This window comes from Protopterus annectens, chromosome 12.part0, assembly GCF_019279795.1.
Source record: "Protopterus annectens isolate FY-2018-M chromosome 12.part0, PAN1.0, whole genome shotgun sequence".
In the NCBI taxonomy this organism is placed as follows: Eukaryota; Metazoa; Chordata; order Ceratodontiformes; family Protopteridae; genus Protopterus; species Protopterus annectens.
In genome coordinates this window covers 49,597,632-49,662,892 of record NC_056746.1, presented here as the reverse complement: position 1 = coordinate 49,662,892, position 65,261 = coordinate 49,597,632, and the positions used below count along the sequence as shown (strand labels likewise).

The window sequence follows — 65,261 nt, the reverse complement described above, 5'->3', positions numbered from 1 at the left end:
TATATTCTGTCTTAGTCCTGCTGACCTTCATTCATCTTCTCTCTAGAGCATATCTCCATCTCCCCAGGGTCTCCTCCACCTGTTCCCTACTCTCACTACAGATCACAATGTCATCTGCAAACATCATAGCCCATGGGGACTCCTGTCTGATCTTGTCTGTCAACCTGTCCATCACCATTGCAAATAAGAAAGGGCTCAGAGCTGATCCTTGATGTTACCCCATCTCCACCTTAAACGCATCCGTCACTCCCACAGCAGACCTCACCGCTGTCACACTACCCTCGTACATATCCTGTGTGTATATATACATATATATATATATATATATATATATATATATATATATATATATATATATATAGATATGTGTGTGTGTGTATATAAATTACTTCTGTACATACAAACATACGTTTCCTATGCTGGGAGCTGCTTACACCCACGCAGGCGCACTCGCCTATGCTTACTGTGAGTCACATATGTTTACTGCCACTTATTTGTGCTTACGTGTGCCTTATTCATTATGACAGTACCACTTTGATTGAAGTAATCTGGTTAATGGCCCCATGCGAAACACACGTTCACCTTTACATGTTTAAATGTTGGCTTTACAGCACAGCGACATTCATTCAACAAGGAAAATGATACGTGCTATAGTCGTACTTGAACCGGGAATGCCTTTACATTAGGCAGATGCTCTAACCACTACACTATTGGTGTTCTGCTTCATTTATATGTATAGCCATGGTTCATAGTTACCCAAACACATGCCTCAACACTTCACTTATACAGAATCATCCATTCTCCTGCTGGGAAAACCGCAGTACTACACATGCACCATTCCCTATTCCCTACTGCTCTGGACCCGTGCTGCATGTTTACTCACTCCGAGGATATTCAGAACTCCAAAGCTTATAGTCCTGGCACATACATGTGTTTGATTGTCAGGGTGTTCATGTGCTCATTCGGGTTTAGGCTTGTCCGACTGGAGATCGGAACAGCCCTGTACCCATTTGAAAGTCAGAATTAGCATGTGGACAGAGTTAGTCCCAATGTTACCATTCTACCTGTGTTTACAGACGCAAGGGTTTGCCCACCTCTGACCAGCTTGATATGTCGGCACTAGATAACACGGGGTGGGGGGGTTTCCGCTGGTGTTTCCCTTCACATTTGTTACGACTGCTTTATTGTGACCATGTTCATTTATGTATATATATATATATATATATATATATATATATATATATATATATAAAGTAGGGCATGAAGCTGAGTTATTTTATTGTTAATATTACATATGTTTAAATGAGCTAATAAGAGTGAGTTAGGAGAGTGTGTAGGGATGTGTAGGGTTGAGGAGGAAGGACTGGTTGTGTAGGTAGTAGTGGGGTTGAGGAGGAAGGACGGGTTGTGTAGGTAGTAGTGCTGTTGGTGGGGCCAGGGTTGGGATGAATGTCACCATTTGTAAGGAGGTGAAGGTGTAATCTGCAGGTGTGAATTAGTGTTAGATTTGGTAAGGTTTGTGGTTTCTTAATATGGTAGTGTTTGTAGTAAATGTGGGTGACTCTATGATAACTTGGGAGGAAATAGTTGGATGTATATGTTATGTTTATGTGTTTTAGGGTAGGTGATAGAGCAGGAAAGGATGTTTGTTTTGAGGAGTGATGGAAGTTAGAGCAGTCAAGGTGTTCATAGGCAGTAGAGATATAAGTAAGGAAAAGGGAAGGGAGAATTGAAAACAGTAGTAGGGATATAAGGTAAGGAGATATGTATGAAATAGGCATGATGCTAAAGAGGTGGAGCGTGGGAAGTAAGGAGTTGAGAGTGGAAGATTCAAGTAGAGGAGTGGTGAGGTAGTTGGAAGATGTTGGAGAGGGATGGAATGTGATTGGCTGATGGGGAAGTGGGAGTGGTTAGAGAGGTATAAGGCTAGATGTACTGGGGTGGGTGAGATTTGGGGGTAGGGTAGGGGAGTGGAGTGAGCCCGCAGGGCGAACGGAGTGGAAAGAGCCAAGCAAGGAGGAAAAAAAAAACAGCCTGTGAAAAACAATCAGTGGAAGTGCTGATTGCTGGTGGTAAGGTAAGGTGCAGGTAGGTGAAAGAGGTGATAGATGTAGAAATAGTCTGAGTAGGTTGGAACAGTAGGAGGTTAGGGGTGAAAAATGGAAGCTTAAAGTAGGTCTAGGCAGAGTTAAGTATGTAACAGTAGCTTTTAATGAAATAAGTAGTTACTTTTAGTAAGATCAGTAGATAAAACAAGTTAACTGAGTATTGCAAACATGAGGGAGTAGGATAGATTTATAGGGAAGAAGGTGCAATCTAGTGGGTAAAACTTGTAATACACAATAATTCCTGGGAGGAAAGAAGTAATCTAGTAGTAGGAGAGGCAAGTATGGAAGCCAAGTAAAGGCTACGAGAGGGGTGGGGGGGGAGGTAAGAAGTAGGAAAGGGTATGGCTGCTGGCTATCCTGAAGAGGTAGGGATTTTAAATAAACCTAGAGTTTAGGCAAATATACTGTTCAAAAAGCATCGGACATACTTTCTTGTGTTCTTGGGGGGATGAATTCAGAGGATGGCCTCTATTCCTTATTATAGGAAAAGGCAGCATGTATTATTGATTAGAAGGAATCCTGATCATCAGATAGGACAGGTTCCAACCCTAATGGAGGACAGGCAGCTTGCCAGGCTAGGTAGAACAAGGGAGAAAGAAGACAAAGTAATAAATTAACCAAGTAGGACAGTTAAACCAGATAAAAAATAAAAATACAAATAGTGCTATGCTGAGAACATTGAAACAGATAAGGACTGACACACATTATTATAAAAGAGTACTAAACCATTAATAAAAGGCAAATAGACTTTTAAGCTGGCTGAGGTAAATGCATAACATACAGTAGAAAATAGCTAGGCAATTCCAGGCTAGAGAAAAGCAGTTAAGGTGTATTCAAGCTCACCACAGTAATGTGCCACGTTCCACTACCCCACTATTATGTCTCTCACAACCCAGGAAAATTTAAGGAGAAAGGACGGCCCTAGTTAAATGCAAAACTCTTCCAATTAGTACACCACCTTCCCAATAAACCCCGTTACAGAATAAAGCCTGTTAAATAGGCACACATCCTCAGTTAAATAATGCAGAGGCTGATGAGGAATAAAAATTAGGCTGGGAGAATAGCTTACATTTGAGCAAAGCTAAGACCGTATACCTAAATAGCGAGAGTGAACAGACAGGCTAAATGCTGTGAAATTCACTGCTGAGACTGGAGAAATACAGTGTTTATGCAAGGCAGTCTCTAAAAAGCCCAAGGTAGACTTGAGGTTCACTGTAAATAAGCTAAGGCCTATGACCAGTTAAATAGTTAGCGTGAGTGAACAGTCTAAAATGCTGAAAAATACACTTCCAAGACTGAAGAGATAAAGCATTTGTGCAAGGCAGTCTCTAAGCAAAAGCCCAGGTTTGGCTTGAGGTTCACTAAAAAAGGTAGCACTTTGGGTAGTTAGTAGTTATGAGTGCTAGGCATAAAACAGTTCCACGTGGACCAAGCATATCCAAGTGGCACATTACTGCTAGAGCAATCCCAGCATACTTGTGATGTGAGTTAGAGAATACATGGGTGAGAAAAGAAACAATATAAAAATGAATAGTGAATGAGGCTAAGAAAACACAGTGCAAACTAGCGATGTCCGTTTGGATAACTGAACAGGCATCAATCAAATCAATTTACTACTCACCATAACAAATTTAACAAATAGTTAAATAAGGCTAAAAAACACTGTGCAAACTAGCAATATCCATTTGGATAACTGTAAGGCATCAATCAAAACAATTTACTACACACCAGAATTCAGGTAGCCTAAGTTGCACCAGTGAACACACATTAAAGTAGCAGCAATTACATCATATCATTTTAGACAATGCATACTCAACTTGCTGTCCATGCACTTTCCAAGGCAAAAAGCAGTTACACCATTAAACAGAGCTCGAGTAGTATCAATTCAATAAGGCAATATACAAGTAAAATGGTAATACAGTAAAACAGAACATACGCTTACAATAGTTGTAATCACCGGGCTCCAGGGACACACAGCGGCCAGAAGAGGCAAGGAATCAAAGATGGCAGGTGTAATGGGAAAGGGTTTATTTGATAGGTTCAAAAAGGATATGAGGTAAGGGAAGTAGGGGTATAAGGGCAAGGGGAGGTACAGACCAGAAAAGGCAAATAAAATGATGCCTTGTGATAGGACGGAAAGGTCACTTAAGTAGAGGGGGGAGGAGAGGAAGTGGGGAGGGGAGGTACAGAACAGCCAAGGTGAAAAAAAAGAGGAGAAAGAAAAAAAAAAAGAAAAGAGAAGAAAAGTCAGCAAAGGGCAAATTAAGGTAGGTAGGTGATGAGACAAACAACTAGGTAGGGTAGTGAAGCATGGGGAGGGAAAGAGAAATGGTGAGAAGAGAAAGGGATATAGATAAGTATGAAATGAGTGAGGAAGAGAAGTAGGAGGTATGTGACAATAGGGACAGAGCCAAGCAAGGAGGAAAAATAAACAGCCTGTGAAAAACAATCAGTGGAAGTGCCGATTGCTGGCGGTAAGGTAAGGTGCAGGTAGGTGAAAGAGGTGATAGATTTAGAAATAGTCTGAGTAGGTTGGGACAGTAGGAGGTTAGGGGTGAAAAAATCAGATAGAACAGGTTCCAACCCTAATGGAGAACAGGCAGCTTGCCAGGTTTCTTGCATTCTTGAGGGGATGAATTCAGAGGATGGCCTCCTTTCCTTATTATAGTAAAAGGCAGCAGATATTATTGATTAGAAGGAATCCTGGTCATCAGATAGAACAGGTTCCAACCCTAATGGAGAACAGGCAGCTTGCCAGGTTTCTTGCATTCTTGAGAGGATGAATTCAGAGGATGGCCTCTATTCCTTATTATAGGAAAAGGCAGCAGGTATTATTGATTAGAAGGAATCCTGGTCATCAGATAGGACAGGTTCCAACCCTAATGGAGGATAGGCAGCTTGCCAGGTTTCTTGCGTTCTTGAGGGGATCAATTCAGAGGATGGCCTCTATTCCTTATTATAGGAAAAGGCAGCAGGTATTATTGATTAGAAGGAATCATGGTCATCAGATAGGACAGGTTCCAACCCTAATGGAGGACATGCAGCTTACCAGGGCTTACAATAGTTGTAACCACCGGGCTCCAGGGACACGCAGCAGCCAGAAGAGGCAAGGAAATCAGGTCTAGTGTCATTGGCCTCTGGCTGACTAACTTTACAGATGATTGCAAATTAGGAGCAGTCACTGAATCTCCTACTGGCACAAATGTTCTCCAGGAACAATTAACACAGACAAATAACTGGTGTCAGAGCCATGAACTTAAACTAAATGCCAAGTAAAGGGACAATAGTATCCTTCAGGAAGTCATCCACAACTAATAGTTGACCCAGTAGTCAGGGACTTGGGGACAGACATAGACAGTAGTGAGGAAATCATTCTATGTTGTGCAACTTATAATCAAAGGTATGGCATTTAGGTCCAAGAAGTCTTTGTTTTACTGCATTTGTCATTTATCAGGCCTATTGTTGAGTACAATGCCTCCTTTGGTATGTACCAAACCAGGCATATTCAACAACTGGAATGTCCACAGAGGTTCTTCATTAAAAGACTACAGAGTGTAAGAACATACCCTGTGCAGTCTGCATCAAGGCCCTGTCACTATATTCTGTCTCCTACAGGCTGTTTAGGGGAGATCTATGCCTGGCATACAAGGCATTGTCAGACCCCACTTTAATGGACCTCCTGCATATCCACAATACACGCATCACCAGAATTACCCATTCTAAAGACTTAAACTTTGCCTGTGATATAAATAGGACCTGCTGGATAGACAGGTATGTATCCCAGAGACTACCCCGTCTCTGGAACAGGCTCCCCATCTATGTGAAGCAGAGTTCCGCCCTAACCCAAGTGAAGTGTAACTTGGACAATTGGATGGGGAACAAGAAATTCATCCCTGGTCTGGCACCTATGTTTGTAATGGGCACAGGTAGTCTGTAAATGGTTTATCTCCCAGGCCCCCGCTTACACTTGTCATGAGTACAAGAACTTGTAAGATATTTGGGATGCATGGCTAGCCTTAAAAAGGCCCTTGTAGTTGTTAGCCTAGTAAACACCTATGAGCCTATTATGAATATCTCCTAATCCTTATACTGGGGTCTGATTGCCATAAGTCTGACACTAATCTTGATATTATTTATTTATTATTTGTTGATCGGGAAAATACAACTAGGACAGAACCTATTTTTAGTGGATACCTGGGAGAAATGCTCCAGATGCATGTCTTTGGAATGTGGGAGGAAACCAGAGGAAACCCATGCAAATGCAGTGAATACATGCAGAATCTGCACAGAAGACACCCCAGCTGAGAATCAAAGTGGAGAACCTATCTCTCTGTGAGGCAAAAATGTTAACTGCTGCACCGTTGTGCCACCCTGACACACCTCCCTGTCTCCTGAAGCGCCTTCCTCACTATAAATCCCACACCATTTCTAATCTGTCTTCATCCTGAGTAGAGACTGGATCCCATGTCAGATGGCTATGCTGCACTGCTCTTTATCAGATATATATCACATCAAGCAGGCAGGAGGCTAAGCCAAGGGGTAGCGGCTATCAGAATAAATAAATTCTCTCCTAAAGATTTGTCCACATAACAGTATAATGTCTAAACAAAAATGTTAGCATTCTGTCTCCATCTGCTATCATATGGTGTAAAATAGCTTCATGCATGTGCATATTGAAAATATAATGTCCAAAACTGTTTCATATTCTGTTTATATAGTCTTTGTCATAACTGTCCTCTTGCATATGAAATTTTGAGAATATGACTATCTACATACCTACATATGCCTTGTAGGTTGTGTTAATTGGTATTTGTCTATCATATTAGAAGTACTTCTTCTACTGTTCTGCTTTGCACTAGGATCCCAGTTCATGGCTGAAAAGAGTCTGAGAACCAGTCTACTTACCTGGTTATCAAATATAATAAATAAATAAAATGAGTGTAGGACTGCAGCTCAGAAGGCCAGGTAAACCTTCCCCTTACAAAAACTTGAAAGCACTAAATTATAATTATTGTAGTGCCTTTAATATTGTTGTATCACTGTGTTATTTATTATGTTTTCATTTTTTCAATATTTAAGGAACATATTAGTTTTTGTTTTATTTTATTTCCCTCCTTTAAGCTTATAGGTGAAATAAAAGCAAATAATGGAGTTTGAATTATTGAGGAGATGCTCTTTTTAAATATATTTTGTTTTATCCAACTTTCAATTTTTATAAACTAATGCAACTCAAGGGATATGGGGGGCCTACAGCATTTCAGCTTAAAAAAATGTAAATAGACTTTGCTATGATTGCAAAATTAAGTAAATGTTCATACTTAAAAGAAACAGTTAGCACCTGTCGCCTCATTGACAGGGGTGACAGGTGCTGACTGAGGTTTCATTTTTAGGGATAAACTCTTGGCTAGGCTTGTAAGGGCCATTAGACTACTAACCTCCTATGATCCTGTGATACCTCCTCCATAAGCACAATATAGCAGAACAAGTGTCACTGTGTTTTGCTTTGATTTTATATCTAAAAGACAAAACATAATCTGCAATGATGTAGAGCACACAGGAGCTTTTGAGCTATTCTTTGCAAGTGCACAATAACAAGTGAAATGGAATTTCTACCGTTCAGTCAGTTTGCATAGGAAAAGCTTTATAACAGCAAATTACATTGCAAGTGGAGTCCACAAAAATGATGTATGCTTTTCCGACAATTTGCAAGAGCCTTTCTTTCTTGAAATTGCATCTGGTTCACAGGCTTGATCTGGGAATTTAGGAAACATTATTTCCTACTGTGGTATCTCACTTTATGTCTCTGTCTCTTGCATACTCTCTCTGTTGTTCTTTTTGTTTTTTTTTTAATTACCAGAAGGAGGTACTGTCCACTGTATGTGTGTGTGTGTGTGTGTGCGTGGGGGGGGGGGGGGGATTAAAGCATCTAGCACATGCCTCCTCAGAACAAGATTGAAATACTGACAGAAGGAACTCCATTTCTTGATGTAGATTCAAACTTTTCTTCTTTGCATTTTTTAAGTTACCAGAATTCCAAAGTACTGACTGATAAGAGATAGGTATAAAGCCATTTCCTCCTATGATAATCTCTAAAATGATAGCTCTTTTTCCGTTTCTCTCTCTCTCTTTGTATATATATATATATATATATATATATATATATATATCTATATATATATATATATATATATAAAATATGTCTTTTGATATTAAACATAAATTGCTTCTGTATGCCATATGCTCTATCTCCCTTTGTTTAGTTTTATAGAATATAATATCTAAACCATAGCTCTTTTATCTTTCTCTTTTCTATATGACTCTTTTTATGTTGTCCCATATTTTTAAAAATCTTCAAATTAATAATTTTGAAATAATGTTGATAAAAAATCATTATTAGCTAAAATCCAACTTCTTCACAATAAATAAATACATACATACATACATACCTTTAAGAGCATTCAAAGTGGAAAATGTTCCATCATTTCTATTTCATAATTAAGTCAGTTCTCGCTTTACTCCTTCCATTTATTATTCTAAGTTCCTGGATTAGATTTGTTCCACTGCAGCCAAGGCAACCACTTATGTACCTGTTTCTTGTTACCATCTGACGGTCTAATTGATTCCATATTTAGCACATCATTTAACAACACTAAACGCCCATCAATGAGAGGAGTTTCCTACAATTTACATTTTCTGATTATTACATTTTTATCCAAAAGAAGGATAACAGACATTAATGATCTGCCACGTTTTTAAAATAAACTAGTTTCTTGACTTTCCACGAATAGCAATTCAGAAATCAAAATGTTTTATCTTGTCCTTACCAAAGCATTAAAACAGATTGCATATATGTATTTTGTATTCATCCAGCTTTATACAGGCCAAGAATATGTGAATCGATGTAGTCCTTAACTCTACCTGACACCTTCAGCTAATTTATGTATCAACGAGGTCTAAGAGTACAAGTATTCAACCTCTTGGCGTAGACTCACGACTCAGTTTTGTTTTGTACTGCCACATTGCTGTTCTCCATAGAAAATAATTGCTGGTGTGATTTCTATTTGTGCAGTCACAATAACAGCACTATGCATGATCTTTTCCCTGTGTTACTTCAACCATGGATTGGGAATATATAAATTCAATGGGGTGCGGGGAATTGTTCCCCTCAATCAGTGGGTGAAAATGGGCTTCTTCCTACAAAAAATAAAAGTTTTAAATAAAGGTCTGTCAAGTGGAAGGTTCACCTAGTTGTTTTTATCTGATGAACCTTTGATAATTTTCATCTTAATGACCTGTAGGAGTACAGACACTTCAAGCATTTTATCGAGATATTCAAAAGCATATGCTGCAACCAGTTCAGATAATAACATATTTATGTTGATACTTTTATAAAACATTACAAAACTTAACAAGAAGATGTAAATATCTTCAGTTTCTAGAAATGTTTTTTTTCAGTGAGAGTAGGTAATTTGCACCACTAACAATGTGTGCTACTAGACTTCACACTGTTGTTTAACCTCAGCTACAAACTTCTAGCAGTAACTTTTATAAAGAGCTCACTAGTCTATGACTATTATTCTGGCCATCTGAATTTTTGAAAAGTCCTACAAACTCCTGGGGTAAAGCATTCTGATGAATACTATTCTTTTTCTCAATAATACCTTTCTTAGGTATTGCAAGGAGAGAGATCCATGTTCAATATTTCAACATGACATAGAAAGTCAGCTCACATCATTACTGTAGTTCCTTCATACAAGTGATCCCTTGTTTTTTTTTCATTCCCCTAACTGCAGACAGTTGTCAGCTTGTTTAACATTTGAAAAACTTCCTATACCAGAACATGGAAGCCGTTCTGATATGCATACAGTACCAATGGGAGAAGGTTTGTTTCCTATACCAGAACATGGAGATTGTTCTGATAGGCATACAGTACCAATGGGAGAAGGTTTGTTTCCTATACCAGAACATGGAGACCATTCAGATATGCATACAGTGCCAATGGGAGAAAATTAGTTTCCTATACCAGAACATGGAGAACATTCAGATATGCATACAGTACCAATGGGAGATGGTTTGTTTCCTATTCCAGAACATGGAGACTGTTCTGAATGGCATACAGTACCAATGGAAGAAAATTTATTTCCTATACCAGAACATGGTGACCATACTGATAGGCATACAGTACCAATGGGAGAAGGTTCATTTCCTATACCAGAACATGGAGACCATTCTGATAGGCATACAGTACCAATGGGAGAAGGTTTGTTACCCATACCAAAATATGGAGACCATTCTAATAGGCATACAGTACCAATGGGAGAAGGTTCGTTTCCTATACCAGAAGATGGAGACCATTCAGATAGGCATACAGTACCAATGGGAGAAGGTTCATTTCCTATACCAGAACATGGAGACTGTTCTGATAGGCATACAGTACCAATGGGAGAAGGTTCATTTCCTATACCAGAACATGGAGACTGTTCTGATAGGCATACAGTACCAATGGGAGCAGGCTAGTTTCCTATACTGGGACATGGAGAATGTTCTGATAGGCATACAGTATCAATTGGATAAGGTTTGTTTCTTATACCAGAACATGAAGACTGTTCTGATAGGCATACAGTACCAATGGGAGAAGGTTTGTTACCCATACCAGATGATGGAGACCATTCTGATAAGCATACAGTACCAATGGGAGAAGGTTTGTTACCCATACCAGAACATGGAGACCATTCTGATAGGCATACAGTACCAATGGGAGAAGGTTCTTTACCCATACCAGAACATGGAGACCATTCTGATAGGCATACAGTACAAATGGGAGAAGGCTTGTTTCCTATACCAGAACATGTAGACTGTTCTGATAGGCATACAGTACAAATGGGAGAAGGCTTGTTTCCTATACCAGAACATGTAGACTGTTCTGATAGGCATACAGTATCAATGGGAGAAGATTTGTTTCTTATACCAGAACATGAAGAATGTTCTGATAGGCATACAGTACCAATGGGAGAAGGTTCGTTTCCTATACCAGAACATGGAGAACGTTCTGATAGGCATACATTACCAATGGGAGAAGGTTTGTTTCCTATACCAGAACATGGAGACTGTTCTGATAGGCATAAGTACCAATGGGAGAAAATTTATTTCCTATACCAGAACATGGTGACCATACTGATAGGCATACAGTACCAATGGGAGAAGGTTTGTTTCCTATACCAGAACATGGCGACCATTCTGATAGGCATACAGTACCAATGGGAGAAGGTTCATTTCCTATACCAGAACATGGAGACCATTCTGATAGGCATACAGTACCAATGGGAGAAGGTTCATTTCCTATACCAGAACATGGAGACCATTCTGATAGGCATACAGTACCAATGGGAGAAGGTTTGTTTCCTATACCAGAACATGGAGACCATTCTGATAGGCATACAGTACCAATGGGAGAAGGTTCATTTCCTATACCAGAACATGGAGACCATTCTGATAGGCATACAGTACCAATGGGAGAAGGTTCATTTCCTATACCAGAACATGGAGACCATTCTGATAGGCATACAGTACCAATGGGAGAAGGTTTGTTTCCTATACCAGAACATGGAGACCATTCTGATAGGCATACAGTACCAATGGGAGAAGGTTCATTTCCTATACCAGAACATGGAGACCATTCTGATAGGCATACAGTACCAATGGGAGAAGGTTCATTTCCTATACCAGAACATGGAGACTGTTCTGATAGGCATACAGTACCAATGGGAGAAGGTTTGTTTCCTATAACAGAACATGGAGACTGTTCTGATAGGCATACAGTACCAATGGGAGAAGGTTAATTTCCTATACCAGAACATGGAGACTGTTCTGATAGGCATACAGTATCAATTGGATAAGGTTTGTTTCTTATACCAGAACATGAAGACTGTTCTGATAGGCATACAGTACCAATGGGAGAAGGTTTGTTACCCATACCAGATGATGGAGACCATTCTGATAGGCATACAGTACCAATGGGAGAAGGTTCTTTACCCATACCAGAACATGGAGACCATTCTGATAGGCATACAGTACCAATGGGAGAAAGTTCATTTCCTATACCAGAACATGGAGACCATTCTGATAGGCATACAGTACAAATGGGAGAAGGTTTGTTTCCTATACCAGAACAGGGAGACTGTTCTGATAGGCATACAGTATCAATGGGAGAAGATTTGTTTCTTATACCAGAACATGAAGAATGTTCTGATAGGCATACAGTACCAATGGGAGAAGGTTTGTTTCCTATACCAGAACATGGAGACCATTCTGATAGGCATACAGTACCAATGGGAGAAGGTTTGTTTCCTATACCAGAACATGGGGACCATTCTGATAGGCATACAGTACCAATGGGAGAAGGTTCATTTCCTATACCAGAACATGGAGATCGTTCTGATAGGCATACAGTACCAATGGGAGAAGGTTCATTTCCTATACCAGAACATGGAGACTGTTCTGATAGGCATAAGTACCAATGGGAGAAGGCTTCTTTCCTATACCAGAATATGGAAACCATTCTGATAGGCATACAGTACAAATGGGAGAAGGTTTGTTTCCTATACCAGAACATGGCGACCATTCTGATAGGCATACAGTACCAATGGGAGAAGGTTCATTTCCTATACCAGAACATGGAGACCATTCTGATAGGCATACAGTACCAATGGGAGAAGGTTCATTTCCTATACCAGAACATGGAGACTGTTCTGATAGGCATACAGTACCAATGGGAGAAGGTTCATTTCCTATACCAGAACATGGAGACCATTCTGATAGGCATACAGTACCAATGGGAGAAGGTTCATTTCCTATACCAGAACATGGAGACCATTCTGATAGGCATACAGTACCAATGGGAGAAGGTTCATTTCCTATACCAGAACATGGAGACTGTTCTGATAGGCATACAGTACCAATGGGAGAAGGTTCATTTCCTATACCAGAACATGGAGACCATTCTGATAGGCATACAGTACCAATGGGAGAAGGTTTGTTTCCTATACCAGAACATGGAGACCATTCTGATAGGCATACAGTACCAATGGGAGAAGGTTCATTTCCTATACCAGAACATGGAGACTGTTCTGATAGGCATACAGTACCAATGGGAGAAGGTTCATTTCCTATACCAGAACATGGAGACTGTTCTGATAGGCATACAGTACCAATGGGAGAAGGTTCATTTCCTATACCAGAACATGGAGACTGTTCTGATAGGCATACAGTACCAATGGGAGAAGGTTTGTTTCCTATACCAGAACATGGAGACTGTTCTGATAGGCATACAGTACCAATGGGAGAAGGTTTGTTTCCTATACCAGAACATGGAGACTGTTCTGATAGGCATACAGTACCAATGGGAGAAGGTTCATTTCCTATACCAGAACATGGAGACCATTCTGATAGGCATACAGTACCAATGGGAGAAGGTTCTTTACCCATACCAGAACATGGAGACCATTCTGATAGGCATACAGTACCAATGGGAGAAGGTTCATTTCCTATACCAGAACATGGAGACTGTTCTGATAGGCATACAGTACCAATGGGAGAAGGTTCATTTCCTATACCAGAACATGGAGACTGTTCTGATAGGCATACAGTACCAATGGGAGAAGGTTCATTTCCTATACCAGAACATGGAGACTGTTCTGATAGGCATACAGTACCAATGGGAGAAGGTTCATTTCCTATACCAGAACATGGAGACTGTTCTGATAGGCATACAGTACCAATGGGAGAAGGTTCATTTCCTATACCAGAACATGGAGACTGTTCTGATAGGCATACAGTACCAATGGGAGAAGGTTCATTTCCTATACCAGAACATGGAGACTGTTCTGATAGGCATACAGTACCAATGGGAGAAGGTTTGTTTCCTATACCAGAACATGGAGACTGTTCTGATAGGCATACAGTACCAATGGGAGAAGGTTCATTTCCTATACCAGAACATGGAGACTGTTCTGATAGGCATACAGTACCAATGGGAGAAGGTTCATTTCCTATACCAGAACATGGAGACCATTCTGATAGGCATACAGTACCAATGGGAGAAGGTTCATTTCCTATACCAGAACATGGAGACTGTTCTGATAGGCATACAGTACCAATGGGAGAAGGTTTGTTTCCTATACCAGAACATGGAGACTGTTCTGATAGGCATACAGTACCAATGGGAGAAGGTTTGTTTCCTATACCAGAACATGGAGACTGTTCTGATAGGCATACAGTACCAATGGGAGAAGGTTCATTTCCTATACCAGAACATGGAGACCATTCTGATAGGCATACAGTACCAATGGGAGAAGGTTCATTTCCTATACCAGAACATGGAGACCATTCTGATAGGCATACAGTACCAATGGGAGAAGGTTCATTTCCTATACCAGAACATGGAGACTGTTCTGATAGGCATACAGTACCAATGGGAGAAGGTTCATTTCCTATACCAGAACATGGAGACTGTTCTGATAGGCATACAGTACCAATGGGAGAAGGTTCATTTCCTATACCAGAACATGGAGACTGTTCTGATAGGCATACAGTACCAATGGGAGAAGGTTCATTTCCTATACCAGAACATGGAGACTGTTCTGATAGGCATACAGTACCAATGGGAGAAGGTTCATTTCCTATACCAGAACATGGAGACTGTTCTGATAGGCATACAGTACCAATGGGAGAAGGTTTGTTTCCTATACCAGAACATGGAGACTGTTCTGATAGGCATACAGTACCAATGGGAGAAGGTTCATTTCCTATACCAGAACATGGAGACTGTTCTGATAGGCATACAGTACCAATGGGAGAAGGTTCATTTCCTATACCAGAACATGGAGACTGTTCTGATAGGCATACAGTACCAATGGGAGAAGGTTTGTTTCCTATACCAGAACATGGAGACTGTTCTGATAGGCATACAGTACCAATGGGAGAAGGTTCATTTCCTATACCAGAACATGGAGACCATTCTGATAGGCATACAGTACCAATGGGAGAAGGTTCATTTCCTATACCAGAACATGGAGACCATTCTGATAGGCATACAGTACCAATGGGAGAAGGTTCATTTCCTATACCAGAACATGGAGACTGTTCTGATAGGCATACAGTACCAATGGGAGAAGGTTCATTTCCTATACCAGAACATGGAGACTGTTCTGATAGGCATACAGTACCAATGGGAGAAGGTTCATTTCCTATACCAGAACATGGAGACTGTTCTGATAGGCATACAGTACCAATGGGAGAAGGTTCATTTCCTATACCAGAACATGGAGACTGTTCTGATAGGCATACAGTACCAATGGGAGAAGGTTCATTTCCTATACCAGAACATGGAGACTGTTCTGATAGGCATACAGTACCAATGGGAGAAGGTTCATTTCCTATACCAGAACATGGAGACTGTTCTGATAGGCATACAGTACCAATGGGAGAAGGTTCATTTCCTATACCAGAACATGGAGACTGTTCTGATAGGCATACAGTACCAATGGGAGAAGGTTCATTTCCTATACCAGAACATGGAGACTGTTCTGATAGGCATACAGTACCAATGGGAGAAGGTTCATTTCCTATACCAGAACATGGAGACTGTTCTGATAGGCATACAGTACCAATGGGAGAAGGTTCATTTCCTATACCAGAACATGGAGACTGTTCTGATAGGCATACAGTACCAATGGGAGAAGGTTCATTTCCTATACCAGAACATGGAGACTGTTCTGATAGGCATACAGTACCAATGGGAGAAGGTTTGTTTCCTATACCAGAACATGGAGACTGTTCTGATAGGCATACAGTACCAATGGGAGAAGGTTCATTTCCTATACCAGAACATGGAGACCATTCTGATAGGCATACAGTACCAATGGGAGAAGGTTCATTTCCTATACCAGAACATGGAGACTGTTCTGATAGGCATACAGTACCAATGGGAGAAGGTTCATTTCCTATACCAGAACATGGAGACTGTTCTGATAGGCATACAGTACCAATGGGAGAAGGTTCATTTCCTATACCAGAACATGGAGACTGTTCTGATAGGCATACAGTACCAATGGGAGAAGGTTCATTTCCTATACCAGAACATGGAGACTGTTCTGATAGGCATACAGTACCAATGGGAGAAGGTTCATTTCCTATACCAGAACATGGAGACTGTTCTGATAGGCATACAGTACCAATGGGAGAAGGTTCATTTCCTATACCAGAACATGGAGACTGTTCTGATAGGCATACAGTACCAATGGGAGAAGGTTCATTTCCTATACCAGAACATGGAGACTGTTCTGATAGGCATACAGTACCAATGGGAGAAGGTTCATTTCCTATACCAGAACATGGTGACTGTTCTGATAGGCATACAGTACCAATGGGAGAAGGTTTGTTTCCTATACCAGAACATGGAGACCATTCTGATAGGCATACAGTACCAATGGGAGAAGGTTCATTTCCTATACCAGAACATGGAGACCATTCTGATAGGCATACAGTACCAATGGGAGAAGGTTCATTTCCTATACCAGAACATGGAGATCATTCTGATAGGCATACAGTACCAATGGGAGAAGGTTCATTTCCTATACCAGAACATGGAGACTGTTCTGATAGGCATACAGTACCAATGGGAGAAGGTTCATTTCCTATACCAGAACATGGAGACTGTTCTGATAGGCATACAGTACCAATGGGAGAAGGTTCATTTCCTATACCAGAACATGGAGACTGTTCTGATAGGCATACAGTACCAATGGGAGAAGGTTCATTTCCTATACCAGAACATGGAGACTGTTCTGATAGGCATACAGTACCAATGGGAGAAGGTTCATTTCCTATACCAGAACATGGAGACTGTTCTGATAGGCATACAGTACCAATGGGAGAAGGTTCATTTCCTATACCAGAACATGGAGACTGTTCTGATAGGCATACAGTACCAATGGGAGAAGGTTCATTTCCTATACCAGAACATGGAGACTGTTCTGATAGGCATACAGTACCAATGGGAGAAGGTTCATTTCCTATACCAGAACATGGAGACTGTTCTGATAGGCATACAGTACCAATGGGAGAAGGTTCATTTCCTATACCAGAACATGGAGACTGTTCTGATAGGCATACAGTACCAATGGGAGAAGGTTCATTTCCTATACCAGAACATGGAGACTGTTCTGATAGGCATACAGTACCAATGGGAGAAGGTTCATTTCCTATACCAGAACATGGAGACTGTTCTGATAGGCATACAGTACCAATGGGAGAAGGTTCATTTCCTATACCAGAACATGGAGACTGTTCTGATAGGCATACAGTACCAATGGGAGAAGGTTCATTTCCTATACCAGAACATGGAGACTGTTCTGATAGGCATACAGTACCAATGGGAGAAGGTTCATTTCCTATACCAGAACATGGAGACTGTTCTGATAGGCATACAGTACCAATGGGAGAAGGTTCATTTCCTATACCAGAACATGGAGACTGTTCTGATAGGCATACAGTACCAATGGGAGAAGGTTCATTTCCTATACCAGAACATGGAGACTGTTCTGATAGGCATACAGTACCAATGGGAGAAGGTTCATTTCCTATACCAGAACATGGAGACTGTTCTGATAGGCATACAGTACCAATGGGAGAAGGTTCATTTCCTATACCAGAACATGGAGACTGTTCTGATAGGCATACAGTACCAATGGGAGAAGGTTCATTTCCTATACCAGAACATGGAGACTGTTCTGATAGGCATACAGTACCAATGGGAGAAGGTTCATTTCCTATACCAGAACATGGAGACTGTTCTGATAGGCATACAGTACCAATGGGAGAAGGTTCATTTCCTATACCAGAACATGGAGACTGTTCTGATAGGCATACAGTACCAATGGGAGAAGGTTCATTTCCTATACCAGAACATGGAGACTGTTCTGATAGGCATACAGTACCAATGGGAGAAGGTTCATTTCCTATACCAGAACATGGAGACTGTTCTGATAGGCATACAGTACCAATGGGAGAAGGTTCATTTCCTATACCAGAACATGGAGACTGTTCTGATAGGCATACAGTACCAATGGGAGAAGGTTCATTTCCTATACCAGAACATGGAGACTGTTCTGATAGGCATACAGTACCAATGGGAGAAGGTTCATTTCCTATACCAGAACATGGAGACTGTTCTGATAGGCATACAGTACCAATGGGAGAAGGTTCATTTCCTATACCAGAACATGGAGACCATTCTGATAGGCATACAGTACCAATGGGAGAAGGTTCATTTCCTATACCAGAACATGGAGACTGTTCTGATAGGCATACAGTACCAATGGGAGAAGGTTCATTTCCTATACCAGAACATGGAGACTGTTCTGATAGGCATACAGTACCAATGGGAGAAGGTTCATTTCCTATACCAGAACATGGAGACTGTTCTGATAGGCATACAGTACCAATGGGAGAAGGTTCATTTCCTATACCAGAACATGGAGACTGTTCTGATAGGCATACAGTACCAATGGGAGAAGGTTCATTTCCTATACCAGAACATGGAGACTGTTCTGATAGGCATACAGTACCAATGGGAGAAGGTTTGTTTCCTATACCAGAACATGGAGACTGTTCTGATAGGCATACAGTACCAATGGGAGAAGGTTCATTTCCTATACCAGAACATGGAGACTGTTCTGATAGGCATACAGTACCAATGGGAGAAGGTTCATTTCCTATACCAGAACATGGAGACTGTTCTGATAGGCATACAGTACCAATGGGAGAAGGTTCATTTCCTATACCAGAACATGGAGACTGTTCTGATAGGCATACAGTACCAATGGGAGAAGGTTCATTTCCTATACCAGAACATGGAGACTGTTCTGATAGGCATACAGTACCAATGGGAGAAGGTTCATTTCCTATACCAGAACATGGAGACTGTTCTGATAGGCATACAGTACCAATGGGAGAAGGTTCATTTCCTATACCAGAACATGGAGACTGTTCTGATAGGCATACAGTACCAATGGGAGAAGGTTCATTTCCTATACCAGAACATGGAGACTGTTCTGATAGGCATACAGTACCAATGGGAGAAGGTTCATTTCCTATACCAGAACATGGAGACTGTTCTGATAGGCATACAGTACCAATGGGAGAAGGTTCATTTCCTATACCAGAACATGGAGACTGTTCTGATAGGCATACAGTACCAATGGGAGAAGGTTCATTTCCTATACCAGAACATGGAGACTGTTCTGATAGGCATACAGTACCAATGGGAGAAGGTTCATTTCCTATACCAGAACATGGAGACTGTTCTGATAGGCATACAGTACCAATGGGAGAAGGTTCATTTCCTATACCAGAACATGGAGACTGTTCTGATAGGCATACAGTACCAATGGGAGAAGGTTCATTTCCTATACCAGAACATGGAGACTGTTCTGATAGGCATACAGTACCAATGGGAGAAGGTTCATTTCCTATACCAGAACATGGAGACTGTTCTGATAGGCATACAGTACCAATGGGAGAAGGTTCATTTCCTATACCAGAACATGGAGACTGTTCTGATAGGCATACAGTACCAATGGGAGAAGGTTCATTTCCTATACCAGAACATGGAGACTGTTCTGATAGGCATACAGTACCAATGGGAGAAGGTTCATTTCCTATACCAGAACATGGAGACTGTTCTGATAGGCATACAGTACCAATGGGAGAAGGTTCATTTCCTATACCAGAACATGGAGACTGTTCTGATAGGCATACAGTACCAATGGGAGAAGGTTTGTTTCCTATACCAGAACATGGAGACCATTCTGATAGGCATACAGTACCAATGGGAGAAGGTTCATTTCCTATACCAGAACATGGAGACTGTTCTGATAGGCATACAGTACCAATGGGAGAAGGTTCATTTCCTATACCAGAACATGGAGACTGTTCTGATAGGCATACAGTACCAATGGGAGAAGGTTCATTTCCTATACCAGAACATGGAGACTGTTCTGATAGGCATACAGTACCAATGGGAGAAGGTTCATTTCCTATACCAGAACATGGAGACTGTTCTGATAGGCATACAGTACCAATGGGAGAAGGTTCATTTCCTATACCAGAACATGGAGACTGTTCTGATAGGCATACAGTACCAATGGGAGAAGGTTCATTTCCTATACCAGAACATGGAGACTGTTCTGATAGGCATACAGTACCAATGGGAGAAGGTTCATTTCCTATACCAGAACATGGAGACTGTTCTGATAGGCATACAGTACCAATGGGAGAAGGTTCATTTCCTATACCAGAACATGGAGACTGTTCTGATAGGCATACAGTACCAATGGGAGAAGGTTCATTTCCTATACCAGAACATGGAGACTGTTCTGATAGGCATACAGTACCAATGGGAGAAGGTTCATTTCCTATACCAGAACATGGAGACTGTTCTGATAGGCATACAGTACCAATGGGAGAAGGTTCATTTCCTATACCAGAACATGGAGACTGTTCTGATAGGCATACAGTACCAATGGGAGAAGGTTCATTTCCTATACCAGAACATGGAGACTGTTCTGATAGGCATACAGTACCAATGGGAGAAGGTTCATTTCCTATACCAGAACATGGAGACTGTTCTGATAGGCATACAGTACCAATGGGAGAAGGTTCATTTCCTATACCAGAACATGGAGACTGTTCTGATAGGCATACAGTACCAATGGGAGAAGGTTCATTTCCTATACCAGAACATGGAGACTGTTCTGATAGGCATACAGTACCAATGGGAGAAGGTTCATTTCCTATACCAGAACATGGAGACTGTTCTGATAGGCATACAGTACCAATGGGAGAAGGTTCATTTCCTATACCAGAACATGGAGACTGTTCTGATAGGCATACAGTACCAATGGGAGAAGGTTCATTTCCTATACCAGAACATGGAGACTGTTCTGATAGGCATACAGTACCAATGGGAGAAGGTTCATTTCCTATACCAGAACATGGAGACTGTTCTGATAGGCATACAGTACCAATGGGAGAAGGTTCATTTCCTATACCAGAACATGGAGACTGTTCTGATAGGCATACAGTACCAATGGGAGAAGGTTCATTTCCTATACCAGAACATGGAGACTGTTCTGATAGGCATACAGTACCAATGGGAGAAGGTTCATTTCCTATACCAGAACATGGAGACTGTTCTGATAGGCATACAGTACCAATGGGAGAAGGTTCATTTCCTATACCAGAACATGGAGACTGTTCTGATAGGCATACAGTACCAATGGGAGAAGGTTCATTTCCTATACCAGAACATGGAGACTGTTCTGATAGGCATACAGTACCAATGGGAGAAGGTTCATTTCCTATACCAGAACATGGAGACTGTTCTGATAGGCATACAGTACCAATGGGAGAAGGTTCATTTCCTATACCAGAACATGGAGACTGTTCTGATAGGCATACAGTACCAATGGGAGAAGGTTCATTTCCTATACCAGAACATGGAGACTGTTCTGATAGGCATACAGTACCAATGGGAGAAGGTTCATTTCCTATACCAGAACATGGAGACTGTTCTGATAGGCATACAGTACCAATGGGAGAAGGTTCATTTCCTATACCAGAACATGGAGACTGTTCTGATAGGCATACAGTACCAATGGGAGAAGGTTCATTTCCTATACCAGAACATGGAGACTGTTCTGATAGGCATACAGTACCAATGGGAGAAGGTTCATTTCCTATACCAGAACATGGAGACTGTTCTGATAGGCATACAGTACCAATGGGAGAAGGTTTGTTTCCTATACCAGAACATGGAGACCATTCTGATAGGCATACAGTACCAATGGGAGAAGGTTTGTTTCCTATACCAGAACATGGAGACCATTCTGATAGGCATACAGTACCAATGGGAGAAGGTTCATTTCCTATACCAGAACATGGAGACTGTTCTGATAGGCATACAGTACCAATGGGAGAAGGTTCATTTCCTATACCAGAACATGGAGACTGTTCTGATAGGCATACAGTACCAATGGGAGAAGGTTCATTTCCTATACCAGAACATGGAGACTGTTCTGATAGGCATACAGTACCAATGGGAGAAGGTTCATTTCCTATACCAGAACATGGAGACTGTTCTGATAGGCATACAGTACCAATGGGAGAAGGTTCATTTCCTATACCAGAACATGGAGACTGTTCTGATAGGCATACAGTACCAATGGGAGAAGGTTTGTTTCCTATACCAGAACATGGAGACTGTTCTGATAGGCATACAGTACCAATGGGAGAAGGTTCATTTCCTATACCAGAACATGGAGACTGTTCTGATAGGCATACAGTACCAATGGGAGAAGGTTAATTTCCTATACCAGAACATGGAGACTGTTCTGATAGGCATACAGTACCAATGGGAGAAGGTTAATTTCCTATACCAGAACATGGAGACTGTTCTGATAGGCATACAGTACCAATGGGAGATGGTTTATTTCCTATACCAGAACATGGAGATCATTCTGATAGGCATACAGTACCAATGGGAGAAGGTTCATTTCCTATACCAGAACATGGAGACTGTTCTGATAGGCATACAGTACCAATGGGAGAAGGTTCATTTCCTATACCAGAACATGGAGACTGTTCTGATAGGCATACAGTACCAATGGGAGAAGGTTCATTTCCTATACCAGAACATGGAGACTGTTCTGATAGGCATACAGTACCAATGGGAGAATGTTCATTTCCTATACCAGAACATGGAGACTGTTCTGATAGGCATACAGTACCAATGGGAGAAGGTTCATTTCCTATACCAGAACATGGAGACTGTTCTGATAGGCATACAGTACCAATGGGAGAAGGTTCATTTCCTATACCAGAACATGGAGACTGTTCTGATAGGCATACAGTACCAATGGGAGAAGGTTCATTTCCTATACCAGAACATGGAGACTGTTCTGATAGGCATACAGTACCAATGGGAGAAGGTTCATTTCCTATACCAGAACATGGAGACTGTTCTGATAGGCATACAGTACCAGTGGGAGAAGGTTTGTTTCCTCTACCAGGACATGGAGACTGTTCTGATAGGCATACAGTACCAATGGGAGAAGGTTCATTTCCTATACCAGAACATGGAGACCGTTCTGATAGGCACACAGTACCAATGGGAGAAGGTTCATTTCCTATACCATAACATGGAGACTGTTCTGATAGGCATGCAGTACCAATGGGAGAAGGTTAATTTCCTATACCAGAACATGGAGACTGTTCTGATAGGCATACAGTACCAATGGGAGAAGGTTTGTTTCCTATACCAGAACATGGAGATCATTCTGATAGGCATACAGTACCAATGGGAGAAGGTTCATTTCCTATACCTGAACATGGAGACCGTTCTGATAGGCATACAGTACAAATGGGAGGAGGTTTGTTTCCTATACCAGAACATGGAGACCGTTCTGATAGGCATACAGTACCAATGGGAGAAGGCTCATTTCCTTTACCAGAACATGGAGACTGTTCTGATAGGCATACAGTGTCAATGGGAGAAGGTTAATTTTCTATACCAGAACATGGAGACCGTTCTGATAGGCATACAGTACCAATGGGAGAAGGTTTATTTCCTATACCAGAACATGGAGACTTTTCTGATAGCCATACAGTACCAATGGGAGAAGGTTTGTTTCCTATACCAGAACATGGAGACTGTTCTGATAGGCATACAGTACCAATGGGAGAAGGTTCATTTCCTATCCCAGAACATGGAGACTGTTCTGATAGGCATACAGTACCAATAGGAGAAGGTTTGTTTCCTGTACCAGAACATGGAGACTGTTCTGATAGGCATACAGTACCAATGGGAGAAGGTTCATTTCCTATACCAGAACATGGAGACCGTTCTGATAGGCATACAGTACGAATGGGAGAAGATTTGTTTCCTATACCAGAACATGGAGACTGTTCTGATAGGCATACAGTGCCAATGGGAGAAGGTTTGTTTCCTATACCAGAACATGGAGACCGTTCTGATAGGCATACAGTACGAATGGGAGAAGGTTCATTTCCTATACCAGAACATGGAGACCGTTCTGATAGGCATACAGTACAAATGGGAGAAGGTTTGTTTCCTATACCAGAACATGGAGACTGTTCTGATAGGCATACAGTACCAATGGGAGAAGGTTCATTTCCTATACCAGAACATGGAGACTGTTCTGATAGGCATACAGTACGAATGGGAGAAGGTTCATTTCCTATACCAGAACATGGAGACTGTTCTGATAGGCATACAGTACCAATGGGAGAAGGTTCATTTCCTATACCAGAACATGGAGACCGTTCTGATAGGCATACAGTACCAATGGGAGAAGGTTCATTCAAACTGCTTTTATCCTTTTCTCCACACTTTCCACTTTTCCACTAGTAGCTTACTCTTTTGCACCAACCTTCTCAACTTGTCCAGATTTTCAGAAATTGTCCTGGTTTTTACCTCATATTTTTGCTTTGTTCCTCTTAACATTTCTGGTTGTCTTGCAAATAATAAGGATTGAATTCACTAAATAATGACAGGCTGTTGAGTTTCAGATTTTGTATCCTTCAGAAAATGAATGGTAAACCAAAACCTCGTATATTAGCAACTTTCTAAGTTTATACAAGTAATATGTAAAATTTGCCAGTCATTTTTGGCCATTTGTCCCCCTCATTATTTTTGATTTTGTCCAGATTTCTTGTGCGAAGAGATTGAGATGTATGATGGATATGGGTAATTTAGTAGAATACACATTTTTCTGATGCATAAGTCACCTAAAAACTTACCTAAACCACAACTCATTGACTGCACAATAGTGTGAAAATATTTAGTCTAATCACAATATGAGTGAAGAAAGAATAACAGCAACACACTCAACAACAAGGAGATTTGAGTTTGTGAACACATTAAAAAGTTAACTTCAAGTATTTTTGCAGTTGGGCAAACCACCCTGTATACTTCAATCTTGAAGACAAGCGCCCCACCCCCCAAAAGTTATATATTTAAACTCTATCTTTATACTAATTCTAAAATGGGAGAAATATATCAAAACTAGGGAATCACTCCCAGTGCACACTGAGAAATTTCACCAGGTGTGATTTACGATGAAAAAACTGATCTGTGTCATGTGCTGCACAGATGTGTCTCCAGTTTTCAGTGCTTAAAGCATTCCATCGGCACACACTATGTTCCATATACCGTATTTCCAGATGGTATCTGCAAATACTTCTTATCTGTCGATTAAATGTGAACAGACCAAATATTTTCACATAAATGTTTTGTTGACCACGTGTATTTTAGATCAAAATATTTAGGTGAATTGTGTGTTAGACAAATGTGTATTCAATCAATATATATATATATATATATATATATATATATATATATATATATATATATACACATACCTATATATCTTTCTCTGTAGAACATCGACATTTGTAATGTAACAGAGACCTGGTTCAAGGTAGCAGAAATCACCCCTGCACTACCAGGCTATAAATCATTCCACACGTTTTGGCCCCAGAACTTGGACTGAAGCTGCAAAGGCAGTGGTGTTTCTATATTCATAAAGGATGCACACACCTTCACACTGGTAGCCCAACATAATGCATCAGAGATACTTCAGGTGCAGCTAACATTGGGTAAGACAGCAATTCAGGTTGTAGCCAGTTCCTAAGCACCCTGGAGAATATTAAGGTCCAACCTAACACTCTTATACCGGATGACTTCAACTACCTCTCCATTAACTGGGAAAACTACTCATGTACCAATACACTTGCCCAACATTTCCTGGAATTCATTAATTTCAATTCCCTGGACCAGCTCATTCTTACCCCAACTAGAGGTAGCAACACCCTTGACCTGGTCATTACTAACATGGGTGACTGTTGCTCTACACTAATAGTCAACTCCTCTCTGGTTAGATCCTACCACAAACTAATCACCATGGAAATCCACATCCCTCCCACCAACCCCCTGCAAAGGTAACCACCATGAAAAACTTCTCCAAAGTTAACTTTGGGCTCCTAAAATCAGAGGTGGCTAACTTCACGGCACCCATGCAAACGGAGAATAGTTGCATGACCACCAAATCATACACCAATGCACTGTACGAACACGTACACAAATGCATGGATCTCGCCATACCCAATAGAACCAAGACGCTCTTCTCCAAAAAAAGGAAGCCAATCTGGTGGTCCCCTGCCATAAACAAATTCTACAACAGAAGGAGGAAACTGATGCAGAATAAGGTGAAGTCCCAATACTGGAAAAACTCCCTTATCAGCCTCAGCAAAAAGTTGAGATCCCTCATCAAATCCTCTAAAGCTAGCTATGAAAACAGAATGGAAGCAGATAATAAAGAAAACCACAGAGCCTTCTATAGTTATGTAAAGAATCTCCACGGCAATACCCAGATTTACTCTGAGCTACTGCACAATGGTACCTCTTATACTAAGCTAACAGATATTGCCAATATACTAGCTGACAGATTCAGTGCCAACTTTACCTCTCTATCCCCCCCTAAAGGACCAATCACAATGCCAGTATATTGCCAGGCACCCAGTATTTCACAGGTTAAAACAGTACTGTCCAAGGCAATAATACAGCTTCTATGGGACCTGACAATATCCCTGGCTATGTTCTACATGAACTACAAAGTGAACTGGCACCTTACTTGTGTGCCCTGTTCAATCGCAGTCTCACCTCAGGCTTTGTCCCTACTGAATGGCAAACTGCTACAGTAATCCCTCTCCACAAAGGAGGAGCAACTACAGACCCTGGGAACTATTGCCCCATTTGCCTGACAAGCCTGATATGCAAAGCTATGAAACACATCATCATGGGCCTAATAAACAAGGATCTAGAGAATCACCAAACTCTGAATCCCACACAGTTTGGTTTTGTGCAGGGTAGATCATGCCTGCTCAACTTGCTCGACTTCCAGAGCTGTGGATGAAGGCAAGGTGGTTCATACAGCCTACCTTGATCTGGCCAAGGCCTTTGATACCATTCTCCACTCAGGAATCAAAGAAAAACTCACTAAGCTAGGCATCAACCCCTATATCATGATGTGGGTTGCAAACTGGGTCACAGATAGAACCCACAGTGTGAAAGTAGCAGATTCCAAGTCAGACTGCTGACCAGTCACGAGTGGAGTCCCACAGGGATTGGTCCTGGTTCCTTTCCTGTTTGGTATCTACTTCTCAGAAGTCCAGGCCAACAAAAAGGGACCCTGGCTGGCAAAGTTCACAGATGATTGCAAATTGGGAGCCATTATTAACTCCCCAAATTATGTTGACATCCTACAGAAAGGCCTCACTGAGACCAAACACTGGTGTTGGAACCATGGCCTTAAGTTCAATGCCAAAAATGTGTCACTATCCCCTTTGGGAAAACCCCAGTTCCCATGAATTACCACATTGATGGTAGTCCACTGATCACAGAAGGCGTTATAAGAGATCTGGGAACACAGGTTGACAGAAACCTCTCTTTTGACCACCAAATTGCCACTGTGGTCAGAAAGTCCTTCTATGTGGCACATCTCATTACTAAAGGTTTTGCATCCAGGAAGAAAGAGGTCATTGTCTCCCTCTACTCTTCCCTCATTAGTCCAATCATTGAGTACAATGCCCCATTTGGCATGTACCTCATGACACCTGCAACAACTGGAGAGGCCGCAAAAGTACCTCACAAAGTGGATCCTAGGCCTTAAACACTTGTCAGGTATGGACAGACTCAAAAAACTCCAATTATTTTCTGTCTCATGGCAATCTCTACTTGACTTACAAAGCTATGTCTGACCCAGCTCTGTTAGAAATTCTACATCTAAAGAAATCCCAAACCCTCCACACCACACGCTCCAGAGACCTCAACCTCATTACCACAATCAACAGAATGTGCTGGAGGGACAGGTTTATAACCCAGAGACTGCCCATGCTATGGAAGAGACTTCCCATACATGTCAAACAGAGCACCTCACTGGCTGTCTTCAAGAGAAATCTTGATGAGTGGATGGAAAATAGAAAATTCACCCTGGGAATCACTCCAGTGGCTCTACTCGACAGAGGCACTGGGAACTAAAGTCAGGTGGCACAATGCCAGGGTAATCTTATGGGCTAAGCTTGTAAAGGCTCCTAGGCCATTAGCCTAGTACACACTTATGAATCTATTTATATATATATATATATATATATATATATATATATATATACATCTATATAGCTATATCTAACATATATATATATATATATATATATATATATATATATATATATATATATATATATATATATTTATATGGTTCCACTTCATATCAATTACCATTTCATCGAATTGCAAATCTGAGACCAAATCGTAGAAAACTCATTTCATCGAAAACTCATTTCATCGAATCTCAAATCATTGAAAACTATGAAGCAACTACAAATAACATCCCAGACACTTTGTACTATGTTTATGGAGGGGGGCAAGCCCGCCCCTGCACCCCCATGGGGCTCTGCCCCACCCCATCAATTAAATATACCAACTCCAAGTGCACTACAGTGGGGTTAGGAAATTACCTTTTTCCCCACTGTAGTGCGACCAGAGTTGCATATTTATTTATGGGGGTGAGGCAGGCCCCATGGGGTGCAGGGGCTTGCATAAACGTGTAAACATGTGGAATGTTATTTGTGGTTCCAGTTTTCAATGATTTGAGATTCGATGAAATGAGTTTTGATGAGTTTCAACATTTGGTCTCGATGATTTGCAATGATACAAATCGATGATATGAAGTGGAACCATATATATATATATATATATATATATATATATGTATATATATATATATATATATGTTAGATATAGCTATAAATATATATATATATATATATATATATATATATATATATATATATATATATATATTATATATATATATATATATATATATATATATATATATATATAGGTAGATATATAGATATATATCTATAGACAAATATTTAATCAGTTCATAAATTCATAATCTCACAGTTGATGAAAATCATTTTCTAAACCTGATGACTTGAACTGTTGACTGTTTGCATCTTAGGAACTTTCAGTATCTAGCCTGGCAACTCAAAAAAAGCAAGCGACGTCTGAAATAACATGTCCTTCAGGGTCAGTAAGGAGCAAACAGTAGCAGGAAGAGTGACTATCTGTATCTAGTGCCTCTGAAAAGAGGACTCATTTCAGACAAGCCCATGTTTACTAAAGTTCAAGCTCAGGCCCCAACATAAATGATCATTAATAAAAAATAAATCACTCTGTAAACTAAAATGCCTTCAAAGGCTCCATTACGAAATTCTAGCCGCTCATTATAAAAGGCGTTCTTAGAGTCCAGGCTGATAACTAATAAAGAAGAGTCTCTGTTTCTGTCTGTTGAATAAAAAGTCTTCCAGTTATGAATTTACATTTATCAAAGTGTACCAAGCCTTGAAGCAAAGCAGCAAGCCTGGATACAAGTGTTCTAAAGATCCTGTGGACCTTGTTTACCACTGAGATCAGCCTATACAAGACTGGATAAATGGGGTCTTAGCCCTTCTTATGAATCACAGGAATTATTGGATTCATGCAGGAATTTTGGATCCCTGATGTGCATAATAGTATCATTAGTAGAATTATTATTGTCATTAGTAGCAACTCTACACCCTCAGATAAATGTATATCAGTCAGATGTGGAGCATGACTGGGTCAGTGACAAGAAGACTGAAGATTATTTGGGAGCTCATTTACCAATGTTGTCTGCAGAGGAGATGGCTTGTTTGTTGGAGAAGGGGAACAGTTGTTGCTAATTAAGATAATATTTCTTATCTTCATGAATCTCCAGTGAAAATTGGACAGGTCCTTTTGTCTTTCCTCCCATGGAGGGCATTGACCAATAGCATTAACTCCACGGTTGTTACTGCTGCAATCAAACTACTTAAGTGTCTCAGTCCTGTCTGTGGGTGGTATATACTAACCATACCTCCCATAGCCAAGAAACACCCCTGAATAAATTACAACCCACATAATAGTTTTCCTCTGTACTAGCTCCTGAATAATGGGAATCACTATTGTCATAAAAACAGCCATTCCCACCTACCCAGAATTTCATTTAAATCTAAAACAACACTTATTTAAAGAAACACCATAGAGATGCTTTCTTATGTGGGATTTAATTTAAACACTAAAGACTCCCTCTCATAGGTGTTGAACCATTCCAACAATCTGTCATAAAAAATGAAACTCTTCCTAGCTCACACTTTTGCAAAAACTTCTTAACCATTTTCTTTGCGAGCCCGTGTTCTTTCCATCCTCCCATAATGCACCTTTAGTAGAGCTGTCATCAGAACTTCTTCTCATCTGGTACCCCTCATTACACCCTTATATCTATGTTCTATACCCTTCATTCACTCTCTTATTTCTACATATGCTTTGTACAGCTCAATTACTATATATATTTTCTAATTAGGTACAGTTCATGTAATGGTTTTGTTATGCTAACTGCAGTAACAAGGTTAATGTATATACCACATTCACTTGTCTAAACTCTCTCTTTGTACATAATTGTCACAATTGTTATAGAACTTGAGTGCACTTCAGAGATGACAAGCACTATCGTATATCACTAATTATTACATGTCAATGTTTTTAATTCTGTCCCAGCTGCCCTTAATGAGGTTACATGTGCAACTCAGTGTAGTTCCGTTGCATGCTTCTAGAACAGAATTAAAAACACTGTCTCATAGGAATTAGCTATGCTGTGGTGCCAGCCCTCTATGAATTCCCTCCTTCCATGTTTTTTCTAGGTACTGCAACCCTGGGCTGAAACTGAAAAAAGATCCATGTGGATCCGTGGTCTATCTTAGTTAACAAACAACAAGTTATAGCTATTAAATGGTAGTACCACACAAGAACTTAAACCTAAAAATAGGCTTCCAAGCTATTTATAAAAATATTTACTATATGATAACATATATAGTACAAACAGTTATTAGATTCCCTTTCACACGTTCCAAGACAGCTTATAGGCCTTAGGGAACCTACAATACCTCATAAACAAGATATAAATAATAACAAATTCCATAATCCTGCAATGCTTATCTTTTATAAAAAAATAAATAAATAACTGCTGAAAAAGTGAAATCCAGTGATAGAACTCTGTTATATAATTGGAAAAACACAGATCTACATTGTTATTTATGACACATATCGGTCAACTACTTGCAAACTTTAAATTAACTTGGCTTTTATACACCTACTTTCTTTGCAAATCTAGGATGGCCATCTCTCTGTCACCAGAAACATATATAAAAAAAATCACATTCTTCTTTGATTACCTCGTCTTTCTCCCACAGAAATATCAGAATAAGACTTCATTATAAATAGATACAACTTCCTCCAAACTCAGAAGTGCCATATAAACCTACTCATCGTATAAGAAGCTCTGCTAACATAAACTGGAGTTACAATCATTTTGTCTTCCTAAATCTCCATCCTTGAAGAAAACAAGCAGTCACTTCTCAACAGTTTAAACAGTAGTTCATGAAATACTAGAAGATCATCTGATATCATAGTGGGACAAATGTGCACTTTGCAGAGTGCAAATATAATGACAGGATTTGCTTTCCTTAACACAGTGGAGCACAGTCCCTGGGACTCGATAAGGTAAAAATTCTGTGCAGGAATGGGAAAGTTGTTCCTGAATGGAATATGGCCACTGAGCAATCCAGTAAACAAGTCTGGGGACGTGCATGAGCCTGCTAACACTATTCTGCCATGGATGTGACTGGATTATGCTAATGACCTCATTTGTTGGTTAAAACCATGCAAATGAGGTCAATTAGTGATCCCGGAAGCAGGCAAGCATCCGTGGCAGAATAGTGTAGCAGGTAGAAATGTATTCGGCTACTAGCCGAATACATTTCTGCAAAAATCAAAATGGAGACATGACAGCTCAAACTATAGCATCGATTACAATCCTTAGGCATGCCAATGGCCAAATATATGGCCATTGGCATGGAAAAGTGTTGCAAAATAATAAAAATCAAAGTTTATTGTTTTGGCCAATCTCAGCTGTTTAAGCATAGGGTAGCGGTTCACAAACGGGATTGTGCCAAAAATAAAAACGAAATGTGATAAGGCAATTTTAAGTGAAATTTGCATTTTGCCACTATAGTCTATGGCATGCAGAATGAAAAACAACAGCAGTGAACAGTGGTTACTAAAGGGAAAGGCCCTGGTGTAGTGCTGTAACTAGGGACTAAGGCAGTGGGGTATGCTAATGAGGGAAATATACTGAATCACAAAAAGAAGACAACTGCCAAGCTGCACCTAACCGTGTAAGAGCTATAAGGCAGTGGTGTAAGCAGGAGAAGCAGCTGACATGAAAAGGGTGTGTGTCATGCTTGGTATAAGCACTTTGGAGCTGCACGGCTCACATTAGAGCTTAGCTAAGCACAGCTAAGCAAGGGTGTGTGTCTGAGGCTGTATTAACTTATTCCATGAAATGAAAAGTGTGTTCATGTCTAGGGGAGGGCCATTTCTCATTGTTTACCTTAGCTAAATGGGTTTGCTTGGCATGCAGCAGGTCTAAAACAGAACAAAAATAGCAGGACTGCTTACATTTGGGCACCGGGTTTGTGCGGCGCACCTTGGGGCTTAAAAGCGGTGGAAATGGGAAGGGGAAAAAAGAAAAAAAAAGGGAAATAGCAGAATAAAAGCAACCAAGTACAAATAACATAGCTGGCAGGTGGAATACATCATAGTCGTCAATCATACAAGCAGCATCTGCAACACAACAGTTTAAACTATGCAAACACTTTCCAGTCTGGTTTTTCCCACAAACTCTGCACATGCGGGTAAATTTTAACCGAAAAAATGTTAGTGGCTGCCATTACTTTGATCCATCAGTATGTGCTAGAGGCTGAGGGCGGTGGGAAGGATAACGCTGAGAACTGCCACAGACTGAGGAGGAGGAGGAGAAGAGTGTTCAGATCCAGGGTAACTTACCAAGAGCTACATGATCTGGAGATAGAGAGCTACAGGGTGGACAGAGACATACTTCAGCAAATCATCGAACTGTGCTGGCCTCAAATCAGACCCAGAGCCAACAGAGGGGAACCCATCCCAGTGGATACCAAGGTATGTGTAGCATTAAGGATACTAGCTACAGGTACTTTCCAAAGACCTACTGGAGATATCATGGAGGTCTCACAGGCATCTGCATCCAGGGTACTCCACCATTTTCTGGATGCCATCCTACCACATGCCGGAGAACAAATTTACTTGCCCAACACCTGTGAGGAGAGGACCAGCAATATGTGTCTCTTCTACCATGTAGCAGAATACCCAGAGGTACTGGGTGTGATAGGTTCATAGGTTCATAGGTTAGTACTAGGCTAACTGCCTTTGTGGGCCATTTTTTAAGCCTAGACAGTTATCCCATCTGACAATCAAACCCTGTACCTTATGTTTGTAAGGTAAACACCTTAATCATTATGCCAACCTCCCACCCTACACACACATCCACATCAAAGCACCACCCGGTGAACAGGGTAATGTCTATATAAACCACAAGGGATTCCCCTCCATCAACTGCCAGGTCATGTGCAATGCCCAGGGCATTATCATGAATGTGTGTGCTGGCAGCCATGGAAGCTATCATGACTCCCACATCTGGCACTCATTACAGATGTACCAGGCATTTGCCAGTGGGGACATCCTGTATGGCCATCTGGTGAGGGATGCTGGCTATGCACTGGCGTCATGGATGATGACACTCATCAGAAATGCACACACATTCACTGAAGAATGCCATAATGAGGCACACGCACAAACCAGGATCATTATAGAGCATGTGTTGGGGATGCTCAAGTCATGGTTCTGCTGCCTTGACATATCTGGTGGAGCCTCACAGTACTCTCCAGCCACATGTGCACACATTTTTATAGTATTGCCATGCTACACAATATGATCCTGTGGAAACAGCAGCAGTAAGAACAGCATGGGGAAGGGCACACAGCCCCCCACCATTGCCAAGGTCTCCACAGGCACAGAGGGACTTGAAGGGGGAACCCCCTGAGCCAGCTCCTGTAGGCAGATGGAGGCATGCCCAGTATACCCAGGCCTTGGCAAAGAGACAACACATAGCACACACACACTGACACTGTAGGGACCCACAGACTGAGACCTCTCTCTGACTCACACACACAGTAAAATGGATGACACAGACATCACATTACCTGTAACTTACCATATATAGGCAGTGTACTGTATGATTCCAACATAGGCAGCCCTCAAGCACTATCCTCACAACTGCCGCAGGCACAGGGTAAGTCAGTCTTCTTAACCATAAGTGAATGGATTAGTATGTTTTGGTAGCATATCTATGGTAATGCAGCATGCATGCAAAGGAATAGGGTGGCCTACTGGGATAGCAGCAGACAACAGACAGCTATGTGGGACATCAGGAAATGTCTGCACAATACTGGCTTTCCCACACTATTTAGTATCATTTAAGGTGACAAATACCACTGCAGTATATGTGGGGGGGCCAACTAAGGTGGGGTTATAGGTCGCATGCATGGATGCCACTGTGGGATCCCATACTCATCTCTCAGACTCACACAGCAAGTCAGATGTAGAAAACCATAAAGGAATGTCTGGAAAAGGTCCACAAATGGTGACAATGATGGAATACCCCCCTACAGACTTACACAGTGATATCACAGCAGGCCTTGTATTTGCAGTAAGGCTCTGAAGGGTAAGAAGTCTTAAACTCAATTGTATGGCATTATAATCTAACCTGTGGTCTCTAGTGATATGCCTCTCTTCTCCATGACAGGGTGCAATACTATGCTAAATAGAAACAAAATGTAAAGCCAATAACAGCAAAGTCTGTGCAGATGTGTATTGTTGACAGGCGTGCCCCCCACACCCATATTTCCATAGATATGCAGTAACGTAAGTTTGTAGGGTAATGGCAGCAGAGCACACCTTGCCAGGGCTGTCCCAATCAGCATAATAACTTGTTGCATGTCCACAATATGCAGGGGACAGTGAGCTATGCATATGTGTGGGGAATACTGTCAGGATGTGGACAGCAACTTCTCACATCTGTTGTGTCCTAGTGGCCTTGGTACAGTACTATGGTAGACATGGCCATGTTGCACGAAATGCAGTGCCAACTATTTTGCATGTCAGCTACACCTACGGCGAGAGTTGTACACACTGTCCAGATGCCAATATCCATTACTGCTGAGAAGCTTGACAGGTCATGTATGAATGGTACACAGGTTGGAGTAACCTACCCAGTGCCTACCATACCTCCCAACTGTACAGACCTTTTGCAAAATGTACAGAGGTTTGCATCATATTTGTGGTGTCTTTATTCCAAAATAGTGGTATTGTCTGATAAATCACTGGCAAACCATGAAAGTCTAAAATCAGAAAATAATGATGGATTGCAGTGTCTCAGACCTCATACCCTATAGAAAAATGCATGCTAATGCAAACTCTGTTATTGTATCACCCTTCCAGGTTTGTAAGGCTAATAGTTACAATGGTCCATATATTTAGGCCTTTGTCACCCAATTACTCATGAATTTGTCCAGATGTCTGGCTCACATACGTAGAGAGGCATAGTGCCTAGTAGCACAGCAGTGCCTTCTGTCACTTACCATTGTCACCTCAGTGGGGGGGGGGCACTGCCTGGCAGCCTGGGAACATATGTGTGACAGAATGCACTGCCTTGCTACAGATGGTCTGCATTAGTCTCACATGCCCCAAACCTCTGGCAAAGGCCCGTGCCTCATTCATAGTGCCTTTGTAGGGAATGTCATGGGGTCCATACTACCAAAATAACACAGTCAACAAAATACAAATGTAAGGCCATGCTGCTAAATGTAGCATAACTCTCAACCTCATGGAGGAAGAAATCTGGATAAAGCCATACATAATGGTAGGATAAAGGCCCACCTATAGGGACACATTAGAAATATTGCTCTCATAATGTTAGAAAGTTGATAGAATAAAAGAGGGGGTGTGTAGTAGCATGGATCTCATGAAGGGTATGAAGTCTGAAACTCTAATGTTCTGTCATTATTCCCTGAATGCAACCCTGAGGGATTTTCAACAAACGTGCTAAAAAACACAATGTTAAGGGAAACCAACCAGATATATGAGACATGAATCTGGATAATCTGTGAGAATCTGTACAGTTGACAGGCATGGCCACACCAGGATATGACCTTTCAGGTAAGGAGAATACCGCACAACCAGAAGATCCCCAGCCAGTATATCAGCAAGGTGCTGGACCTTTTACACAGCTTCATCAGTCAATCGGCTGTAGCCACACTTCCCAACTGGTCAGATTGTGCAAGAATGTCTAGCCTTTCCCTCATAATATAGGTCTGTGCATCATTCATCTTGTATTTCTCTGGTAAATTACTGAGATGATCTGATTATATCTGTCAGTAGGTAATGACACAATACAGTACAGTGTCAGACATTACATATATCAGAAAATGTCTGCTAAAACAAACTGTGTAATTCAAGCAACTCATACATTGATAAGAGCAATAGTTACAGTACCCCCCCCATGTTTGGCCCACTGTTTCCCTATATTGGCAGGCTATCTCAAGATATCTTGCATAAACAGGTTGCAAGGTATGGCTGTAGTACACAACACCTCAGACTGGAGTAGAAGTATCCCTGGAATGGATTCCCACACTTGCTATTGTAGGTCATACCGAGCATGCTCTTACACTTAGAGAAATGAAGGCCATGAGCCCATGTCTGAAACCACATTGGACTATATATATATATATATATATATATATATATATATATATATAGCTGTATTGTGCAAATGTCTTTGCATACACACAGCTATGCAAACCTAACTGTCTCCACACACACCCATCAGACAGGATAACCCACAGCCAGCTGTAGGTGGCACATATATGGTATATCTGCATCTGTTGTGTGTGATAGACACACACACACACACACATGCGCACACACACACACACACACACACACACACACACACACACACACACACACACACACACACACACACACACACACACACACACACACACACATATATATGGGCAACATATTACAATATGTGAAGCATACACACATGTAGACATGGGGAAGAGAGGGACAGATGGTGATAGAGTGAGCCACACAGACAGTGAGCTATACACAGGGATACCATGAATGGCATAAAGTGATGTCCTGCTGCAGACAGTTGCATACCAGTTGTAACTGCTGGCATGTGGCAGCATGAAGATGAAATTCACTGTCTGGTGGTACTGAGGTGCATGTTGGAATATCATATCACCTACCTTTGTGTGTGTGTGTGTGTGTGTGTGTGTGTGTGTTTGTGCATAGGTCTAAGTATTATGATGCCTTACCCACCCAGTACACTTCCCATTTCCCTACTTTACAAGATATGCTAATGTCATTCACCTTAGAAGTACCTTTGGACTGGCTTCAGTTCTGTAAGGTCTATAGCACATGTGATAACTGCGTAACATTAGCCTACAAATAACTAGATAGGTAGGGGTCATAATCACAGTCCCGGCATATGTAACAGTGGTTGTGTGTGGGGTAGTGTGTGTGTGTGTGGGGGGGGGGGGTTGTGGGATGTGCGTGTGTGTGTGGGGGGGTTGTGTGTGTGTGTCTCTAGGAATAAGTGTTTTGGTCCATTACAACCCAGTACACCTTCCATTGCCCTACTTCACAAGATCTGCTGCTATCATTAACTGTAAAGTACTGTTGGACTTGCCTTTGCCTATAAGCTCTGTGATGTGTGCAATAACTGCATAACACTATAGCACAGATAACTATTTAGGTACAGGTTGCAATCTCAGTCCTAGCAAATGTAAAAGTGTGTGTGTCTGTAGGTTAAAGATTTTGAACATGTTCACACCCAGTGCACTTCCCATTGCTCTACTTTAGCAGTCCTGCTGATGTCAGTCACCTTAGAAGTACCTTTGTGCAACCCACTGCCCTACAAGCTCTGGAGTGTGTGCGATAATTGTGTAACACTATAATACCGATAACTAGTTAGATAGGGGTTCTAATCTGAGTCCGGGCAAATGTAAAAGTGTGTGTGCATCTGTAGATTAAAACTTTTGAGCCTGTTCACACCCAGTCCTGCTGATGTCAGTCACCTTAGATGTACCTTTGGTCAGCCCTCAACCGTATAAGCTCTGTGGTGCATGCGATAACTGCGTAACACTATACTACAAATAACTAGATAGGTAGGGGTTCGAATCACAGTCCTGACAAATGAGTATCTGAGTGTATTTGTGTTTGTAAGTGTGTATATCTATCGAGTGAAGTATTATATGGCCTTTCTCTTGAAGTACATCTCCCATTGCCATATTTTACAAGGGCTGGTTATGTTCCTCATCTTTGAAGTACCTTGGGACACCCTTCCCCCTATCATCTCTGTGGTGCATGTGATAAATACATAACACTGTAGTAGCAATGACTAGATAGGCTGGGGTTCTAATCTCAGTCCTGGTAAATGTGTGTGTGTGAGTGTGTTTGTGTTTGTAAGTATGTATATCTGTCAGTTAAAGAAGTGTGTGTCCTTTCTCACCAACTACATCTCCCATTACCATACTTTACAAGGGCTGGTGATGTTCCTCACCTTAGAATTACCTTGGGACACCATTCACCCTATAAAGTCCATGGCACATGCGATAAATGTGTAACACTGTAGTAGCAATAACTAGATAGATAGGGGTTCTAATCTCAGTCCTGACAAATATGTTTTTGAGTGTGTGTATGTGTCAGTTAAAGTATTTTGTGGCCTTTCTCACCAAGTACATCTCCCATTGCCGCACTTTACAAGGGCTGGTGATGTTCCTCACCTTAGAAGTATCTTGGGACACTATACCTCCCAACCATACCAAATTACTCAGTTTTTACCAAGTTTAGGGGTCCAAATAATGGGGTGCCATGATTCCCAAATGGCGCCCCTTCATTTCTGACTTTTTTCCTAGCATTATTTTATTTTTAATTTGTTTCCCATTCTTGAACTGGCGCCATCATGTGCACGATGATGTTAGCTCCATTGGGGCTACCAGCCTGTTGGAATTGAGCTCAGTCAGTGCACACATTTCTGACCCACTTTGAATGGATATATGCCATGAGCAGGAAGCAGTTTGTTTTATTCAAATGGATTCTATCTGCGTTCTCTTCTTTTGGGAAGTTGGGTTATCTTTGGCTGCACTTGCGATGAGCGGGAAGTCCAGGGTGAAACAAATGGATTCTGCCTGGTGAGAAGTAGGAACAGTTTTATTTACTTAAGTTCATTTTATTCAAATGGATTCTGTTTGCATGCTCTTCTTTTGGGAAGTTGGGTTATCTTTGGCTGCACTTGCAAAGAGCGGGAAGCGCAGGGTGAAATGAATGGACTCTGGCTGGCAAGAAGTAGGAACAGTTTTATTTAGTTAAGTTCATTTTATTCAAATGGATTCTGTCTGCATTCTCTTCTTTTGGGAAGTTGGGTTATCTTATTTGGCAGCGAGCGAGATGTCCAGGGTGAAACGAATGGACTCTGGCTGCGAGAAGTAGGAACAGTTTTATTTTTATTTAGTTAGAATTCCAGGATAAAATGAACAGTTGAAGACCGAGTGTGTGCGTGCGTGTGTGTGCGTGTGTGTGTGTGTGTGTGTGTGTGTGTGTGTGTGTTTTAGTTAGAAGTCCAGGGTGAAACGAACAGCTGAAGAACAAGAGCGTGTGTGTGTGTGTGTGTGTGTGTGTGTGTGTGTGTGTGTGTGTGTGTGTGTTTTAGTTAGAAGTCCAGGGTGAAACCAACAGCTGAAGAACAAGAGAGTGTGTGTGTGTGTGTGTGTGTGTTTTAGTTAGAATTCCAGGATAAAATGAACAGCTGAAGAACAAGAGTGTTTGTGTGTGTGTGTGTGTGTGTGTGTGTGTGTGTGTTTGTGTGTGTTTGTGTGTGTGTGTGTGTATGAGAAAATGCCCCACTTTAATACACCTGGTGGCTAGAGGTACTCAGGCTCAAACTCTGTACCTTAGGTACAAGGTAAAAAGAGCCTAAAGTCCCTAGCCACCACCACTTGTGAATTTATGCCTTGTATTTTTGATCTGTTCCTCATAAAATCTGTGGTTTTCAGGTCTGTGGCAAATCACTGAAGGACTGAATTCACTAAATAATGACAGGCATTTTGATTTCAGACTTCATATTCTTTAGAAAATAAATGGTAACAGAAAACCTTTTATTCTAGCAATTTTTAAATTTATAAGATCAGTATTTGAAATGTGTCCCTATTTTGGGGCTGTATTCCTCCATTATTGGCTTTGTCCGGGTTTTTTGTGCTAAGAGGTTAAGAGCTATGGTGAGAAGTGAGAACTGAATTCACTAAATGATAACCATTTAAGTTTGTCTTCCTATCTTTCAGTACACTGTGGATATGGCATAGTGGTATGTTGCTCTGACTGTAGTACACAGGGTCCTGGGTTTAAGACTTGGCCATGAAATGCATCGTGGTAACACAACAATTCTAGCAACTTTCCAAAATGTTTGTCCCCCCCAAAAAAAAAATAAAATTGAAAATAAATGCAAGAAGCTGTGCAAGATGCCTATGGCTTACACTACTGTCATTCTGTTTTGATATATATATATATATATATATATATATATATATATATATATATATATATATATATATATATATATATATATATATATATATACATATATATATATATATATATATATATATATATATATATATATATATATATATATATATATATCTATATATATATATATATATATATATATATATATATATATATATATATACATATATTGTGTGGGTGTGGAAGTACTTTTATGATGGACATGTTCTGAATTGGGCAGTTTTGTCATTATTGGTTCATGCATTTTGTTTCATTGCCTACTGGAAAAATATTCAAACAATAAATTTAAAATGTACTTTGTCTAACAAGTGTGCTGTATTATACAAGGAATATAATTTAATAAAGTCAGGAAGGTGTATCAAAGGACACATGTATGTTTCTTGTTTTGTGTGCAAAGGGCCAATGATTTGAAAACTGGCCAGATGCATTTTCTTTGTGGTGTGGGTTTCAATGCTGTTTCAATGAATGTGAGTTTCAAGGGCAGAGAAGTTTTAATGTCAAGTCTATTTTCATTGTGAGACAGTATTGCTTTGTTTAGCAGATATCTATTTGTGTTTGTGTATTGTGATACAAAATGTATAATTAAAATTCAAATAATCATTGTAGAAGTAAAGCAGTATGCATGCACACATTAGTGTTTATGGTAAATGGGGCAAAATAGCCAGGTAATGGGACATTGGAATGGCTGCAGGAGGACTCTGGTGCCATATTTTAGTTGTCTGTTCTTCAGTTTGTGTTTGAAAGTTGGTATCCCAAAATTTCATTGGAGTGGGTGGGGTTACGTAAGTAGGTATGCAAATTTTACATTAGTCTGCATACAGATTTGTACCTATTTTTCATGGGCCTTGTCCAGATTGTTGATGTTTTCAGGTTGAGAGATATGTGGGACACTCTACCCCTATAAGCTCTGTGGTGCATGCAATAAATACATAACACTGTAGTAGCAGTAACTAGACAGGTAGATGTTCTAATCTCAGTCCTGGCAAATGTGTGTGTGAGTATATTTGTGCTTGTAAGTGTGTATATCTGTTGGTTAAAGTATTTTGTGGCCTTTCTCACCAAGTACATCTCCCATTGCCACACTTTACAAGGGCTGGTGATGTTCCTCACCTTAGAAGTACCTTGGGACACCCTTCTCCCTATAAGCTTTGTGGCACGTGCGATAAATGCATAACACTGTAGTAGTAATAACTAGATAGGTAGAGGTTTTAATCTCAGTCTTGACAAATATGTGTGTGAGTGTATTTGTGTTTGTAAGTGTGTATATCTGTTGGTTAAAGTATTTTGTGGCCTTTCTCACCAAGTACATCTCCCATTGCCACACTTTACAAGGGCTGGTGATGTTCCTCACCTTAGAAGTACCTTGGGACACCCTTCTCCCTATAAGCTTTGTGGCATGTGCGATAAATGCATAACACTGTAGTAGTAATAACTAGATAGGTAGAGGTTCTAATCTCAGTCTTGACAAATATGTGTGCGAGTGTATTTGTGTTTGTAAGTGTGTATATCTGTTGGTTAAAGTATTTTGTGGCCTTTCTCACCAAGTACATCTCCCATTGCCACACTTTACAAGGGCTGGTGATGTTCCTAACCTTAGAAGTACCTTGGGACACCCTTCTCCTTATAATATAATTATAATTATAGTGTGTGTGTGTGTGTGTGTGTGTGTGTGTGTGTGTGTGTGTGTGTGTGTGTGTGTGTGTGTGTGTGTGTGTGTGTGTGTGTGTGTGTGTGTGTGTGTGTGTGTGTGTGTGTGTGTGTGTGTGTGTGTGTGTGTGTGTGTGTGTGTGTGAGAACTATATCCATTTGGGGAGTGGGTTTTACATTTTTCGTTCATGGTGCTTCCAGTACATGTCCCAAGATTCACTGTACAAAGGCCGTTGTTCCCATCCACCATAGAAGTATTTGTGGACACTCTTCAGCCCTATAAGTCTGTGCCACGTGCAGCAGCTATGTAATGGTATTAAATGCATAACATGATAGGCAGGGCTGCTAATGTCAGTACTGGCAATTGTGTGTGCATTGGTGTGTATAGCAGTGTTTGTGAGTGTGTAGACTCATAGGTGACAGTCTATTGAGTCCTTCCACTCCCAGTAAACCCCCCATTGTCATACCTCACAAGGGCATGTAATGGTATTCACTTTACAGGTACCTAGGAACAGTCATCACACTATCAGTTCCATTCCACCTGCAATAACCGTATAACACTATAGTACCACTAACTAGATGGGTAGGGGTTTCAAAACCAACACTGGCAACTGTGATTGTGTCTGTGTGTGTGTGTGTGTGTGTGTGTGTGTGTGTGTGTGTGTGTGTGTGTGTGTGTGTGTGTGTGTGTGTGTGTGTGAGACTGTGTGTGTGGGAACAGTATTCTCTGTGTGTTTGATCAACACAATATCCTTTGGGGGTATGGGTTTTACCAATCTGAGGTGTGTTCCACCCACTACACTTACCATTGTCCACTTTACAATGGCTGCTGACATCAACCACCATAGACTTACCTGTATACCCCTATCAGGCCTGTAAGCTCTGTGGCACATGCAATAACTGCTACACAGACCTGGTAAATGTGTACATATACAGCTGTACCTCGGCTCTGACATGATCGATGTGTTAAAACTCTGCCATACCCCTCACTGGCAATGTCTGCAGGGCCACATCCTGCTGACATACAGACACCTAGAACACAAACAGAATACAGCATGTGAGACTACATTCAGTTAGCATTACTAACATCAATAATGCATCATGGATGAAAAGGTACACACACTCTGAAGTGTACCCATTACAAATGCCAGCTGACAGCACCTTACACAGCATTACATAGCTAAACTGTACATAATTCGCCCTGTGCATCAGAACCATATCAGCATGTCCCTGCATTGGTGGTATGGATGACAGGGATGTGGCACAGGTATCATCATATGCAAAAGGTGTTGTGTGATTTTGCCAGAGGCCTAGGCTGGGCCATATAGTTGACATTATGTGTGTGTGTTTAAAGGGATGTTCTATGAATGGGCCGTGCAGAGGTGGTGTGTGTGTGTCTGGAGGTGACCAGGCTGTGACGATGATGCATGTGTGTGTTTGTATGCGCACAGTCACGTCATATGGCTGCCCTACACAGGGGTATGTTGGACAGCTGTTGACCGTAAATGGCAGGGTGTACAGTTCACCTTTTCCAGCCACAGACATGGGAACTGGTCCTGCCAGGGGTCTCATTGGCACCACCCGGCCCAAGGCCAGATGCAGTACTGCTTCCAGATAGTGACTGCTGTCTGCTGGATCTGTGTACCTGATGGGACCGGCCATGACCATGTGCCCATGACCTGCTCCATTGTGGAGTGGACAGCACCCCCTTCAGTAGTGCTTGTGGTACTGCCATTACAGGAGTGTGAAGGTCACGGTCCCATAGACTCAACTGATGTTGGTGCTGACCTCCATCTATGTGGCTGATGCCCATTTCCCACCACACGCTCTAGCACAGACATACCATGGTTGAGAATTGCCAAGGACTCACTCCACTGTCTATTCATGACCGCAGTATTTTGACATGTGGCCTCAACAAGGCCATGTATGTCACCATATAAGCCAGGAAGACCTGCATCCAAGAGCCTGAGTATTTGTCTGGTGTTGCATTCACTACATGCTTGTGCATCCATGACAACCAGAAACATGCGTCTGATGACACCTTCTGTGGCACTTGTGACAGCAGCTTGATGGGTAGTAGTCCTCCTCCGAGCACCCCTGTCCATCCGCCTGTGTAAGTCCTCACCTGCACTCTGGCTATAGCTAGTGTCTACACTCACACTTGCCATAGTCACCACACTAGCTTGGCCCATGTCACAACCTGCCAACTGTCCATTATCTGTGGCTGCTGGGGTCAGAGTATGTGTGGGCATTGTGACTGTGTGTGAGGAGTTTGTGGATGACTGTGGGATGCAAACCGTTGGCACAGATTCAGCTCCTGACAACCCCACCTGTGCCCCACTATGACCACCATCATTGTCAGAGTCTGCAGAGACACTGACATCAGATTCTGAGTAGGAGAGGCCACAATCACCATGTCCACCTGTGAGTGGAAGACAACCTATGTAAATTAATACCTGCACTATAGGGTTTGCTGGTACACGCACCCGTACGCGCCCACACACACACACACACACACACACACACACACACACACACACACACACACACACACACATGCACACACATGCATACAGGTGAGGTGGCACAAAGGTATTACACAGACCTCACAATAGCCAACTGGTGACATTCATGACACAAGTCAGGCCACAACATACACAGTCTAGACAGGCCCCCAACATCATGCAGTGCAGCCCTTTCCATTCAATGTTACTACTAATATACACATCTGGAATACATGAGTAGAGTTAGTGGGTGATAAACCTTCACCTAGCACACACTGCAGCCTTGTACACATTATTGCTGTTCATCTGTATAGCGGAGTGGCAACCCCTACAAAACATACCTCTCAATTGTACAGAGTTTTTCTGAATGTCTAGATGTGTGGCTCATATTTTTCATCTTTTCCTCATAAACCCTGTGGTTGTCTGACACCTTACTGGATGATCTGAGTACTGACATCATTAATTAATGACATAATCTGAGTTTCACACTTCAAAACCTACGGTAAATGTATGTTAAACAAAACTGGTTATTCTAACAACCTTATAAGCTTACAGTGGATATAATAAGTGTACACACCCTTGTTAACATGACAGGTTTTTCTGATATATAACATGAGACCACATAAATCATGTCATAACATTTCCCACCTTTAATGTGACCTATAACCTGTGCAATCCAATTGAAGAACAAACACGTTGGTTAGGGATAACATATAGAAAGTGCAATACGTACAATAGGCTGGTTGCATGAGTGTGCACACCCTTAAACTAGTACTTTGTTAAAGCATGTTTTGATTTAATTACAGAAGTCATTCCTCTTGGAAAGGTGTCTATCAGCATGGCACATCTTGACTTAGCAATATTTGTGCACTGTCCCTTGCAGAAGCCCCCCAACTCTGTCGGATTGTGAGGGCATCTCTTGTGCACAGCCCTCATCAGGGAACCCCACAGATTTTCTGTTAGATATAGGTGTGGACTATGGCTGGCCCATTCCAAAATGTTGATTGTCTTCTTTTTTTTATTTGGATGTATGGTTTGGGTCATTGTCGTGTGGAAAGATGAAATTCCCCTTCATCTACAGCTTTCTAGCAGACACCTGAAGATTTTGGGACAGAAGGAACTGATATTTGGAACAGTTCATAATCCCCTCCAGCTTGGCTAAAGGCTCACTTCCAGCTTAAAAAAACAGTAACCCCAAAGCAGGACACTGTCATCACCATGCTTCAACATGGGGACTGTGTTCCTTTGATGATGCACAGTGTTGTTCTTGTGCCAAACGTTTTGGTATTGTAGCCAAAAAATGCAACCTTGGTCTCATTACACCATAACACATTTCCCCGCATGCTTTTGGGAGACCTGATGTATTTTTCTTGAGAAATTCGCCAGACCTGGATGTTGTTATGTATGAGAAAAGGCTTCCATCTTCCAAATCTACCCCATAAGCCAGACATGTGGAGAATACGGGAGATTGTTGTCACATGTAGTACACAACCAGTCCTTGCCAGAGATTCCTGCAACACCTTTAGTGCTGTTGTAGGTCTCCTGCCAGCCTCCCTGACCAGTTTTGGTCATGTCTTTTCATCACATATGGAGGGAAGTGCACTTTTTTGCCATGTCATTTTTGCCCCATATTTTCACCACCTTCTGATGACTGTCTTCACTGTGGTCTATTGTATATGCAATGCTGTAGAAATGTGTGTGTACCTTTCTCTGGGCTGATACCTTTTAGCAATGAGATTTTTTTGATGCTTTGTAAACTACATGCGAACCATGGCTGTTGCTGTAGCAGGCAATTGAGTAAATGTCAGGAAAATTCTAGAAGGACAGCTGACCGTTATTTAATGTTAATCAGAGTCTCTGTAATTGATGGCAGGAGTGTACCCAAGAAGACATAATGCTGTAATTATATCAAAAGCTGCTTCAACACAGTATTAGCTTCAGCCTGTGCATACTTATACATCTAGATTATTGTATGTTTTTTTTTCATAATTGTTCCCCTAACAGATTTGTTTGTTTGCCAATTGAATTGTACAGGTTATAGGTAACATTAAAGGTTGGAAGAGTTTGGAAATGTTTTATTGTGGTCTCATTTTTGTATATCACAAATACCTGGTGTTTTAACAGGGGTGTGTACACCTTTTATATGCACTGTATAAGACTAATTTTTTAAATATGTCCCTAGTTTTGGGCCTTTGTCCCTCCATTTTGTTGGTGTTTGTCCATATGACTTGCAATGACAGGTTATGAGGTATGCTATAGATATAACCAAAATCAAAAAAACAGGGAGGAAAAGTGCCTTGAAAAGTCACCAATAAACAAATTCAGCCAAAGCACTCAGGAATCCAGTAAGAAAACACAGCTCCACGAAATGAGTAAGGCAACAGAGCTTAATCTTTAACGCTTCCAAAAAACACTGCGTTTTTGTCCACCTACATACAGGACTTCATCAGAAACATTGTTAAAAGTGAGTTCCCTCCTTATATACTCCTCCCTAAAATGCCTTAATAGCATAATTACTCAATACCATTTAATAAGTAGCTAAGCAACCAAAATTGATCTAAATTCTAAAATCTAAGTAAACTTTAATTTATATATATTATAATATACACAGTGCTACATGCAAGGTATAGGTTCATAGGTTCATGAAGTGATCCCCGGGGTAAACTTTTTGTTTCCCATCCACTCTTCAAGGTTTCTTTTGAAGAGTGTTAGTGAGGAGCTCTGCCTAATGTAGATTGGAATCTTGTTCCAAACCATGGGAAGTCTCTGGGACAGGAATCTATCCCTAGAGCACATCCTATTTATTGTTGTGGTGAGGTTTAGATCCCTAGAGTGTGTGGCTTGAGGGGATAAGGTTTTCTTTAGGTGGAGCATGTCCATCAATTATGGGTTGGACATGGCCTTGTATGTCAGGCAGAGATCACCTCTGAGTAGGCGGTATGCAACCAAGTACAGCTGGAGTTTCTCCAGTCGAACCGCATAGGGCATCTGTTTGAGGCCAGTGATCCTCTTGGTGAGGAACTTCTGTGGTCTTTCCAGCTGTTGCAGGTGTCTTGTAAGGTACATCCCAAATGGGGTGTTGTACTCTATGATGGGTCTGATGAGTGATGAGTAGAGGGGCACAATTACCTCTTTTGATCTGGATGCGAACCCTTTTGTGATTAGGTGGGCCACATAGAAGGATTTTCTAACCACTTTGGCAATGTGATTATCAAAGGTGAGATTACTATCTACTTGAGTCCCCAGATCCCTTATTACATCTTCCCTATTTAGGGGACTACCACCGATGTGGTAGTTTCTGGGTACTTTGTTTTTTCAAAGGGGATGACTATGCATTTTTTGGCATTTAGGTTGAGGCCATGATTTTGACACCAGGTATCCATCTCAGTGAGACCCTTTTGGAGGATGTCTGTGTCAGCTGGAGAGTGAATTATAGCCCTAGTTTGCAGTCGTCTGCAAACTTGGTCAGCCATAGTCCTCCTGTGCTTGCCTGTACCTCTGAGAAATATATGCCGAACAGGAATGGTCCTAGGACTGAGCCCTGGGTAATGCCACTTGTAACTGGATTAGAGTCGGACCTAGCTCCCGCAACCCTCACCATGTGGCTTCTGTCCATGATCCAGTTGGCAATCCATCTTGTGACGTAAGGATTTATGTTCAGGCTGGTGAGCTTGTCTATAATACCAGAATGGGGAATGGTGTCGAAGGCCTTTGTAGGGTCTAGGTAAGCTGTGTGTACCACCTTTCCCTCATCTATAGCCTTAGTAACTGTCTCAAAAAAGTCCACCAGGTTTAGGAGGCATGATCTGCCCTTAACAAAGCCGAACTGGGTAGGGTCCCATGTTTGGAGGTTCCCAATGTCTCTGTTAATGAGTTCCATGATGATGTGTTCCATAGCCTTGCAGACCAAGCTAGTCAGGCTTGTAGGGCAATAGTTCCTGGGGTCTGTTGTGGCTCCACCTTTGTGGAGCAGAATAACCGTTGCTGTGTGCCACTCTATGGGTACGTAGCCTGTGGAGAGGCTGAGTTTGAACAATGTGTTTAGGTGAGGGGTTAGTTCGTCTTTGAGCTCATGTAGGATGCCGCCTGGGACACCCTCTGGTCACATTGATGCTGTTTTCGGCTTTGTAGAGGGCTGTTTTAACCTGAGTGTCTGTGATTTCAGGGACTGTACATTCGTCTGGTATGGTTATGGGCCCATTTGAGGGTGAGAGGGGGGGGTGAAGTTTGCGCTGAACCTGCCAGGATGTTGGCAATATTAGTCAGTTCAGTGTATTTTGTGCCATTCTGCACTAATTCCAAGCAGATCTGAGCATTTCCACTTAGATTCTTGACATGGCTAAAGAATGCCTTGTGGTTATCTTTGGAGTCCTTGGCAATTTTTCTTTCGAAGCTCGCCTTGGATGATTTTATTAGGGATCATAGTTTCTTGCTGATACTGATCAGGGATGTCTTCCCTTCTTGGGATTTTACTCTTTTCTGTACTAGTTAACTCCTTCTATTGTATAGCTTGTTTATGACAGGAGTCCACCAGACTGGTTTCCTTTTCTTGGAGGAGTGAGCCTTGGTTTTGCTTGGGATAGCATGATCCATGCATTTTTGTAGGTGGCAGTAAAATGCATTAGTAAAGGATTTTGCAGCTTGAACAGCATTATCCTTTAGCATTGGGGCTTTGAAACTTTCCACCTCGGTCTTAATTAACGTGACATTTGCTTTTGAAAAGTTTTTCATGGTAGTTTCCTTGTCCGGGGGTGGGGGCAGAATGTGGATATCCAAAGTGATTTTTTATGGTCAGATCTAACCAGCGAGGGGTTGACCTCCGGTGTGGAACACCGGTCGCCCATGTTGGTGATGACCAGGTCCAATATGTTGTCACCTCTGGTGGGGGTGTTGACCAGTTGAATCAGGGCATTTGAGTTTATAAATTCTAGGAAATGTTGGGCAAGGGAGTTAGTACTTGAGTAGTTCTCCCAGTTAATGTTTGAGTAATCAAAACACCCAATATTAGGGTGTTTGGTAGGACCTTTATGTTTCCAAGTGTTTCCAAAAACATGGAATGGGGGTCCTGGGACATGGTGGGTGATCTGTAGTAAGCTACAATTTGAATTGCAGTTTTGCCTGTTGTTAGTTGCATGTGGATGATCTCTAAAGCATTGTGCTGTGCCACTAACTTGAAGGTGTGAGTATCCTTGATGAATATTGATACGCCCCACCTTTTGTATTTTGGTTCGGGTTCTGTGGCCGAAATGTGTGTTATGAGTTGCAGTCTGGTAGTGCTGGGTTGCTCTCTGGAGCCTTCAACCAGGCTTCTGTTACTGCACATATATCGATTTTCTCCATACTGAGGAGTGCCTCGAGTGCATGCATTTTGAGATTTAGACTTCTGGCATTGAGTAGCTACTAAAGACATTTTAAAACATTTTTGAAACATAAAAATATATAAAACAGTATAAAAATTCTTAATATATACATACAAATAAATAAACAATTGCAATAAATTCGACATACTATAGAATACGATAAAAATAGTGTTCGAAACCAAACATGACTGCTATCTCCTGATTGTATATATGTATGTAACAGCTTTTTCTTTTTTCCATTAAAACTATTTCTAGGGAAAACCTTTATACATTTTAATGAACTAGTTAAAGCTTAGCAGATCTAAGTTTAAGAACTGGGACCAAGGAAACATGGTTATTAAGTCCTGGGAGCCTATTGGCTTCCAACTTCAATTGCCAAAAAAGCTCCCTGAACTCAATGGTTGTCTCCCAGGGACCATCCTGAGAGTCCAGTTCAACTTTTTCAATAATAAAAAAAAACATAAACTGCCGCAGTACAGACTATACTATGCTTGTATAGGGCATTGTTAATGTCCTGTTTTTTGATATCATTAAGGTGTTCATATATACAGCGCTTAAATTTCCTATTGGTCTTTCCTATATAGAAAGATCCAAATACTTTACAAATAGTAGCATATATGACTCCCATGGTGTCACAATTACAGTATGCGTTTGTCACCAACTTTTCCTTCCTATCTTTCAAATTCACACTGTCTCCCTGCAAAACATATGGACATTGTGTACAAGAACCATACTTGTGTGTACCTTTCTTTTGTCTACCGTTTAACTTTATGTTTGATATATCTTTATGTTTCAAAAACGTTTTAAAATGTATTTAGTAACTGATATCTTGCATGTAGCATGGTGTATATTATAATATGTTTAAATTAAAGTTTACTTAGATTTTAGAATTTAGATCAATTTTGGTTGCTTAGCTACTTATTAAATTGTATTAAGAGTAATTATGCTATTAAGGCATTTTAGGGAGGAGAATATAAGGACGGAACTCACTTTTAACAATGTTTCTGATGAAGTCCTGTATGTAGGTGGACGAAAATGCGGTGTTTTTTGGAAGCGTTAAAGATTAAACTCTGTTGCCTTACTCATTTCATGGACCTGTGTTTTCTTACTGGATTCCTGAGTGCTTATGCTACAGATATGTTACATCTCCTCAAATCGGCCCTTGTGATGACCACTCTGATGTAATGCAGTTAACCCTACCACAAGTGAGCATGCACATATCGCAATATGGCTAAGAGTAACAGCTGTGTACATGGTAAAATGCATGAACTTAACATGCAGGGGTACTGGTGAGCCACAACAGGACAATCCCATACTCACTGGCTTCAGGCTGCTGTCCCACATCCAGAAAAGACGTACCTATGTAGTTGTGGGGGAGAGGTATTGTCAGAAGACTCACATGTGGCATTGGTACAAGATGAATGCTTCTTTTCTGCACATGTACAGTACAAACTCTGATACTACACAATTTGGTGTCCTTCACTATAGATGTGCCCTTATGTGCATTACAAAACCTCACCCACAAATGAAGTTTGACTTGACATATGCATCTAGATACTCTACAGAAGCCAGTATGACTGCTACAGTATTCAATTGATGTGCACTTGAGCCTTAACTGGAGGCTCCTCACCTGTTGCCTGGGTGCCACCCACCTCCACGACTTGAGTTTGTTGGCTTTACTGGTGTGTGGTGGCTGCCCCAAGGTTGGCAAGGTGCTTCTCTGTTGGTGTAAGTGGGGCCTGTGTGAAAGGATCCCACCTGTAGCGGTACAGTCCCTGGCCATGGCAGCAGCCCTTTGCCAGGCACACCATATCAGATCAGTCTCCCGATGCCTGACCTGATCATATGTGCGTCCATGGTGGCCCAAGTTGTTAATTCTGTGTACAAGGTCATCCCACAGGATGGTCCACTCCTGCAGATTGTGTTGGCTCCAACCAAACATCACCCCATGGTGCTGGATGATGGTATCTGTGATGGCTGCATTTTCAGCTGGAGTATATGCTGGCTGTCTTGGCTGCTGCATGTCACCTGGAAGACATAAACAAGGAAACATATCACAGGACCTCATACATTGGACAAAGTTATTTACAAAACCTGCACATCAACATTGACTATCATTAGCCACCACTTATTACCACATCATACCCCTGTCATCTATCAGCACAGTATGAGCTTGCATTGCACTCCCGGTCCTGATTTGTCCTATTCCCCCCAGTGAGGGCCAGTAAATTGCATAATCCACCATTCATCATTCACCATTGCATAGAGAGATGACAGTGACCGTCTACCTTGCAGATGGATTTCAGTGGTGCTTAGGCTTTGCTTGCGTACAGTGTGCAATGCAGATGGGGGCATATGCCTGTGTTCATGTAGGATGCAGATAGGGATGTTATCAGCTCCCATGAAGGCTTACATTTGTTGCATCTGATTAGGCATTATGGACCTGCTCCCTAATGATGAGGGGGAGGGGTGTGGGTGCTGTGCATACCCACCTATACTGATGGTGAGACAGGAAGGTGATGATTTCCCTTAACATGTCTGCAGTGGGTTGGCTATAGCTATGTTGTGTGTTTATGTGGTGTGATTGTCCACCAGTACATGGTGGGGGGGGGGGTTGTTGCCTCTGAGATTGAAGACATGTGTGAAGATGGCCTTTTGATTGGCTTGGTGGATGTGTCCAATATGTATTCATAGATAGCTTTACTGTAATTCACCTGTGACCTCATATGCTTGTTCAGACACTGGTTGAATTGCTTCCAAGTTGTTACCTGCTCCTACTTGGCCATGTACAGCCAATATAGCAACCAGTTATGTGATTTGTGTATTGCTGCTGTCCAGCAAATGGGATTACTCTACCTTGGTGGAGGCAGGTTTAAAGAGTCAGGTATTACTGAGCCAATACAGCTATGTAGGTGCTTATATAGCTGTTTGTAGTGGGCATGGACACAAGGTCATAACACAGTTGGACATCTCTCCATTTTCAACCTGATAGTCATGCTTATTCTAGTACCCATGTCTGTGTCAGGGCAATGCAACAACCAGTAGCTGTAGAAATTTATGTCTGTTGATTGTACACAAACTAAGCTTACACATGTATACAACATGTGCAGCTTATTTACCTGATGTTTTGCATCTCATGTCTGTTGTTATAAGTCTTCTAGGTACACCTACTCATACATACATGTGCACAGGTGGTACCTGATATACATATCTGTTCTATGTCAGTATGGCACACTGTATTTACACTCTTGCTGCCCAGTCATACCTCTCAACCTATTAGAGCAGGACATCTGGAGGATGTCACACATAAATGGGTGGCAATGGCCAAACATAGTGAGACTTTATTAACATTACTGTAACACACAAGTCAGTTGATAGCACAGTAGGCTTTGCATTCACAGAAATACCCTGGAGGATGTCCGACACTCATATGTATGATAGTATGTTCTAATGTCAGTCTTCACAGATTTGCCAGTGATTTGACAGACATAACAGTACTCTGTGAGTAAATGACTACAAATATGAGGCACAAATATGGTGAGTGTGCATAACACTGGACGGTTGAATGGTATGAGCTCAGTATATCACATGCAGTTCAACACACACGTCTATGATAGTAGTTTACTATGCACATACCCTGTATAGGTCTCTTAGATTTGTGAGACAAACATGTGCATCATAGTTGCATTCACAAGTAACATATGGATATTTGCGACTTCCCACTAGCTGGCCTAACAGTGTCACAGTCAGTATTGTTCAACAGACACTCCAGTAGTATTCATATGTGAGCCATTCTTTTCTGGGGTGACTCAGGGGCCTGAGCTGTGATCTATGTCACTGCAGACAGACCCAGGTGCTATGGCCATAGGTACTGATTAGCAATATATCAGTAGAGCAAGTCTTGTTGAAACATATTTGTTAAACTTCCTGTTTCCCATTATTACATACCCCTACTGCATTCCATTACATGCTTACTTGATTGACATACCTTTTTTCCCCAAGTATAGTTGGTTTGCTTCCGATTTCTGTTTGTTTTTGTTTGTCTGTCTCTCTCTCTTTCAGCGATGTTGGATAGACATCTGTTTTGCCTTTTGTAGGTAATGCTCATGAGTAGCTGATCTCCTGTGCACCAATTGGTTTCCCCCACTTGCTAATTGCATGCAGAACAGCTGTGTTGTTATTCCTCTAGCCAATGGCATCACAACACAGTCCTATAATAGAGTACTCCATGTGGGCATTGGCCTTTTTCCTTGCCTGCGAGGAGACTATCATGGAGGTGTGTGAACAACAGCATCAAAGAGGATAGTCAGAAATACCTCTTACAACAAAAAATGTGGAGACAGCCCAACATAATGAGGGAGAAGGTTCCAGACCTAGGGACAGACTTTAAGTATTGCTGTTATGCAGTTGAATTAATGGTAGTTTAACAGGGTTTGTGTGGACATGGATTTTTTGCGTGATATTAAGTCTGACAGTGTTATGTGGCTGACATAACTCTCAGCTGTAGGGCTAGCCACAGAATGGTCAGAGGTTTGACTCTTATGTTTGGTCTGTTCCACAGACAGTTTTTGTCCTTGCCAAATCAGTAGCATACTCTGGGGATTGCAGTCAGTAAATACTAACATCCATTTTTATTTCTGACTTCATATCCCTCAGAATAGGTATGCTACAGCAAACCCTGTAACACCAACAACTTCCTCAGTTTATAACAGAAATATTTCTATTATGACTCTGTTTTGGGGCCTCTGTCCCCCAGTTATGTCAGGCTTTGTCCAGATGTCATGCAGTAAGAGGTTTATAGGTATGGTATATAATTATTTAGTGCCTTCATTCCTGATATCATCTCAGTGGTGTAACAGAATGCCAGACATGTTATAAGGTAGAGGCCATATATATGAGGACAAAGCCTGGATATTCTGTGGGAATCTCTACAGATGAGAGGTCTGTGTATGTCTGGAGATTGTCAACAGACTGTCAAGATTGTGTCACAGTGTAGCGTGTAAATGTTAGTTGAGCTGTGTAGGGAGAGGGGGTAGCCATAAGTGTCATGGCTCCATTTCTATCTGAATGTGCATGCTGCTCCAGTTTCTGGTAATCTATTAGCTGTATATGTTTGTAGGGGCAGACTTTGACATGTCTCGTACCACCTCAGGATTTCTACTAGACTGTGAATTGGGCCAGTATATGTAGGGGTAGGGTGTGAGTGGCAAACATGATACTTTTGTTCACACATTCATTATACTCTACTGTTCATTTGGCTTACCGGTATGTCACTGTGACTGTGGTGAAATTGGTTGTGGGTATGCACTTTCACACTGGTGTCTGTTTTTCACTACTGTTACATCCCTGTAGTGCCTGATATATTTGCAAATGCATGTGTAATTCTCCATAGCTGATTTGAGGAAGTGTTGTGTCGGTCTGACTGTAGTTTGGATGGGGTTTGGTGACATGCTTAGAAGATCAATGTGGTTTCCCTAATGTCATGTTATGTCCAGATATGCTTAGGATGTCTGGTTGTCTGGCTCATATCTTTGGTCTGGCCCCTATAACTGTTGTGTATTTGTGACAAATCAGTGAAATAATGTGAGGATTTCAGTCACTAACTAATGAGAAGCAATTGAGTCTTGGACTTGTGCTATTTCAGTCAATATATGTTAGAACAGTTAGTGTTAATGCAGCAAATGTCTCAGCTTATCTACTCAAGTATTTCTAATATGTCCCTATGTTCATGACTTTCTCCCCCCACTTTGTCAGGCTTGGTCCAAATGTGTTGCACTAAGGGGTTCTGATCATACCTGTCAACTTGCTGATTGTTTCAGAATGCCTAGGTTTATTGCTCATATTTTCAGTCTGTTTTACAGATTATTCATATTTCTCTGATAAGTCACTGTGATAATCTGAGGTTTCCTGTCAGTAAATGATGACATACATTTTAGTGTCAGACCTCATATGCTTCAGAAAATGTATGCTGAAATAAACCCTGTTACTCATGCAACTGTCTACATTTTAATTGCAATATGTAAAGTACGTCCCTATGCTTGGCCCATTGTCCCCCCATTTTGACAGCCTTTGCCCAGATGTCTTGCACTAAGAGGTTGAGAGGTATGGTTCTAAGGTATGACTGCACTATATGTTATGTACATGTATATATCTATATATCTATATATATATATATATATATATATATATATATATATATACATATATATATATATATATACATATCTATAAATATACATATATATATATATATATATATATATATATATATATATATATATATCTCCATGCATATATATCTGTATATGTATATATATAAAACCTGAGTGATTCCACAGAGCTTTTTCCCTACTGTTGAATGACTCTACTGAATGATATGTTTGAAAAAGTATCAGCAATTCCTACTCCTCAAATGGTGTAGTGGTATCTTGCTCCGACTATAATGTATGGGGTCCTGGGTTTGAGACATAAAGGGGGGATTATTTTGTTGCTAGGCAGAACAGTGGCTGATGGAGACAGAGTGATTAAGGCACTTTTAAGCAGTTGTAAGGGGTTTTCTGTGGCTTTACGTAGAGCTAAGTGATGCTAACAGATGTTTAAGCCCTGTTAGCTTCGCTTAGCACTGCTTACTTCTGCTTACACCCGTGCTAATTTTCTTTAAAGAAAAGAAAAAGGGTGAGAGGAAAGTGGTGAAATGGGGACATGCAGAGGGTAAAACATTATGAAAATCAGCTAGGAATGTGGAGGATGGGTGTAGGAAAGCTCCATAACTCTACATTTCTTTGGCAGCAACAGCTGTGAATTCAATGTGTAGAATTTGGAATTTACAGCCTCACACTGTAAAGGGAGGGGTGTTGGTGACAGACACTTGCAGAGTAATCTGTGGGTTGATTGATTAGTTTCACTGTACATGGGGGTGAAATGTAGAGCTATGTATGGGGCAATGTTTTTTTGCAGTACAGATGCTCTTTTTTTTGAAGGTGAGTGGGATGTTGGGGAAAAGCTGTAGGTATGTTTGCGGAGGTAGGTTGGGTGGGATATGTTGCATTTGCAGACAGACAAGACAGACGAGACAGCAGACAGGGGCAGTATATGACACATGAGTGGGATAAACACCTTTGACTGGGAGGGTGGTTGGGAATCCAAAGCCCATGAGCCCCAAATGGATACTGTGGGACTGAGGTCCCCACCCATGGGCAGTCACCACTGTTCTTTCATGGCCTCAAAGGTGGCTGTGATGAGGGCTGGATAAGAGGGGTGGCCTGCCCCTCGATGTGTGCCAGGTGGCCCTCAATCTGGCGCAGCTGCTCACCCAACTTTCCTCGGATGGCACTGCACACCAAACCCCAGAACTGACTGTGGGTGATGGGCTGTTGTCTGCGCCCACTCCCAGGGAGGGAGGGAGGGGCCCCGTCCCATGAGGCAGTTCCACCCATAGGTGGTGCAGGACTAGCGGATGAGGAAGTCATGTGTTGGGTCCCAGACTTGCTGAAACCCGGTGCCATGGCTAGATGAGGTGGGACAGGTGGATCCACTGGGATCTGCCTTCCAAAATGAGCTATGGTGTTGAGGTTTTAAAATATATACGATGGTTAGTCATGAGCAGCACATTTCTAGATTAGTTATAACAGCATGCATGGGTGTTCCAATTAACCCCATAAAACAGATTTGAAACAGTTGCATAGCAAAATAAACACCTGGATAAATGGAACAACAGTATGCATCGTAACAGCATGCCAGTAACATTGATGGCAACAGGCCTCAGCAATGGTATTTGAACTTGGTATGTTAACATGCAACCAATCAAATATATGAACAATAATAGAACACAAGTCCCAACATTAGGTTTGGAGAAAAACATAGCCATAGTACATGAATTATAGTATTGATCCAGATGAGGGGTGGGGGGAGAGACAAAAAGTCCATTAACAACTGTTTATGCTTCTATTTTCCACAACAGTACTGCTCAATACTTTATGGGTTTGCCCTCACTTTACATCTGTCTATGGCCCATAGCTTCTGTAGCACAAGCATACCTATTAAACTGTCAGCCTGGAATGGTATGGGGCAAACTGAGACAATGCTGGGTAGATGACTAGAGGGGACTCGTACATATCAAGGTTGCATATCTTGCACAGGAGGGCTATTCTGAACTGCTGCTATGTAAGTGTGCTACTGGCATACTTCAACTGGTTTCCTATCTGTGTCCAGGGTTATTGGTAGCAGTGACTACTAGCCATGACAGCATGACACATGAGAGACATGTATCGGGAAGAGTGCATAGGTTCATAGATTCATAGGTTAGTACTAGACTATCAGCCCTAGGGCCTATACAAGCCTAGCCATAACAATTTCCTGGATATTTTTTCCCACAATATTTACTTCCCTGGACCCCTGTCTAGCAGGGCATGTTGTATATACCTGTCCTGCTTTTATTTGCAGGTATGTGGTGGGACAGTTGAACAGTTCTTCACAGTTTATTAGTATACCCGTCATACAGCTACTACCAATATTTCCTTACCTGTACAACCTGTGGAGAAAAGATCTGTAAACACTACCTGTCTGTTTTATGTTTATTCCTGATTCCTTGTGTGTAGATATACACACATCTTGGTACCACTCCCTGGATTCGAACTGTGTTTGGGTGTGCAAAATTAACAACTAAGGCATTTCTCATCACACTGAGCTACTGAAAAACTGCTGTTTTTTGTTTCACTGGTTTTTGCCTAATAGTCTGTTGTTTAGATGGTCTGACCTTGTAATCCTGTGATGTATGCATGTCAGATAGTTATTGTACTGTGCATTAATCCTTTGGATTACTACAATCTGGAAAACAAAGGTTAACACAAGGCAATGCTGGATGGTACACACTTTGAAACATCACACATTACTATTCAGGGTTCAGAGCTTAGGGCAGTATATATGTCACATTTCAGTTATATCTTGTTTTACATCTCCACCATCTACAGTTTTTCTTAACAGCTGGTTCACAGAACAACCTCAGTTAATGTGTGCTGTCACAGCCACATTTGCTGTGAAGAACCTGTATACATTCTATATGTCTACAACAACATACCAGAATAAACACAGCATTTTTTAAGGGTCTTTATTGTACTTCAATATTCATCAGTCATACTTTATTTATTCAGTTCACACAGTAACAGTATACCTGCTAGTAGTAAGCAATGCACTCCTTCTTAACTATTTTAACAATATACTGCAAAATAGATTTGTACTCACCAGCCTGTCGGCACAGCCTCAGCAGTCTGTCACCATGGGCTTCAACATTCACAGCCCTCTCTGATGCAGCTGTAGGGGAGAAAAACACACATTATGCATACCTGTCTATCACATTCTCAGGCTAGTATTTGCTACAAACTACTTGATAGTGATACTCACTACTGGAGCATTCTGGACCCTTCCATCTTGGATCCACTGGGCCAAGAGCACCCCCTTCCTCCACTTTAGGTCAGCATAGTGGTGCCGTACCTGCTCACCAGTCCGGGGGATGCTAATAGCACTGGTGAGATCACGTGCAAGATGGTCCCAGCCCTCTACTTTGTATTGTGAGCCCTGGTAGTAGCCCTGCAGCAGTCTGTCCTCATGGTTTTCTATGAGGAGTCCAACCATGACCCTGGACTCCTGAATGTTCCAGCGCTGCGCCCGAAAGTGCGCTCCTTCACCTACACCAGCCATAGTACCTCAACAGATGAACTATAACAAATTCTGGCTGCATTCCCTGCACCTTTTAAATAAGGCGATATTCCCACCCTTTGCTATCATTGTACCATTTTGAACATGTTAAGCTCCACTAAGCAGTGCGCAAATCTGCTAAGCTGAGTTGAACAGTGCTTAAAGTGGTAATTGCATAGCACTGCTTACCAGTGCGCAAATCCACTTAGCTGAGCTACCTGCTGCTTAGCATTCATGTCTAGGCAATGCATGGGACACTTTTGTATACATGAGTGTTTTCACATGTTATATGCACTCATACTTCCATTTTACACCAGCTACACTACCGTGATTGACAAAACCCAGTTACTACATAATTTAAGTTGAAAATAATAATTTTAACACTGTTTTCCCATATAAAAATAACTTGCCTGTCTTGGTACTCAAACTGTGAATGCCTGCATGAAAAGTTAGGACTCTAACCTACACTATCGCACTTTGGGAATTTTAGCTGTATATTTTTTTATCTCCTATGGGATGTTTAAGCAATGCTAAGCGGAGGGCCATAAGGCGCACACCCGCTCAGCTATGCTTAAACATTCCTTAGTATGGAAAAAAAAATATTATATTATTTCTGGCCTTCCACAGCTTTCTTGCTCTGGGAGGTTGACATGTATGTGAAGCAGGCATCTGGGCATTCTGCATAAACTAGTTGATTTGACAGATTTGGCCATATGGCACTTTCAGATGGCAGACATTTCTATTTCAGTCTTCATACCCTGCAGAAAGTCTGTTCTACTGCAAACCTGTTATTCTATCAGCCTTCAGGTTTGTCAGTGCACTATTTAGGATGTTTCTCTATATTTATGGCTTTGTACCCCCATTATTTATTGCTTTGAACTGCTTTATTGCTCCAGGAGGGTGACACATGTGTGAGGTGGGCATCTGGGCATTCTGCAAACACCTGTACAGTTAATGGCTATGATTGTATGGCACTTTAACAATGCAGGGTGTGTGTGACAGAACCTGTTACACACCCCCTACATTTTCTTACAGATCTACAAGCTGTCTCAGTGTCCAAGGACACTGACATAGCTATTTTATTAGCTGTCAGTGTCCGTGGACACTGACAGCACTTGCAAAGTACTTTATGGCACTTTTGCAATGCAGGGGGTGTGTGACAGAATCTATTACATGCCCCCTGCATAGTTTCTTGCTCCCCTAGCTATTTCAGTGTCCACGGACACCAAAATACTTTTGAAACTGCCATATGGCACTTTCTGAGTGCAGGGGGCATGTTCGTAGACCATGCACTACTTAAACACACCCCCTGGACTGGTTCATGGTTCGTGTCTGTTTAGCCTTAACAGCAGTGTGCCTTCATGAATATGCAAGGCACACTGCTGTGTCTACACAGACCTAAACCATGGACCTGAACCACTCTGGGCAGGAATAGCACTATTCCTGAATGCAGTTTATTGAATCCCAGGGAGTGTCTTTACAATGTAGCACAACATTCAGTGAGTTGTTTTTTTGCAGCTAAGGCTGATTGCTCACATAGCTGCAGCTTCTGCAGGAACAAAGGAAATTGATTTGCATTCTTTCACTGTTACTGTGAATTTTGCATCACTTCCTGTTGTAGGTCAGTGACTTCTAGGATTATTTAATAATCACAGACCTCTCTCGCTTCTTCACAGCTTCCATAGAATATGCACAGTGCACAAGCATTTTTGAACATACTGAAAACAAAAGACAATAAGGTAGATGGGGTAGACTAATTTAAGGTGAAGATTTTTGCCCTACATTTTTGTGTGACTGGAATAAACTTCCATTTTTTCCTTTTAGTGCCCAATAATCTTTCTCAGCTTTCTGCACATGCCTTCCCATGTTGCAATCTTTTTTCCCAATTTCCAAAGAAAAGACAGAACTCTGTTTTTCACGATCTCTGTAGTGAATTTGACAACAAATTGCCATGATCTTTTCAACTAAGAGATTGGACATGATGATTGTATTTTATACACAGCTCTACTAATATTACAGAATCAGACAGTCCTGTCCACATGGCTAGCCAAGCTCTAACAAATAAAACAGCTACCCCATATTCCTTCCCTTCTGGAATGTCAGCTATATCTTCAAAGTCTATCATCCGCGCTACTAACTGTTCACTGTGGACCTGCACATCTACAATATATGTCTCTGGATTCTTAATGTACTTTTGTAAGTCAGTGTCCCTTAAAATATCATCTGCTCATCTTTTTTTTTCATATAGTCATCATGTTTTCTCTTGATTTTATCCTATTTCTGCACAATTTGGTCAAACAGAGTAGAATTAGGGGATTCTAATAGCATCACCTTTGCAAGTCTTCCCTATGCATTTCAATTATTATCCAGATCCATTTTTAAACAATCATCTGACCTCCAAAGCAATGTGTTTGAGTTCGTCTTACAGAAAGCTATCACCTTTGTTCTCCAGCTGCTTGCTTATGGCAGCTGGCATGAGATACATTCCAAGCAGCTTAAAGTAGTGGTTTTCAACCATTCTATATTTGAGAACTGGTGAAAATAGAAGAATTAGTTTGGGGACAGTTAAGGCAGAAATAAAAAATATTATTTATAAGGAACCAATTAAACAATCGCTATTTGAGCAGTGTATGCGGAAGGATATGAAGTCTGAAACTTCAGTCCTTTTTATGGGAAACATACCAAAAATACGGGGCAAAAATCTGGACATTCTGCAAAAACCTGGACAGTTGACAGATATGCTACCTACCTACCTCTTACACACACACACACACACACACACACACACACTCACACACACACACACACACACACACACACACACACACACACACACACACCATACCTCTCAACCTCTTAGCACAAAAAATCTGGGTAAAGCCGAGAATAATGGTGGGACAAAGCCCTCGAAACAGGGACAAATTTTAAATATTGCTCTCATAAACTTATAAAGTTGATAGAATAAAAGGTATTGTGTTATTGTTAATTTTTTGAAAGATGTGAAGTCTGAAACTCAAATACATGTCATTATTTAGTGAATTCTGTCCTCACGGATTTTCCACAAAAAAAAAAAAAAAACACAAATTTTATGAGGAACATACTAAAAATATGAGGCAAAAATGTGGCCAGTTGAGAGACACCTCCCTCCCTTTTGTTAGACACACACACACACACACACACACACACACACACACACACACACACACACACACACACACACACACACACTTACCTCTCACTTGTCCATTCATGGTCTGCATTTCAAATGTCTTCTGGCATTCAAATTCCATGTGCGTGGAAGACGAAGATGTAAACAGCAGGTCGCGCAGATGTAGAAGACGAAAACAGGTCGCACACATCTGTTGTGTCTGTGTGACCAGAAGCAAACAGCGTTCTCCTTAAAACAGAGCACCCTAAAAAAAACTTTTTTTTAAATTAAAAAATAAGTCTGTCAGCCAGCGACCCCCTCCCAGCCAGTGAGCCCTAGTCTTTCACGAACCAGCAGGAAATTTCTGCCAGACCAGCTTAAAGAACTAATAGAAACTACTTGCCATTATTTCAGACTCTATACTGCCACCTGCCTGCCATAGCTGTAAGTCCTAGCACCATAAGTTTTCTAGTTCAACACTAATATGCAATCAATATCTTTAGTTTACTTTCACTTTTTGGGTAACTTTATTTTTACTTTGATGACTGAGCACTCTATCTGAAACATCTTTTGGCATTTTTCAGGATAAACTTTAAAGTACAATGAAACACAGACAAATAATTCATATAAAAGAATATAGCAATTTCAATCGCAACAGGAAAAAAGACTTTTTATGCCTTTGGCTTCAGAAATGACACTTCACTGGCAATAGTAACACAGTAAGTATGATAAGAGGAAAACCTTGTCTTTGTAAATGATTGTTCGTGTCTTATTTTGTGTAATTTATAAATTTCAGTATAAAATATAATACAGCACTTGATTATTGTAAGGAATACATTTACTGTCACTGTGCGGGTTCATCACATTAAATATAGTACAGAGAGGGAGTTAGGGATATGGATGACACTCCAGCACCATGGAGAGTTCTCTGCTGCCTTTTTTAAGACCGACCGCAAATGTTTTCATGATGTGGAGTGCCTGAGACCTAAATGAAGCATGTATTTTTCTTTGCTCCTGTACTCTTGGACATTGACCAGACCTTTGCAGTTCATCTGATTATTAGCTGAGGGAACTTCTGATGCTTTCCTTCATTGTCAACTTAATTTTTTTTTTTAGTATCTAATTCCATTGTTTGATACAGTGTACTTCCTATCCTTTGTGTATACTGTATGATGTAACTGCAAGATTAGAAGAACAGTACTAGTGAAGTATGCTAAAAGAAAGGCACTGAATATAAGATCAATATGTGAACCTACCACTACTCTATGAACTTAGCATGCCATTCAGCCTTGCATGGTAATACTTCTTCATTTACGTTCATGAAGAAGAGCAAAAATGTTTAAATGCAGATTAAATTATACAACATGTCAAGACCTGCATGTGTGGAAAGAAGGGTCTAGTAATTGCTAATTCTGTATGTCTAACTGTAGCTATTGTCTGAATGACATGATTTTTTTTCTTAAAGATTTATAGACATGAGATACAGAGAACTGTAGCAGTCACCACTGCTACCTGCAATAACCTTCTAGTCATTACAGTGAGCTGTTGAACTGAATTTGTCCTCATGTATTTTTACTTCAAGGCTGTTATGTTCAGTCCAGAAATGAGAGAAAAGTATTGCATCCAGGCAGTGCAGTAACTGCTTTGAAGCAGTTTCATGCTTTAAGCATGATACTAGTATAACCCACCAAAACACATTAACATAGTCAGAGCTGTATAACAGGATATTCCAAAATGTGAACAATATTCCCCCAGTGGCAGAGAATGTAACCAGGCAAAATGTAGAAAAAATAGAATACAGATTTGTTTTAAGACAGAGCAGCTTCCAGCTGCATTAGTAGTTCATTGTGCATGCTGTGAGCCTTGCACATGCATACAAAACTGTACTCATCATTATAATTTTGTATAGTAATGTCTTTTGACTTTTCTCGGTTAGGGGTCACCACAGCAGAACTCTGGTCCGCTAATAATTGGCAGTGGATTTTTACTGTGCCAAGTTGCCAGCCCGAC

General features: G+C 41.2%; 1 protein-coding gene across 1 annotated transcript; it reads left to right on the top strand.

Moving 5' to 3' along the window:
• The first annotated feature begins 23,775 nt into the window (after window positions 1-23,775).
• LOC122816130 (basic salivary proline-rich protein 4-like) lies at window positions 23,776-24,594 on the top strand. The gene has a single exon (XM_044088888.1). The coding sequence runs from the start codon at window positions 23,776-23,778 to the stop codon at window positions 24,592-24,594; it is 819 nt and encodes a 272-aa protein (XP_043944823.1).
• The last annotated feature ends 40,667 nt before the right edge of the window (window positions 24,595-65,261 follow it).

Coding starts and splice junctions, on each gene's coding strand:
- LOC122816130 (XM_044088888.1), top strand. CDS start 23,776: ATGGGAGAAGGTTTATTTCCTATACCAGAACATGGAGACTTTTCTGAT.